This window comes from Megachile rotundata, chromosome 12, assembly GCF_050947335.1.
Source record: "Megachile rotundata isolate GNS110a chromosome 12, iyMegRotu1, whole genome shotgun sequence".
NCBI classification, from domain to species: Eukaryota; Metazoa; Arthropoda; class Insecta; order Hymenoptera; family Megachilidae; genus Megachile; species Megachile rotundata.
The window spans coordinates 8136131-8197078 of record NC_134994.1 but is presented as its reverse complement, the minus strand read 5'-3'; the positions used below and the strand labels follow the sequence as shown (position 1 = coordinate 8197078).

Sequence of the window (60948 nt, the reverse complement as noted above, 5' to 3'; positions counted from 1 at the left end):
GTGATTAAACTTGTTACCATCGATAATCTAATAAAAGTAAATAAAAGTAATGAAAGTATAAATCCAAATAGTTCCAAAAAGATAACCCGATTACAGAAGATAACCCGTTAGAGCTACAAGTCCCGCATAAAACAGTTTCCTACGAATTTCGCCATTTCATTCGCCAGGATTTCATCAAACGTTGAAGCAGAAATTTCATTAGCTGCAGGATATTAAACGCTGTAGGAAGATTCTCTAATATTATTCAGCGTCGATTAAAAACGCCGGGCGGAAGTCGGTGTTTAATAACGTCTAATAAGGAGCAAATTGTACGACTGTGTACCTACGTACAAAAGGTACACCGTACAAAAGGTCGACGCAAAGTTAATATCGCACAAAAGCTTGTCCAGATAGTCCCGGACCGTTTTTACTAAGGTCGCGTTTGTGTCACATTCTCACCATTCCCATGCAAATGAACGAGCACACGAACAACGGCGATATCGCGCGACGTTTCTACCTGCAACGTCTGCGAACGAGAAATCATGACCGCAATTGCGTAACCCTTGACCGAGAAAAGAGTTATCTTTCCTGCGAGTTACCACCGTTTAACCGACGGTGGCATTGTATTTCTGCTCGTCGAATGCGAGGTTAAAAAAAAAGAAAGGAACGGGATATAATGAAAAAAGACAGGAGGAAACGATCGAGACGATCAGCTTTGCATATCGACGAATTTACGAGCAAGTCGAACCCGTCCTGTCACTCAACTTCTCTTTTACCCCCGTTTCGCAAGGGAAGTTCAACCCCCGACAGTGCTTTATGATATCGACGAAGAGTTGTTCTCCCAGGGACGTCATTACTGGTGGATCTGGTTCTCCTCAGATTCTGAGTTGCCTTACTTTTCAGTTATTACTATTTTATTATATATTAAATTTTTAGTTGGTCTCACACTTGTAGGTTCATATTATCAAATTTACAAATTATATTGTATACATATGTTTCTATATTCATTTGCAATTTTTGCAAGTCTAAGTTTCTAAATTTACAAATTCCTACATTTAAAAATTTTTAAACTTTCAAGATTCCTTACTTGGAAGATATATATCTTGACATATTTAAATCTTTAATTTACAAGGCTTCCAAGATTTCTAAATTTACAAGTCTTTAAATTTCCAAGATCTCCAACCTCTAAATTTAAAACTTATAATTCCTCGAATTTCCAAATTTACTTTTAAAATTTGAAAATTTCTGGATCTCCAAATTGACCCTCTCTCTTAAACCAGACCTCATAAAAAATCTCTATGACGTCCCTGGCAACTTCCTTCTCTGTTTCCTGAGCGGCCAATCGGCGCCCTCGATGCAATTTCACCCCTCTGCGCGCCACAACTCTCGCCACCCTTTCGCCCCATCTCGTATCGACGAATTTATTGTCGGCACCGCTCGGTCCATTGTAACGAAGATTGTTTATGATATTGACTCTTCCTTTTATGTTAATCCCGTGTCCGAACGGTTCAGCCCGTCGCCATGCACGCACGACGATTTAACGTCAGTCAGTCAACGAGCACACCTCTACGAGAGTAACAGCATGTAAATTCGTGTGCGAACTTCAACGAGCCAATGGGGATGAACTATCGACGAATTTACGAGGAAACGGTTCCCTGGAACTCGACGGGTATTCTCTTCGTGGCGTTATGTCGCCGCTATGCTAATTGGTGTAATTAGCATAGGAAGTATCGGTAAACGAGTACCAGCCACCGCGACGCAACGGTGACGTACGATATTGGCGAAGGGTGGAAGAATATTTGTCGTGACATCGACCGCAATTAGGTTTTTACAACCGACGTTCCCTTTTTTGCGGGAACTCATTGTGTCCTTCTGATGTTACACGCTCTTTTGAAAGCTGAAAAGAGGTTACAGTATGGGGACTATGACATAATTTGACCGTACGTCAAATTTGTTCGCAAGTTCTCGCATCTTGACATAAAATTAAAAAGTATTTAGTTACATGGTTTAAGAAGCGCTGTAATCAAGGTAGACACTCAACGGAAGCCTATATCATATTATACAAATTGTTGTATATAAATACTAATACTTATATGTAAGTACTAAATATGTGAAAAAATGTGTAAGTGTTGAAAAGAGTGCTGCTACTTAATAAATCAGCAAGTACAAACTATTCCAAAGTCTATCAGACTATAAGACTATCTCAAGTTTCCCATAACTTGAGAATCTCTGCTATTACATTCCTGTATACTGCACCTAAATGATCTTCAGAAAAGAAACTACATATGTCCTGACACGAACCGCAATTAGACCCCGTACCGACCGAGACTTTTTGTCGCCCCTTTGTCTCCTTCCCAAGTATCACCCTTCTCAAAGCAAAAAAAGAAATAAACAACAGCGACACCGTGTGCCACATAATGTGCTGACGTTCCTAAACAACGAAGCCCAAAAAAATGAAACCGCATCTGGCAAAGATCGACCGCCATTGTAATTTGGTGATAAGCGTTCGCAAAGCTGTTCGTTTGGCGGCACTTGCGAACAGCGTCGGTTCTCATCAGGATTTCGGGGTGTTCCACGTTAGACACCCCTCTGATTTACCTAATTGGCAAAGATAATTAGCATGGCAACCGGCACGATAGCACGTCACTTTCAGTCGGCCGCGTCCCTCGATTTCCCTCGGTTACCCCGAAATCAGACATTCGTATGTAAACTTCTGGCGATCTTCCCGCTTCATGAGTGCCGCTCACCCTCTCTCTATCTATCTCTCGATTCCGTCGATGGTCCAGCGAGCATCGAGGATGGGACGTCGTTCACCGATGGCTGAGAAACGTGGCCACCGAGGGACTTTCCGAGTGGTTTACGAGTTATATGGACGCTCGAACCGCAGTACGAGGTCGACATAGATTGCATCATGGAATATAGATGGGAGAATAACTTCTCGTCGGGAGTGAATCGAGATGACGGTCTCGAGCTGGGGTTCGCGATTCGACACGGAACGTTTTCGGTCGACGGGTGCGTTTAGTTAAGTCATTCGCGGGGATTATGAATCCGCCACGGCTAGTCGTCTCGACGAGCTTCGCCTTTCTTCCTAGGAAAAACAAGGGGAGCAAGATGAATGTTGCCCCATGATTCGTGAAATCTTGATAGTCCGTCTATTAAAACCAGTAGCGTAACTAGATAGCGAGAATGACTTTCCCACCTCTTAATCCTAACAATGCGGGACAAAAAAATGTTGACTTTCTGAAGTCTCCAAAGTGATCTAACCTCTTCAGATTTTTAAGAAACCTTATCGTGTTGTACTCTATGTTCACTTCAAAACTTCAGACCTTAAGCTTTGAACGCCAAGCAAAAACTGCTGTTTACATCATTGATTAAAACAACCCTTTATAGTGAAACTGCGGTACGCTGGCCATGAAGAATGAATTTTCTGGGCGTAACGTGAAAGATAAACGCGAAGTACAAAGCAATTAAGCGACTGCCTCGCGTTACAAGGGAAGTGCCCTTAAATTTTACATACCGCTCGCGGCGAGCTTCCGACCGCGCTTTCTGATATTACGTCCGCATTTTTTACATCCAACGTCAGCCTCCGTCTGTTAATTATCTTTGCGTTCGAAGTGCATCCTCCGAAATTAGAAATTAAAATTTCACCGTTTACAACGTTCGCGAAGTTCCTCTCGCGGTAAAAGCAACGTGGAAATTCCATCTCCGACAGGCGAAAACGATAGAAACGGAGGCTCGTTACAAGCAGCGGAGCATTTACAACGGACACGGTCGATGCCGCGAAAAAAATGGGCGGTCGTAATTTTCGTGCGTCGGCGATGTAATGCGTTTCGGAACGCGCGAAACCGTTGCCGGAACAAATTGCGACGAAACACGCGCGGACACCGGGGTCGCCGTTGAATAAACAACGAAGTGTAACTGAAAAATAAAATCTGTGTAAAAGCGGTGGGACACGGGGTTCGCGCGTGCCATATAACCGTGATATCTTGATGGACGGTGGCCAGCATGCGATCGCCGCTGCTCCGATTACAAGTGCCGATGTGGAGGGACACTTAACAGCGAAGTACCGGTCGAAACAGCGGTCGTTTCATTGGGAAACGCAGTACACCGGTATGCGGCTGCATGCGCGTTACATTGACTGATTGAGTGGCATTGAATTGAATCGAGGGTGGACGCGGAGGAACGGGAAACTGGCAAATGCCTGCCGGTTGCAGCATTGCATCGATCTACCTACCATCGAATCGCTCGTCTCTGCTTGCATCTACAGGGTGCGTGAAAAATAACCCTACATAGTTCAACTTCTTATTCAAAGATCTATGAATAAAATTTCCTTTGATAGGCTGACATTCATGGTCAAGTTCAAAGTCAAATTTGTAGTCAAATATAATCATCGGACGGATAAAGTGTATTGAAGGAAGTATAGGTGAATATTGAATCGTTTTCTTGGGAGACGTTAAAACTTCTGCAGTGATATTTTTAATGAGGCACGTGGTAATTGTGCTGCAAACAGAAGGTGACTATATGTGGATAAGTAGTCTGACATAAATTTATTTCCTTGATCTTTCACATATTATCTTCTTACATATGATTAACTTTCTACCCCTGCACTTTTCATTCTTGCATAATAAGTCTGAACTAATAAATAAAATAACACACACGTCACGTTGGGAATATCTGTATCACTATGTCATTACAGTAAGTGGCATGTTGACAGCACTCTGTATCCGTATACATGTGCGATCAAGCGCCACACTCGAGGGTTAATAAACGTGAATCAAGAACCTCAACATCATTTCCGAAGCGTACGAGTTTCCACATATGGTTCCTGTGAGAACTGACTCCACAAGTACTAACAACTTTGACCTTGAATTTTAGGGTGAAGGTTAAAGTCCTTTCCGAACGAAATATTGATTATAGATTTGGATAGATCCTGAGATGGATCGTGGTATTTTTGACCCACCCTGTAGACGAGACTTGTCCATGTGCGTGACATGTACTGTCCGCTTTTCTCTTTTTCCTTTTTTTTCTCGCACGGCCGTGTACCGGGGGTCGGAACGCAATTACACCTGAGTAATTGCGGGAGCGAAAGAGAAAAAGCGACACGAAAGGGAGGAAGCGAGAGACACCGGTAGGTGGAGGAGAAGAGTTCACGGTTACAACGGGTGCTTCGCTGCCTCGAGTTGACGCGTAATCCACGCGTTTCGCGCAGGGACGAAGATACCTCTTTCCGCGTACTTTTGTTACGCCGAGCGACGAAAGAGTGGAGAAAGAACGTTGGTGGAGGGCTTTCATCGGCGTCAGGCATCGGTCTTTGAACGAGGGGTTGGTAAGTGCTTAATTGAAAAGCACTTCGCGGTGATAAAACTTGCGAGTGTATTTATTCTGCCACCTATTTGTATTCTTGTAATTATTCATTTGTAACTTGTACGTTCTGTGCAATTTTCGTTGGGGTCAATTATGCTGGGTGTTCCACTTGCATCTCATTAAATACGTCACTATTGTTGACACTGAATATTTCACCAAAGATAAATTTAAACAATTTGTTACCAGCTCAGCACCGTCTTTATCCGTCATTTCATCAAATTGATAAAATTTGATAAAATTTCAGTGATATCCACATTCTCCGATAACGATTGGTTTTTATACAGTCACATCTCCCTCGTTCATCCAATTTCCCAAGCTGATCGTCGTTAATCGACGTACTGGTCTCCTCCACGCCTCCGTTCTTCCAGGGAGAGGAAAGTAAATGAAAAACTGGAAAAATACACGTACACAAGCGCAAACAATGGTAGGACGAGGGATGAGGCGGGGTCGCGACGAAAGGGTGGTATCCATCGCCGGTCGGTGCCTCGATTACTTCGCAATGGTGCAATCAACGCCGAGTGATCTTTATTTTCAGCGGGCAGAACCGCCCCAATACATCCGAACGGGCCAGGTACTACAATTTCGCGCAAACGAGACAATACCGCCGCGGAGCTTCGTTACAACAGGGTGTGATTGTCGTCCCATCAAAGTGGACAGTTTACAGATGGATTGGAAGCCCCACTCGCCTGTGGATGGCACTTGTGCATATGCAGGGGCGCAACTTCCCTCGATTGTTTCACTGAATTTTAGACGGTATTCACAGGAACGCTCGTGGACTGCCGCGGCACGCTGTGATTAATTACCACAGCTTTGTGTTACGCTTGCACACTCTGGACTCTGGTATGCTGTAATTATTTAAAAGCTGCGCTGCGTTTCGTGGTTGATTCCGGTGAAAAGGACGTCGAATAATTAATTGAAAGAATAAACGGTAAACTACTGCGTGTTCTCGATGTTTTCACATATCACTTTGTACATTACGTATAACATACAGTATAATAAATAGTATAGCGAAAGTTCAGAGTAACAAATGATCAACGTTAAGTGTTATACTTTAAATGACACATACCAATATATCGTTAAGTATCATACGAATAATAATTTTAATACCGGTTGAGTATCGTACGAATATCGTACGAGTATCGTATCATACTTATCAAAATATCGTGAAGTATCAATAAGGTATCGATAGAACGTCGATAATCAATAGCCTCGACGAGAAGCATATCGGTGAAAAATAACAGAAAAGTTGCATCGTCGAATGCGGAAATCAATTTTGACGTCCACTTGTCGGCGTTTCCCGTAATTAGAATAATTTAGGAACGTAATTAAAGTGCGCCAGCACGTGCAACGATATACGCATACAAAACTGAACGTATAAGCGATCCATCGAGTCCCGACGATCCGTATGCCTTCATTATTTCGGTTCGCGTTTGCCCAGCATACGCACACCTCCCGTCCGATCGGCCCCGTAGTCGAATTCATTTAATTAAAGAGAGAATTAATATGAATGCCAGTCCGATTCGACTGAACGAAAATAAACGACATATCGCTCGTTAGCCGTGTACCGAGGCTTCATAATCGTACCACCGGCTTCCTAATGAATGGAAAAACAACGTTTTAGTTCCGCACCGTAGGACTCTGTCTATTTGAACGTAGTTTTGGCAGATCAATTTATAATTTCATCCACTTGTCGCTGAATGCGATATCCATTAATTTGATTTCGATACAAAGAGAACGGGGCGAGCAGGTGTACGAGGATCTGTCACGATAATGCCAACGCTCATCGGCGGATACGTGACGGCGGGAGATCGCTAAATCAGAATGATCGATACGAGCGATCAGACGAGGCTAGGATTACGGCGACGCGATTTGTTCGGCAAATTATACCGGCAATCACTGACTGCCCCGCTTAATCGAGTCGTTATGGCTTCCTATATAACGCTGAAAGCCAATAAAATCGTGGTCATTCGTTTCGGGGATATATCGTTCAGACGAGAGGAAAAAAATGCTCTTACGGTTGAACGACCGACGGATGGATATAAAAATATTTTTAATTGTTACCCGTTACTGCTATGAAATCGCATTAAACGGAATCTGCCGACGCAATAAGCGTCAGATCGATATCGTCTAGCCTAGGGTTTCAACACATTTATGGATCCATTTTTGGACCAACTTTTCTGAAGCGTCAAAGTTCAAACATCCAAACATGTTCCCAGACCAGAATTTTCCAAGTACCCACAAATACTGAAGTCTCAATCTTGAAGTCCAATTTTCAAGTCCTTAAAGTTCAAAATTTTCAACCTCCAAGTACCTGAATCTCTAAGTCTCTAAGTCTCCAAGTTTCCAAATACGTTCCTAAGTTTCCAACTGTTCAAAGTTTTAAACTCGCAAAATCTGAAACCCAGACTATGGAAATATCCGGTCTAGTCGACAGCAATACGCTGTAAAGATATTCAAATGGGCCAACATGATTTAGGGATTAGCCATGATCACGTAATATTGCTATTCGTCTTGAGTCGATGCCAAAGCCGAAGCGTTTTTCTAACGGGAGCAACAAGTGTCGTATTCCTCTTATTTTTCGCGTCGCGTATATAAGAATATATACGTACCTACCTAGAGAAGCTAGTTGAAATTTAGTGGGCAGTAAAACTTTCGGCGTATATCTCGCAAAGTGGCGGCATCGATCTTGGAAATGGCCCGGACGGCAGTACGCTCGCCACGGGAGGAAAATGCAAATTGTCGAATATTTATATGCGACGCTCTTCGGGAATGATTTGCATGCTGGCTCGAATTTCTCCGCCGACGTTTCCGTTCCTTATTCTCGGATGCAGCGTCCCATCTAATCGCCGAACCGAGGAGCATCTTTTCATCTCGCAGATAAATATCGTTAAAATCCATTATAAATTTTCGAATGGCGAAATTTTCGAACATAAAATCGTATTTTCGACTCTGTTTCCCTCGTGCCAGGCTCGACGTATCAAGAGAGTAGTAATAAAAAAAAAACTATCGCTGCCTAACAGACAGATACGAGACAGCAACGGTTATATTAAATGTACGAAGGTATATGCCGGAGGGCAACGGCAGCTTTTCCATTTTCCGCAACACCATTTCCATCGCAATATCGCGCGGGTCGGAGCGGGTTGAAGCGCGTTGGAGCCGCTCGCAACGCCTATACATTATGCAACGAACGATAGAGGCACCAGATCGCGCATTATACGAGCGACAGATGTAACAGTCTGTTGCGCTCGTCGCTGCGACGGTTTTCATCGAAACCGTCTTCTACTTTGCGAATTACAGGAGTGAGTGTCTATGGCGATTATTCAAGTGCCTATTAGACTCAAACACACTACGGCCACAACGATGATGTGGATATCTCCAACTTATTTGGAAATTTAGAGGTCCTAGACTTTTGAAATATAGTAATATCAAACTTCATAAAGTATCAGAATAAGCATAGCTATTACAAGTAAAGTCCACAAATTAACTAACCGCCGATTGTCCCCTAGGGTGCCTCACGTCTGCGCGCCTCGCCTGAGAACGCAGAGGCTACCCCATCGGGCTGCGCGAATGTGCCCGTAATTCCTGAGATCCCAATTCGTGTCCGAATACGATTTTGGGAAGCGAAGAGGGCAAAGTGTGATTCGCGAAAATTTGCATGGTCTCGTACGACGTGGTATCGGCTGGTGCAAACAGGGCTGCATATGCAATCGTACCGTATGTCGCGGTAGATATGTAAATGAGTGTATACATACACGGCTTCTGTGTGTTCCTGTATAATGTACACAAACACGGACACGCGTGTACATAATTATAGACGGTACACACGTGCCGGGCGTCCGTGTGTGTACATAGTCCTCGTACACCAGCACAAATATATGAATAGCAACGCACACGCGCGCACGGAGGCGCGCGTGTATTGTATATGTATAACGATTATATGCCTATTAGAGGAATACAGGCATATATACGTACATACATACAATATAGATACAGGAAGGAAGAGGAGCGGGATCACAGGGGATAGTACCATTACTGGTATTGATGAGCAGCTGACCAGAGAAATTGGTTCAGCATGTGTGATCGATCTAGCTAATCTCCCTTTGCGGCCGGCCAGATGCTAATCTTCGATCGATATCGACCACGATGCGATGATATTGCGTTAGCGCGCGGAAAATCTGCGACTGTTAGAAATTGCTACCGATCGAGACTGTACTGATTGAACTGGATTTACACTTGATGAAATATCGATTAACGGATGGCTTTTGCGACAGCGTCGCTGGGTTACTTTGAAGCCATTCAAACCGGTCGATCGTTTCTCGTTCAGCTATTAACTGCGCTCAGGAAGCAATTGTGTCGCACAGGAGATGATTCCGACGACCACGAAGTTCAGACCTCGTTTCAAAGCGACGATCGCGAAGTGTTACGTCAGAGTCAGCCTTGCTGATAATGGAACGTTTGCACGCTACAACGCTTAAATTAGGTAGAAAATTAGACAGATATAAGTACGGTCATTTGGTCGCTGCGGATGTATTATGGTATACTCGCTTAATGCACAATGCAAATGCTCTTCACACACGAGTGTCCTCTCTGACATCTAGCATGTTAAATTCGATCAATGAACGACGCATGAGAAAGGCGTGCATATGATTGATTCCCGTTTAATGCACCCCCTTACAAACTTAGGCAATCAGAGAACCAAGTCGCGCATTAAGCAAATGCATACTGTACGGATGCCTAGTAATTTCAAATTTCTAGATCTCCAAGGCTTTTGGCAGTATAATTGAGGTCAAAGATCTGTCGGTAAACGTAGAGCTTCGTATGTCTTTAAAGATGAGTTAGCCTATCGTTCCCGGTTAAAAAGGAAATTATAATAATCGATTGAACAACAATGCAGAGGAAGACGACTATTTATTTTGGTGAATCCGTCGTGGGTCATAATGGCGTCAATACACACGGGATAATTTACAGCCAACGACACCTGCGAGCAATAAAGTAAATCTAGCTTTTCATTTCATTGTTCCGTGGCTTCCCCTCGTGCTCAGCCGGCCGATCACACAGCACATTAGCCGACAATAAAAGCGCACGATCGATGATACGCTAACGAATGATCGCATACATGAATTTTTAATAAATCCTCCGGGGCTTTATTAGGGACAAATTGTTGCCGTCGGTCGATCAAGTAGCTCGATGAAATAATAAAACGTGCATACGTGCTACGGTCGCTCGCAGTTGTCTCTAATTAATGATTCCATTTAACCTATCAACCTCTAGCGAGCATCCATTGCCCTCGCGCGCAAACTACTCGCCGTTATCCGACGATCTCGCAGCAGCGTTATCCGCCTGAAACTCCGATTAGAAGGTGAAGAATGCACCGAGTAATTCGTCGCGACGCGAAACGCTAGGCGAGCACGATAGAGCTGCATAGGAAGCTCGGAAAACGGTCCCTGCTCGGCGTGCGTGCGTCCGGCGCGTGCACGCGTGCATACGCGCGAGCTTCAATTGCGTGAGGTTCGCACTTTAATTTAGCAAAGTACCTTGTCCGTTCCGCTCGACGAAAACGCAGGGGGTGCTCCCTACGTGAACGCGATCCTTCCTGCACCCGTTGTGTAACGCGCCGCGCATCCAGGTGAGAATGGTCCCACAAGGACGGCCACCAGGGTTGCCACATTACCGCAATACCTACGAACCGTGAAGTGTCGCATACTCCAAATTGGAGATTCGAAGGTAAACCCGCAGTTAAAGAAAGTGAGAGGGTTTGTCGCAAACAATCCAAAACTTACAGGTATCACCTTTTGTCCCTATTGTTGTTCAAGGAACAAGTCACTCTTGGCAGGTCAAGTACCAAATTCTAAGTTTACTTAATGTTATATACACTTTCAAACATATAACAGAAGCTACTACATACACAGGTTAATAATGTAGACAGAGACCGAGTTTCATTGACATTAGTACTTGACACTGGGATTCTGAATACCTCATACATGTAATAATGACATAAGTCCTACGTTAACTGAGCGCAGTAGTGCTCAGTAACGAAGGTGTTAAGTAACAGTTACTGTACATAAAATATTTATATGGCCGTATAATTTCTTGTTAAAATGCAAAAGTCGACGAGAATATTAGACTTGAGGCCATTAATTTGCTTCAAAGGTCTTGCAGGGAACATTGAATGGCAACCCTGACCGGCACGTGGACAATGAGCGTAGGGATATAATGACTTCCTAGCCACTTCTTCTCGATCGAGTCTCACCGGAAACGAGCGACGATTATTCTTAATAAAGAGCGCGAACATCGTTCAAAGCGTGTACCGCATTCTTTTTACCTTCTGTCGTTGCGAGCGTGCGAGCAAGGCCGTCTCGATTCGACGGTCACGGTGAATTTTCACGCGCTCGTGATCTCTAATTTCTTGTAGAAGTAAAAAGGAACGTACTGTCGTAAAGAAACCGTAAGTCGTTGTAAACGAAACGTCGTAAAAACGTGTTCGGAACACCCCGCAGCGAAAGGTTCGTCGAAGAACGTTGAGGATGATAATTAGAGGTAATTTGAAGCGGTTAGTTACGCGCGAGCATTAACAGTATCATCGACGTGTATTACCATTCAACGCTTTCGCTATGGATGGCACGTCATTGTTTAGGACTTAGGAAGTTTAAAGATTTGGGGCTTTTCGGAACTGTAGAATTTGCAGGCTTTTATGTCTTTGAAACATCTGGACTTTATGACATTAGGACATTGGGGCCATTTGATGGTATGGAAGTTAGAGATAGGACTCTTGAGACTTTAGGATTTGAGGACTACATGATACAGTGTAACATAATACACGGTTAGTGAATAAGTAGTAAAAATGTATAGAAATTGTAAGATTTGAGAAATGGTAATCAAACATCGTTTCGGTGTACTATAGTTCATGTGCAGTGCTCATTGTAGCCCATGATCCGATCACGAAGCGCTTAATCTGGGCATGGCTGTTTTAAATCACATTCGTATAATATATTTTCGGAGGAACGAATAACGCGACCGTTGAACGGTTAATTCCGTATAATTACGTTTGATCGTTTACCATTTAAATTGAAATGCATTTTGTTGTCTTTTGCGGGCATTAATCGAATGCCCCCTGGTACCCTTTGTCCCGCTTATAAATCTATCCAGCCTCGGCCCACCTCGGTCGAATTTTCGACGGGCGGAATGAACTTGGCAATTGTACGGCAATCGATTAAAATATTTTCATTAGGGGCGCTCGCACGTTGTACGTCGTATATAACGAATGATTCGAATCGGGGCTGATTGTAAATTGAGCGCGAAACCGCCGTTGATTGGTTTAAAATCAGATCACTACGATTCCGAGCGTCGGTCAGTTGGCTGCGTCTATCGTTTGTGTGCATCGACGAAGAGCGAAGAGTGGCAGGAGTGCATCGCGCCGGGGCGAGTGCAGTGTGCAGGAGGGTAGCAGAGTTGGCCCAAAATGAATTACACGGGCGTGGATCCGTTGCCAGGCAACGTCTCTCCGTTGTAACCCGTAATGCACTCGTTGCACCGCCACCGTTTTTGTTTGTATTACAAAATCACCCTGTCACGGGCGCAACCCGGTGGCCCGTGGTCGGGCAATGTTTGTAAATTCCGGCTCGATCGGGGCCACGCGATTGACTCGTGTCCGTGGAGTAATCAGCGTGCGAAAAAACGTCACGGTTCAACGTTTTTATAACGGCCGATTTATCTGGCGGACGACGCGACGCCGGAATTTATCAGTTGTCGTTTGCATATCATCTATGCTGACGTTGCTCGATTACATTTTCGAAAATTTATTTTCCACGCAAAGGGGGAGAGAAAAAAAGGAATGAAAACCGACGGCCGCGTTTTTCATTTTTTTCATCGTAGCCGGCCGATTCGCAATTTGCAGCTAACAGACAATCGATAAATCCGATGTACCAAAACACGATAAAAAACAATTGTGAGCCCGGACGGCAGGTATGTTTACCTTTTATTTGTCGGTATGAGGGATTTCAAAGATTATTCCATTGATCACGCGGCGACAGAAAAGAAGGATATTGGAACGTGCGAGGGGTTCGAAATGAATATCCTTTCGGTTCCGGCTGCACTCGACACCGAGTTCCCACAACCGCTTCACCACCCCCCAGTTTCATGCTTGTAACTGCGATTTGCTCTTTCGCGAGCTAGCCTTTAAAGTTTCAACCCTAAAAGTGTTTCACGCTTGGTATCACCCATTGATCGAATTTTAAACTGATGCGTACCCGGCTACCCGTTCGGGTGACATCGCTTTGACACCCGGATGTACTGATTCTACAAGCAGCCACGCGACGGAAACGGATTCTGGGAATGAAATTTAGGGTTGAGGAAAGGAAAAAAGAACAGAATGGAAATCCGAAAGAGTTCCGAGAGGCGCAGGGTAGAGGGTCCTTCGTACTTATCTATTCGTGTAATGTCTGCCACGATATGCGTGACGAATTCCTTTCGAAAGCCTTTTCATTGACGTGCTCCTTCAATTAGTCATGTCAAAGGTACCTTTGTACATCAATGTAAGTTCAATGAACATTTATTTCGTACGCTGTGTAGCGATTTATTGATTAACAATTATATGATACTGACTTTGGTCAAATATTTCAAAGTTCCTTCAAATTTTATTCAAATCGAGAAAATTCAATTCAAAGCAGTAAAATATTATGAACACAATTTTCCTTGAAAAAGGTATGATTGTCTATGAAGGGTCTTGTATGGAATAATTACGTATGCAATCATAAATGAAATTATGTTTCAACTTCCTTTACACCTAGATTCAAGATAGAGTTGCAGCGTATTTAGAATTGGATCAATGATTGAATTACGTCAATAGCTGGCAACGATCCAATTTCGAAGGTCAATACTTGGAAAGGAACACTAGCCTAAAAAGGGTTATCCAGGGACTTCCGTCAACGAAGTGGAACTGGGTTTCCAGGTAGAATTCCGCAATGCCAGACACGTTCCTAGACTCACAGTGATTTCGGTGAAGCGACCTTTTTCAAGAAACAGGAAAACCTAGCAGAAGGGTAATGGTGTCACCTTACAGTATTCTTCCGTAAGAATTCCGCTGAAGCACGCTGACAACGGCCGGTCGGATTCGTTGCGCGATTCGACGAAACGAATTAAAGTATACGTATCATTCCGTAAATCGATAGTACTCCATATGTGTAAAAGCAATGTGTTGTTGCTGTTTTAGACTTGAACAGCAATTGCGTTATTCTTCTTATTTTGAAACATGTTAACATAGGGTACAACACTGTTATGATCGATACTACTAGCCTACAACACTGGTATGATCAATACTACTTCTATAGTTCACCAGTACCAGTATTTCATATATCTGGTATGATCAGTACTACCATTTACTAATTTGCAACAATCATTCATTCACATGTGAAGCGTACACCCATATGTAGAATATCTTCAAATCTTTCATTCACCCAGCTCAGCCCTATTTGATCCACTTCGCAGTAAAAAGTTTAAGACGCATCTTCCCAAAGTGCACACATCGAAACACGATCCAAATGCAAGATTCCCGAAAGCCGAGGCGTAAATCGAAGCAACGACATCGATAAACCGTAAGGATCGTTGTGCAAATAAGCTCTGTCGTTTACGCAATAAGCACAGCTGGGATCCGCGACGATAAAACGAAACTAAAACGGAACGATTTTAGCGGATCGACGATTATTCACGCTGCAACCATTTGTTATCGGCAGATTAACCGTGGGACGTATTGACGAATGGATTAACGTCGGGTTGACTTAACGGTGCCGATAAGGAGCCGATAAGGGACACGTAATTGCGACGAAACGACTGCCGACACTTGTCGCGGCGGGAGGTCTTTTACGTGGCATCGTTCTTGCGCTTCTATCGGCGTCGCATCGAATCGTAAAAACCTCTGCCGACGTCGTCGTCGCTGTTTTGCATACGGCACGTCCAATCGCGAAATCGGATGTCACGTCTCACGGTTGCTGTTATGCCTCTTATCATCGCGCGCAAAGATGCTACGGTTGTTACCGGCTTCGTGATGTCTATTTTTATGAGGCAGTTTTTCATCGGATTACGTAAATAGGATTCTTATGGGAGTTGGGTAGAATTGTATAATTTCAGATATATTTATCAGCAGAATCAGCATATTAGCAAAAGTTAACAGATTATGTAGCAAAGAGGATCTAGAGGTTATAGAATATCGACACATTTTATCAGGAAAATGGTAATACGGTGTAGGCTCATATTTATGTCTGCAGATGTAGTTAAGAGGTATGGTTACGTAGCAAAATGGAGGATCTAGGTATTGTAGAATATGGACACATTTTATAGGAAAAATGGTGACAGTAGGTTCAATATTTTATGTAAACTAGTGATGTTACATATTCAGGTATATTGTACCTTCAAAGGTATAATTTTTAACATTTCAACCCTAAATTTCAATTTCTTTTTGTAAGCGTCCAAAGTATAACAGAAACGTGCTATTCGATCCACCCAGGTGCACCGTCTTCGAGAGTTATAGCAAATACCAGATCCTATATTTCCATTTGTCCCAGGTGAATCCGAGTACTTATTCCAATAATTTCCGACCATCTATCAATCCACATTTCGAGGACGACACTGCTACTTATACGCCAATGTGATTAAGGGTATAAATCTGATCACGTTGAACAAACTCTATCGAGCGTGTGAGCATGTTCGCCAGAGATACAAGTTATCTCGTATCTTCTCAATTCCCTGGCGTTTTATCTGTTCGTGTGTAAAGAAACGACCGGAGGCTCGCTGATACCGAATGAAAACTCGAAGACGGACCGTATTTACAGAGAACTTTTCTCCGACAAACGTACAAAGAAGTCTCTCTGCTCTTCTTTCTCCTCGGCGGACTACTGCAGGTTACTTTCGTGTAAACACCGGAGCCCTGTTATCGCAGGATTATTTCTTTCGTTCGTCCTCGACTTAAGGATGCTAAGAATAAAATATGCACACGGATCTGTTTAGGGGCCGCGATTCTTCAGCGTCGAGTAAGCGGTTCTCCGGTAATTAGGCCTGTTAATTGCTATAGACCGTCTCTTTTCTTCCTGCTCCTCCTTCGTCGTACATCCTGATCATGTCGGCAGATGGTATTAAAAGAATGTTTACGAGGAGGCCGGTTCGGGTGTTAAAATATAATGGGATGTATATACACGGCTCTCTGAGGGATTAATATCGTTAATTGTTAGTCTCAAAGGATGCGAAGTATGTACGTCGGAGGGTCTGCAGGGGGCAATGACTTGGAAAATTAAGGATTAAGACTTCGGGGCTAATATCGTCTCGTGTTCTATGGAAGAGCTCGTTGAAGGTGGTAATTCAAAGGAACAAAGGGGTTTTTCGACTGGAAGGGTGTTAGTCGAAGGATTTACGCGCAGACGATAGTAGCACTCTTACTGTTCGAATCGAGCACCGAATTTGGGTACCTATTCAGGTTTCGGCGTTCGAATACATTCGAGCACTCCGATTGTTCAATTTATATTCTGGATCAATTTTGATTTCAATATTTTCAGATTTGAATAACCGATGTTATCATTATATTTTGATATTTTATAACGTTTATCATGTTTACCATTTTACTACTTTTATCGCGTTTATCCGTTTTATAAGTATAGACTTTTCCGTTTGTATTTTTCCGATAATGGTATGGCGGAAATAGAAAGCTTTATGGATAAAGACAGGTATCAGTTCACGTAGCTTCCGAGAGATTTCCCATGTTTTTTAAGATGCACCCGGACGTATTGTTTCAAAACACCGTGTTACCATTCTCATGTTACTGTTTGCCTTTGGACTTCCAAAGAGGGAGATTCTCGGATTTATATGATAAGAATATTCCTTCTTATTCGTCCACTGCTAAAGTATCGCGTTACCGGCATCGGGTTACGATTTATCAAGTTTTTGGGTATACAGAAATTTTAAAAGGGGGATATCGAATTGCACGTTCTGCGTTGTCGACGAATATTGACATTCGGGGGTGGGAATACTAAAATCGATCATACGGAGACCTGTCTCGATTCTTGATGTTTAAACCAGTGATGGACTGCGGACATGCGCGAGAAATAGAGATTTTTGCACTTTTCAATTTTTTAATTTTTTTACATTTTCATATTTATGGGTTAATGAGGTTTAAAGTTTTTGAGATCTTAGGGTTTTAAGTTTTGGAATTTTTAAATTTCTGATTTTGGAAATTCTGAGATGAAGGACTTAAATTCACAAATTCATGAGTATACGAATTTTTAGGATTCCAAGGCTTCAAGTTCTCAAAATTGTCAAGGTACCACGTTCAAAAATTCCCAAGTTCTTAAAATTTCAAGCTCCCAAAACTCCCAAGTTCCCAAGGACTCAAATTCCTCAAATTCTCAAGTTTCCCAATTTCCAAGTCTCTAAATCTCCAAATCCCCAAATTTCCAAATTCCCTGAATTCTCAAGTTTCCCAATTTCCAAGTCTCTAAATCTCCAAATCCCCAAATTCTCAAGTTTCCGAATTTCCAAGTCTCCAAATCTCCAAATCCCCAAATTCTCAAGTCTCCAAATCTCCAAATCCCCAAATTTCCAAATTCCCCAAATTCTCAAGTTTCCCAATTTCCAAGTCTCTAAATCTTCAAATCCCCAATTTTTCAAGTTTCCGAATTTCCAAGTCTCCAAATTTCCAAATCCCCAAATTTCCAAATTCCCCAAATTCTCAAGTTTCCCAATTTCCAAGTCTCCAAATCTCCAAATCCCCAAATTCTCAAGTTTCCGAATTTCCATGTCTCCAAATTTCCAAATCCCCAAATTTCCAAATTCTCCAAATTCTCAAGTTTCCCAATTTCCAAATCTCCAAATCTCCAAATCCCCAAATTCTCAAGTTTCCGAATTTCCTTGTCTCCGAATCTCCAAATCCCCAAATTTCCAAATTCCCCAAATTCTCAAATTTCCCAATTTCCAAGTCTCCAAATCTCCAAATCGCCAAATTCTCAAGTTTCCGAATTTCCATGTCTCCAAATCTCCAAATCCCCAAATTCTCAAGTTTCCGAATTTCCTTGTCTCCGAATCTCCAAATCCCCAAATTTCCAAATTCCCCAAATTCTCAAATTTCCCAATTTCCAAGTCTCCAAATCTCCAAATCGCCAAATTCTCAAGTCTCCGAATTTCCATGTCTCCAAATCTCCAAATCCCCAAATTCTCAAGTTTCCGAATTTCCATGTCTCCGAATCTCCAAATCCCCAAATTTCCAAATTCTCCAAATTCTCAAGTTTCCCAATTTCCAAGTCCCCAAATCTCCAAATCCCCAAATTCTCAAGTTTCCGAGTTTCCAAGTCTCCAAATCTCCAAATCCCCAAATTTCCAAATTCCCCAAATTCTCAAGTTTCCCAATTTCCAAATCGCCAAATCCCGAAATTCTCAAGTTTCCCAATTTCCAAGTCTCCAAATCCCCATATTCCCCAAATTCCCAAATTCCCCAAAATTTCCAAATCCCCAGATCCCATTCACCAAAATTTCCAAAACCCTAAAATTCCCCAAATCCCTCAACACAAAAGCTCCAACTCCCATCCATCAAACACCAAATCAGCCATCACAGATCTAAACAATCACAAAACAATCGTCAATTAAGTAAAAACACTAGCGCATCATTTCGAATTTAACACGGATCACAATGTTACTTGTTATGTTACACGTGGCCATTAAAGAATATAATGTGATCATTTGAATGCATCTTACTCCGTTCGAACGTGTCTCCATTTACGGACAGACAGGTTACAGGTGTAATTAAGAATATATGAACACGCAATGAACTAGCAAGTAGCTGGTTCTTTCAAATGATAAAACGATTCATTCTCGTTTGTTCGAAAGGCTTCCTTCTTCTTTTCTCGGTGTAGAACCAGCATCGTTTATTATAATGCTCTATTCTGTTCCCCGCATATAAACATCTTGGCCTTTAGAAAGCATAGAGAATGGTCACTTTCACTTTTACCTATTCTATGTATCTAACCGTGTATCGTATTTCTTATGCAATGCACGGATCTGCTCCCAAGGCGTTGGAGGATCTGGTAAGTGTTATTTTCCATGGTCAAAGCAGATTCTAGTACTTAGTTCTTTGAGAATCGTTTATGGTGTGGAGCATATGTCATGTGCTTTACCATACACATATGTTGTTCTAGATTCAAATGTTGAGGACTAACTTCTGATAGATTATTGTTAAATATAATTAAGTTTCAAAGTTACATAACCTCAAATCTTTGAAGTCCCAAAGTTGCAAAGATTTACTGCTCTAAAATTTGATAATATTAGTCAAGGTTCAAATATTTCAAAAGTACAAGGTTTCAAATCCTTAAGTTTCGAATTCAATCAAATTCTTACAAAATTCCACTGCTTTCAATTCTCTGAGTCTCAGATTCCTGAAGACCCACTTTTCGTTCTCCCACAATTTCAATATTTCAAAATTTTCAAGTCCCAATTCAAGGATCGAAGTTTTCAAAATTCCAAAATCTCACAATCGCAATTTCTCAAGGATCCAAATTACATAAATCTTGAAATTCTCAAAGTTCCAATCTCTAAAAATTTAAAACCCACTATGTCCCGCATTCTTTAAGTTCCAAATTCTCAGATCCAAATCTCCAAATTCCCAAATTCTAATAATCACAATCGTCTTACCCCAAATTCTCAAACTTCCAAATTCCCTAAGTCCCGAAATTCTCGAAGTTCCAAATTTCAAGTCCTGAATTCACAAAGTCCCAAATCCTCAACATTGAATTTCCAAAGACCCAAATCCCTATAACCTCAATCGCCTTACCCCAAATTCTCAATCTTCCAAATTCCCTAAGTCCCGAAATTCTAGAAGTCCCAAATTCCAAGTCCGGAATCCACAAAATCCCGAATTCTCTAAGTCCCAAATCCTCAAAATTGAATTTCCAAAGCCCTGAATCCCTATAACCTCAATCGCCTTACCCCAAATTCTCAAACTTCCAAATTCCCTAAGTCCCGAAATTCTGGAAGTCCCAAATTCCAAGTCCTGAAACCACAAAGTCCCCAATTCTCTGCGTCCCAAATTCTCAAAATTGAATTTCCAAAGCCCTGAATCCCTATAACTTCAATCACCTTACCCCAAATTCTCAATCTTCCAAATTTCCTGCGCCCCAAAATTCTCAAACTTCCGAATTCTAAAATTCCTAATTTCACAAAGTCCTGAATTCCTAAGTCCCAAATCCTGAGACCCAAATTCCCTAAGCTCCAAATATCTCAAACCCCAACCGTCTTTCCCAAAATTCCCAAACTCGCAAATCCCAAAATCCGAATATAAGTCCCCAGAAACAAATACATCGATCAAAATCCATCACAATAATTATCAGATTTTTCCACAAACAAAAACCCCACGAAAAACGGCGATACACAGCTAGAAACGTGGGTAACAGTAAGTATTGTACGAGCAAGAAATAAATCACTAGCGAGATATATCAGAGTACTAATGATTCGAAGACACGCCATGTACGTACAACGATAGGTCACAGGTCAGATACTTTTCTAGGCGGATAGGGAGACGGGCAAAAAACGCGGGCAAAGGATAAAAGTGACAGTGCACCGAGCGATAGATCTTCATTAGAGGCCGCCGGTGCATAAGTCACGCGACGGGGGATGACTTTTAGCTACCCTCGTAATTCTTCAGCACGTACTCCATCCCCCCGCGCGAATGCATAGCAATAATGGCCCGCAATTGCGATAGATGACTATCGATTTTACCTCGGGACCTCTCATAATTCGTGTAACAGGTATTTATACGGATTATATGACCGTGCGCAAATTGTACCCTGCACTTTCGAAAATAACGCAGCTGAATGTACTATCATTATTATGGTGAATGCATCAATCAGAACGGACATTTCTGATCATGCAAATTGTATTCTTGTTACAGATATTGTACTTGTTTTAATAATAATACTGATTTCGTAGGTAATGTTTATGGAATCGTTACTTTACTTTTAAATTTATCATTTATAATTTTGCAATTTTGTACAGTTATCTTGTATGAAAGGCATGTTACATGTATGTAGAATATTATGTAACATTTAGGTATTTAATATAGATGTAGATTGAAATAATTGATTTCCTTTGTTCTAGCGTATAATTTTATTCTTTTTTGATGCATAGTATTATAGTGGAAGTATCGATATTGATGTTCATGCGTGGAGTAGCTTTTATGCGGTAGATAAGAATAAGAAATCGTCGCGGGGATGTAGCTCAGTGGTAGAGCGTTCGCTTTGCATGTGAAAGGCCCCGGGTTCGATCCCCGGCATCTCCAATTTTTTTTTTTCTCATCAATTTTATCCTGTACCTTATCATTTCACATTAACATATCACTTGTCATGCTTCTATAAATAAAACAGAATGTAACGCAATTTTAATTGAATATTTTAATAACTATTTTATACAGCGTCAATTTCAATCCATCCAAATATCTCAAAAAATATTAATGATACTAAAAAATGTTTCAGACAAAAATTTCATCATACCAAGGCACATAAACTACTCTCTTATCAATTCGACCTTATTGTCACGTTGATAAGCTCTGTGATAATCAAGTCTAAATTTGTAAATGAAATGTATCTTTTTACATGTATTGATTCCTTAAGGAATCCTATACGAAAAAGTATTAAGATATATTAAGTAAAAGTATTAAGATATAAAAAATCAATAGTTGATGAGATATTTTGAATCGAAAAGTAACACTGATATTTTATACCGAAAGAAATATCTTTCGAACTATTAATCTTTTTGTCATTATATCCCAATACTTTTTGTGCAGAATGTTCCGTATAATGTATCAACGTAAAAAACAATACGCAATGCTATTAAAAGAGAAATAAAAACACACATCTCTTAAAACATAGTACTTATCGTATCCGATTACATAGTTCAACGATTTCGAAATGCACAAACTAGGTCAGCCACAAAACGAATACTCGGAAAATGTGACAAGCATAGATATTAAAAGCAAGAAACGGAAATATACATATTACTGCGAAACATAAGCAAGCTCATAATGTTTCCGCGTAATTCCATATCGGCCAGCCATAAATCATCGAAAGAAAACGGAAAAGACAGTACTTTACGCGGTGAAATCTGATATTCGCGTAAAAAACATAGAAGTAAATTGAAATAACAGGAAGCTGCGTAGTACACGTATAATCATCGATTCCCCTCGAGCGTGCGGTCGTCCGGTGTCAGCAATCAGAACCTTCTGCTGCTTTTTCTTCGTATTCTTTCTCTTCCATTTTTCAGAAACCTCGCAACTGCCGTCCATCGACCGGAAGGATATTTTACGTTTCGCGAAGCCAGAAAATCACAGAATTCGCCAACATTTTATTAAGGTTTCCGTGTTTAATTTTCGACCGACAAGCGCCGTTTCTCCGGTTGAGTCCAGAGCGCGAAACAACAACGGACGTCGCGTTGACAGAAGCATTTTTAGGATTTCAAGGAAACGCGGAAGCTCGACGGAAAATTATATGAAACTCGACGGCCGGGCGGTTCGTTACAGTAGAATTTTAATTAGCCACTGTCGCGCGTTTTCAGCTGAACTAAATGCAGGGAGCAGATCATTTGTAACTTTTCTTTGAGCGAAAGTAGGAAAAATGCTATGGATACAAATATCAGTAGACAAAGGAACAGGAACGTCGTTTGAACACCAAAGAAGTTTTTGCTCCTATGTACATTGGGGAATTAAAAAATCCGCCGACTTGGAAATTCGCGTGTCCCCAGATATCAAAGGTGTTTAACAGAAAGGCTCCTTTCTATCAAAATAAGCGCACGGTGCAGTTTCGCTTGTTCATCTCGGAATGCTAAAAGATTCAGACCCACAGAATGTTGAGCAACTGCAGCGGAATAACACGGTTCCCGGATCACGTTCGCGTTCTCTAATCCGGTTAGCGTAAAAACTGCATCCGACTGCACGGTGATCGCGTACGAACGGCGTGTCGTCTCTGTGCGAAACCGCGTGGCTCGGCTGAAAACTCGACGCACGCAAGCTATGCAGTTCTCAAGCTAAACGCATTTATCGTTGATGCACCGAGGGAGAAAATCAGAGCCCTCCGTTGCCGCTGCCGCACTATTGTCCTCGCGTTCGTCGTTGCTGTGCGGTGGAGGACGCCGTGGCGAGGTGGCGAGCAAGGGGTTGCGTCGGAGGGTTCCAAGTGGAAGGACAGGGAGAAGAGGGTTGCACGCCGTTCCTTCGACATTACGTCATACGTCGATTCCCTGGGGATTCCCACGACGTCAGCCCGCGAGAACCTACGCATCGCTTCTGCTTACAGGTAAAAACTATTTGTGCTTTCATTATGATTTTAATTTACTACGGAACTCTTTCAACTTTACATTTAGTATTGGACTAATATTGTACGTCTACAGTTAGGTTCATAGTATCACATAGATTATAGTCCATTCACTATTAAAAGTTTACCATGAAACAGTATCAAGATCAAATTGAAACGAAGGTCACATCACAAATTGGAATACTATTGTCTATGTAGTGTCAGGTACATGGAATCACATACACCATAGTTCATTCACACTTCAAACTCTACATTTATGAATCCATGAAACTCTATCAAAATCAGATAGGGACAACAATCTCTTCACAATTCGGATTAATAGTCTTCATGCAGAGTCAGGTACATAGAACCTCAGATACCATAGTGCCTCACTCTTCAAACTTTACATTTGTAGTCTCATGAAACACTATCAAAATCAGATAGGGCCAAAAGTCTCTTCACAAGTTAGACTAGTAGTCTTCATGCAGAGTCAAATACATAGAACCTCATACACAATAGTACCTCACTCTTCAAACTTTACATTTGTAGTCTCATGAAACACTATCAAAATCAGATAGGAACAACAGTCTCTTCACAAGTTGGACTAATAGTCTTCATGCAGAGTCAAATACATAGAACCTCATACACCATAGTGCCTCACTCTTCAAACTTTACATTTGTAGTCCCATAAAACACTATCAAAATCAGATAGGAACAACAGTCTCTTCACAAATTGGACTAGTAGTCTTCATGCAGAGTCAGATACATAGAACCTCATACACCATAGTGCCTCACTCTTCAAACTTCACATTTGTAGTTCCATGAAACACTATCAAAATTAGATAGGAACAAAAGTCTCTTCACAATTTGAACTAGTAGTCTCCATGCAGAGTCAGGTACATAGAACTTCATACACCATATCATTCATAGTCCACATTGTCCATCAGAAATCTTCAAATTTTATTGATCACAACAAATGTTTGTTAAAAGTGTTTATGAAGGGTTGATTATAAGTAGACAGTCATTTTCCTTAATTACTGGGTACACGAAAAGGGTAAAAGAAAAGATCGCGTTTGATCGAATTAATTCCGTCCGCTTGACCACGGCGATTCGTCCGTTAAAAGCCATCGATTGGTAATCAGTGTTTCGCGTTCCGACCGAATCGGCCGAGGGCGAATTCGAAAAAAAAAAGAAAGAGGAGAAAGAAAAGGAATAATGGAAACGGTGTCTCGCTCAGGGGTAATCGTCGTCGCGTGCTCGGTGCCTAAAAATGGGGTTGCCAGGTCTGATTAATCATCGGCAATCTCGCGAGAGCACGACGAAAAAGGACAGGCCATTAAAGGCAAACGACGAAAACTTCGTCACCGGTCGCATCCGATGAACGCAACGTGGTCCGGGAAACGAGTTATTTTTTTCCCCTGTCCGTCGTCCCCGTGGATACGCACGAAAAAGAAACAGAGACGAGCGAGTAATTTAATTGAAATTCCCTCGTCCGCCACCCCGGTGTGCCCAGAAATTGTGGAAAAATCGAGTCATACGATCGCTGGGGCTGCGTGAAAATGGAATTACAACGGGAAACGAGGTTTATCCGATGATGCAGGTGAACGCTGGTTTCGCGAGTGATCGAGCGAAACAAGGGGACGGAAGCGGACCGAGGAGGGAGAGAATCGATTCTCCGCCATGTCGGTCCAGAGGGTTTGTCGGGACACAAATTTTTTGGTATTAAATTTCTGCGTAAATTGGCCTTGCAAAATTACTCTCAATTACCGCGAGAGGCTATCTCGTTCGGTGGCCACCGCTCGTTCGCCTGGCCTCGAGCTGCCTACAACTCGACTGAAAAATATCCTATCTCGAGTGAACGTACGGTGTACAAATTGCCGGGCACAAATCGATCGATAATTCAACTCGGTAATCGAGACGCTTTTCCGACGCGCGGAATCGACGACGCATACTGCCGGAAATATTGCCGGGCAAATCGGCCTCGGACTACGAGCCTCGATCCCGGAACGATCGCTTATAACTCGATTCCTTTTAATTAAAAATCATACGTGCCTTCGGCGTATGATTGGGAAATTATACACGCTGAAACCGCGGCGAAACGCTTTCCGGAAAATCTGATTGCTCTAACGGACCTACCACAGCTGGCAGCATCATGTTACAAATATTAAATTAGATTAGATCTGTTCCTGTTCATACTACTAATGAGATATTCTTTTGATTGAATTATGTTACGTCTGAAGTTAGGGAAAGAATAAGTGCCTATTTTTGCTAAGTCAGGTTCATGACTCGAAGATTATCAGATTTGAATAATACAATCGAACGTGTCAGGCTTAACGATTTATTATTGACATTATTGATACATCGTTAAGTATCAATAAAGTACCGATAATTAATGGCAGCAGCACTCTCGAACCACGATATCAAACGTTACATAGTTTCCCGTTAATTATGCATCGATCAAAGAGCAGGATCGAGACTCGCCGATTCGATATGCACATTTTAATTAGCGCGCGCTCGCGAAAGAACGATCGCCGTCGAAGCGACGAGATAAACAGAAACAGTGTAATTCGATTCGGAAGGTGCAAATATTTGAGCAGATTGTAACGTTGTATTTCCAGAGGTTACCCGAGGCGCAGCGAGCTGGACCGGAACCGATGCAATGAAGTGCATATAGACACTTCATCACCGCGCATCCGGAATCGCCGGAGGTCAGTTACGCGAAAATATTCCCGGTTGTAACATCGCGTTTCGGGGAAACGGAAGAGTGCCTTCGGGCCGGAAACACGCGTGGGACTTCCACCGGCGTTGTTTCGCCTATCTGACCCGTCTGTGTCCAAGTTTACGTTGGGTGGCGCGTGAATCGAAACAGAGGTCAGTTACGAGAAAATATTGACTGATCGCGCATAATGGCACATCCTAGCGCCAACAATAGAATCCGCAGCTATACCTGTTCCCACCTATCGCGATGCGAGGCACGCACATCGACAGACATACAGCCATATACAGCGTACATGAATCGCGGATACAGTCGGCTAAGCATAGACCGATGTTAAAGCACGCACATTTCCTGGTCCTCATCAATTGTCATTAAACGACATGATTATTGCGCCTGTTGACGATTATTGCGGCGATAGACCGTTACCGGAATATCCAGCGAAGCCCGCGGCCTCATAATGATCGATGCCCGATACGTACTCGTCGAGTGTTTCGTTAATGGCCGGCACATTGTGTCGAGCGACGTGCGCGGCCTCGTGAAAATACCGAAAGCCCCATTGGCGTGCCGTTAACGAGCCGTTTCGAGGAACGCGTTTTATCCAAAGCCGAGTCCCCTTGCTCCTATTTTGTTATCGGTCGAGTAACGTTGATCGATAATTCGTCGATACCGATTGTTTCGTTCGGAATGATTATTTCAATTTTTCTACGAATAGCCGCTAACGATCTTGATTGTCCTACGGGAACGATCGTTTAACCGCGCGAAATAATCGTATCGTCGAATGATTTTGCGTTAACGTACGGGCGGAAGTCACGAAATGGGCACCTGTACAGCCCGCAGCGTGCATCATCGTCTCCCTAGTGCCACGAGTCATGATTCGCCGAAAATAATAGATTTATCATCCCCCAATTGGCTGCTAGCAGTTTATTTCACGAGAATCGACGCTACGCCCCGCGTACACCCGGTGATATACGCGCTAGGATTTTCTCTATGATATGCAACATGCGGGACGTAATTCAGTCGGTGCAAGTCATCGGGATCATCTACGGGACGCTCGACTCTTAACGATCCATCATTTACCGCGACAGCCACGAGTATTAGGCTAAAGTGGCGGCGTGATTCTGCTAAACGCGATGCTAAACAGGTACACGGAGAACTCTCGATTCTGCACGTGAGAGGAACAATATCCTTCGCCGATCAATCGTGGTAAAAAGCATGGTGGGGTTCCATAGGAAAAATGGCGACACAAGGAGGTTGTATCGTCCGTTATTGACTATCAAAACTTGTCATGTATTATACTTAGGCTCTCTTATGAAATAGCGATTACAGAATGTGTAAATTTGAAAATTTGGGAGTTTGGGAACTTGAGTAACTTGACAACTTGAGAATTTAACAATTTGTGATTACACAGTATGTCCGAAAAATAACGGAACTTTTTAAATAAAAAGAAAACATGTTGTCAAAATTAATATTGGCTGTGTATGAATTTATAAAATTTATGAACTTGAAAATTGGGCGATTAGGTAATTTAAAATCATCCAATGCACCCTGAGTGTGATTCCTGCTAGCATCGACACGAATAAAAATGAGACCACTGACCAAAAAAAAAAAGGTGGATTATAAAACACCCGTGTAAATAATACGAAACAGTGAAATTTATCTTCTATTTTCTACCATCATCGTATCTCTTGCCTCGTAACGAGGGGGGACTTCGCCCGTAAGACCGATTTCGGCTTATCTGACCAGCTTATCAGCCACGCGAATATTCACGCGAATTTATCGATCTGTCTACAGTCGTTTCGGCACGACCCGTGTTTTCTCTCTCTCTAAAGCATCAGTTTTACGCTCACCGTACCCTAGGGACGTGATAAGAAAAAAAAAGAAAAGGAAAATAAGAAGGCACACCGTCACGAGTCGCGTTATGAGCATGAATTTTTATATTGAGATGTTATCGTACTGTACCGCTACCGGGAACGGAAAATAAAAACGAAGAGATTCGCGACCATAATGATGCACGTTCGCGCGTTCCGTGGCATCGGTAGTTTTGTTGCTTTTTTTCTCAGGTAACCCGAGCGTGTAAACCTGGTCTTTTTTTCTTTTTTAGAAAAAAAAGAAACAATTCGAAGGGAAATGACCGACAAAATCGATCGTAAAAGTGTTTCTTCCTGTAGAGGGAAGAGGGGTTCATTCGTCAACATTCGAGGTTATGTTTTTTGGGGATAATGGCTGTTTACATGTTTCAATTTGTTGATGTTTGAAATTCCCAAAACTCAAATTTTTAAATTCTATAATTACAGAATACGTAGATTATAAATTTTAAGTTGTTACATTCTTAAGTTTTATATTCTACAATTTCTCAATTTTTAAATTCTAATTATCAAATTTATATGCTCCCAATTACCGAAGTGCCAGATTTTTAAATTTGTAAATCTACAAATCTTACAATTTTTCAATTTTCGAATTGCTACATATTCAACTTCCAAAACTTCAAAAGTTCTAAGTCTTCAAATTTTCATATCCTAAGTTCCTGAATTTTCGAATTTCTATATTTCCAAACCCAAGCTTCAAATTTGCAAATCTTCAAACTCACAAGTCTCCAAATTCCATAAATTACCAATTTCCAAGTCTCCAAATTCTCCAAATTTTATAAATACCCGAGTTCCCTAAATTTTAAGTCCCCAAATCTTTAAATCCTCAAATTTCCAAATTTCCAAATTTCCAAATTCTCAAATTCTCAAATTCCTAAATTCCTAAATTTCCAAATCTGCAAATCTCCAAATCTCCAAATCCCCAAATCCACAAATCCCCAAATCCCCAAATCCCTAAGTTCCCAAATCCCCAAATCCCCAAATTCCCAAATTCCTAAATTCCCAAATTCCCAAATTCCCAAATTCCCAAATTTCCAAATCTGCAAATCTCCAAATCCCCAAATCCACAAATCCCCAAATCCCCAAATCCCCAAATCCCTAAGTCCCCAAATCTCCAAATCCCCAAATCCTCAAATCCCCAAATCCCAAAATCCCAAAATCCCAAAATCCCCAAATCCCCAAATCCCCAAATCCCTAAGTCCCCAAATCCCTAAGTCCCCAAATCCCCAAATCCCCAAATCCACAAATCCCCAAATCCTCAAATCCCAAAATCCCAAAATCCCAAAATCCCAAAATCCCAAAATCCCAAATCCCTAAATCCCTAAGTCATGCCAAATATGAAGCGTTAACTTCGGCGCTATAACTAGAGGCCCTAATACACAGGAAATCCTTAGTTGCTCTAATGTTGATGACCCCACAACAGTAGACGCGTCGAGCTCGTAATTTTATGCGATAAGCGATTTCTCGAGTAAGTACACATTGCATAACGCTGCGATTAAAATATATGACGATATGCGTTCGCGTCATACGCTACCGGCCAAATGTACGACCATCTCTTCATCACGATGACAACCTGTGACGATTACCCGTCGGCTACGATGAAAGCGTTTAATCATTGTTCTATCCTGGCAACTTCCTGCCTTAATTGCCTGTTTGTTAGCTTAATTAATGGTCGCTGATACGTGGAAGGCAATTTCTGAGGTTGGAGATAATTCATAGATTACGTTGCACTCGCGTTTTATGCAATATCGGGAGCGAGTAGAGAAACTTGGATCTTAATCTTAACATTAACTTATTTAGGACACATTTACAATTTTTTAGAATGTTTAATTTTCTTCTTCGTTCTCTTTCTTATTATTCAATAACGAATTAAGATTTATATATTCTGTAATTTTGTGCCTTTGTTCGATAATGTACGATTTCATATTTTACTGAAGAAATGTGTTTTGAAAAAATACGCAAAATTATTGATTTTCAATAAAAAGTATGCTGGTGCTTATTGTTTGCGTGTGGTATGATAAGTATTGTTTGTGCTATTCTAAAATAAAATAGGTTTAAAGTGTGTACAGTAGGTACGTGGTTATATACCTAAATAGAGAAAGACCACTCCGAAGGCAGCGTGGCCGAGCGGTCTAAGGCGCTGGTTTTAGGCACCAGTCCGTAAGGGCGTGGGTTCGAATCCCACCGCTGTCAGATTTATTTTTTTTTCTAATCCGATTATTTTTCAACTCAATAAATACTAAATAAAACTCTGGTGGCCAAAAATCATTTTTAAAATATGTTTTATTTAATCGAAACCATTTATAATGCAATCATATACAATAAATTTTTTTTTTGAATAAATGTCAATATGCAACAACAAATAATTTACAAAACACATTCATAAATAATAGGCTATAATTATATATCTGTTTAAACTAGAATGATAAGTATTAACAAATGCAATGCGTACAATGCAATATACGTAACTGTAAGTGAGATGTATAAGTACATATGCACTCGACGCTAAATTTATTTATTGTCTATATATTAAGAATTTGAGTGTGAAATATAACTTTACGATGTACTATACTTTGTAAGTTGAATAAAGATAGACAGCAGCATAAAACGTGATGTAGTACAATGACCATATAAAATAGGTAAGTAATCGATACGAATCGATATATTTAAAAATATTGTTTAAAAAAGTTAAAAAAATACAGGTCCCACCGAGATTTGAACTCGGATCGCTGGATTCAGAGTCCAGAGTGCTAACCATTACACCATGGGACCTTTGAAACTATTTGCTAAAAATACAGGTGATGTGGAGTCCTTCAAAAATGAACATCATCGTTCTAAACACTTACAATAATAGAACATGCTTATTGATCCACCACAACACGCTACTCTAAATAAATCCATCATACAATACCTCTGTATCTACATTTCCCTAAATTAAACCAATAAACAATATCAAAGCGATTCATCGATTAAAACAATATCAATGAAACAATCTCAATCAAAAATCAGACTGAAGAATCATGATCGAGTACACTTATCTACACGCACAGCTACACTTCTATGAAAGCTACATACAAACACTCCAGTGTTTAAATTAAACCTGAACACGCAACAAATTGCATTTTTGATCGAATATCGAAACGAGCCGGAAAAAATCAATAATATATAGAACCAACTACTCTTCCATTTATAAGAGCCCATCAAAAAAACGGGGATGTAGCTCAGTGGTAGAGCGTTCGCTTTGCATGTGAAAGGCCCCGGGTTCGATCCCCGGCATCTCCAATTTTTTTTTCCTCTTTAAACGCAATTTTCACTTGTTATCAGTTTTCAAACATTTACGCAATCGCATTGACTGCACATTTCGGTTCGTGTTACCTCATGTTCACTCGATATCGCGACATGAAATTCAAATAACTTTGCGACCCGATCCGAAATCAAGGATTCGAATATATACTTTGGAAAAATGATTCGTTTAAAAAATACTGGGAGATACGTATTATTTATTTAATAAATTACATTCATCATTTTTTAAGTCTCATTCTTTTGTTGTAATATAAAGTTATTTATATTACAGAACCAAAAATTCATTTTAGCTTAAGATTACATATGTCATTACCTTACATACATAATATAATTATTTTTTGTAGGTAAAATTATTTGTATACTACAACGAAAAAATTATTTTACAATAAACTGTCACTGGTACAAATTAATGTGCTGTTTCGACGACATATGAATATTGTTAAATAATATAAAATTGATAAATAACTACAGTTAGATGTTGGTAAAAGATGTCACCTTAAGTATGACACGTTTGTTCCTCCACTGAAGGAGAATTTTAATAATGTTGAAAATAATGTGTCATTTTTTTTATAAATAATTCTTCGTACTGTCAGAGTTCCTCCATAGAAGGAGAATTTTAACAATATTGAAAATAATGTAATTTTTTTTTAAATAATTCTTTGTAGTCTCAAAATTCCTTCGTTGAAGGAGAAATTTAATAATGTTGGAAATAATGTGACATTTTTTTTATAAATAATGCTTCGTACTGTCAGAGTTCCTCCATTGAAGGAGAAATTGAATAATGTTGGAAATAATGTGCCATTTTTTTTTATAAATAATTCTTCGTACTGTCAGATTTCCTCCATTAAAGGAGGATTTTAATAATGTTGAAAATAATGTCTCATTTTTTTTATAAATAATTCTTCGTACTGTCAAAGTTCCTCCGTTGAAGGAGAATTTTAATAATGTTGAAAATAATGTAATTTTTTTTATAAATAATTCTTCGTATTGTCAGAATTCCTCCATTAAAGGAGAAATTTAACAATGATGAAAATAATGTAATTTTTGTTATAAATAATTCTTCGTACTCTCAAAGTTCCTCCATTGAAGGAGAATTTTAATAATGTTGAAAATAATGTAATTTTTTTTTTAAATAATTCTTTGTACTCTCAAAGTTCCTTCATTGAAGGAGAAATTTAATAATGTTGAAAATAATGTGTCAATTTTTTTATAAATAATTCTTCGTACTGTCAGAGTTCCTCCACTGAAGGAGAATTTTAATAATGTTGAAAATAATGCAATTTTTTTTTATAAATAATTCTTCTGTCAGAGTACTTCTGGGAAGCACCGAAGGTAAGTTAACAAAATAGCCGATGAAAGTTATTGAGAATAAATTGTCCATTTAATCCGCAACAAGCTAATGCATATTCGATCAACTTCATGACCATGATTACAGGCACATGCGTGGAACGATTATCAGCACGATTGAGCGTGCAATCGGATCGTACGACAACAATGAGAAGACCGAACGAAAAGGAAGAAGAGAGGAAAAAAGAGAGCCGCAAAGTCGACATGCGCGAGTACTCGCGATGGCCATGGTCGTATGTAAAACGAAACACACAGGGGAGACGATAGGATGCAAACGAAGGCAAGCCAGAGAGATTGAATGGTAATAGTCTCCGATTCGTCATATGCAAAAGTTTCGTATATCCGAGTGAAAAGCGGCCCCCGCGGTCGCCGGAGAAAGATGGTATCATTTGAATTGCCGTGCTCATCGCGCGGCGGCCAGATATCTCGTATCTGTTCGCAACGAAACGCGGAGAGAATAATCGCGCGAAATATACTGTGACAGGCTCTTTTTTTTCTCCTCTCGTTCTTTCTTTCTTTCTCCGTCTCTTTGTCCCTCTTTCAGCCGCGGGGTATACACCGTCGCGGCCGTAGAGAATTAATCATCGCGGAGAAACGACGCAGTAAGGCAGAACATAGCTCGGCTCTAACGTAATAGAACGCCGATGAGTTGTACGATGCAAGAAATACTCCGATGCGGATAAAGGCCTTGATTGATCGGAGGTAAACGTGACCGTTTAATGTTGCAGCCGCTACGGAAAAGAGGGAAAGACACGCTCGATCGCGAAAAAAGATATGCCGACACTTGTTTCGTTCCATTGTTCTCTCTTTCTCTCTTTCTTTTGTTCGATGGAAAACGACCATTATCTTCTATGCAAATCGACAGCTCTGCGTTACGTAAATCTATTTTGCTGGGATACCGCGTCCGAGACGCGATGTCATCTGATGAGGCGGCCTTCTGATGCAGCTTCACTGTGTGGGACCCGAGCCAAAGAAAATTATAGGCTATCTTTGCTATGAAACTTAGACCTTATTTTTGCAATATTACTTTCGATTTTTGGCACTCTGGTAACTTCGATATTTCGGGTCTTAGAAATTTGGTACATGAGAACTTTGGGACATTCAGACTTTGAGAAGGTATGGAATTTAGAGACTTGAAATTGTGAGACACTGGGTCCTCAAAATTTAGGTCATAAAATTTAGAAGTTTGATAATCATCGAATACTGAGAGTGTAAAGTGAAACTTAAGAAATTTAGGTGCTTGGAACTTTAAGAACTTGATCATTGGGTCTTTAGGACTTCAGCATCAAACATTAGATCTTTGGAATAGTATAATTTTTAATCCTCCAAACGATCAAAATTTAGAACATTGACACCTTAAAATCTTAGAACTATTCAAAATAATGCATTCCCGTAAATAAATCGCAAAGAATCACTCCCTAAGTAAACCACGGCCCATACAAGATTCGAAGACCCTAACACGGGACTTTATCAAGTAACACGATAACACACGACACAATTCGAGATATCAGTGTTTCGATACGACTGGTACCTCTATCTGGAATAGTATCGAAGAACCGCGCGTTAGTTGTTCATTTTTCACTCTCTTATTCCGTCTACGATCACATTGATTCGATTTTACCAACCGAAGCGTGAAAGTAAGAAAGAAAGAAGAAAATTGGAAAACAGTAGCGGTGAAAATGTCTGAGCCACGAGGAGATCCCTTAGCGAATCCGAAAGAGAAATCGTATTTATAATGCTTACGCATTTCAAGCCTGACGTCCCGTGAAATCGCGTTACCGGGATTTGGAATATTAAATTCATCTCGTCTTCCCAGGCTATCGGCTCGCGTTATCGTCACCTTAATCGAACCTTAAAAATGTGATTTCAATTTGACTGCATCTCAACGAGGGGATATTCTTACACTTTGTCGCCTCGAATAACTTCTCTGTTCGATAATTTTTCCATCTTTTAAATACACTACCAACCTTGAAAGAATGAAAAATTGTAGACATTGGGCAAACAGCTAAATTTCAATTTTATGTTCAAAAAATTTGTAAGAATGAAATATGTGAAGCTATCCAAATATACATGACATTTTAGTTATAATATTTGTTTAGAAAAAAATGAAATATATTTTTGTATGAAATCGGCTGTGTATCAAAGTCATAATTTTAATCGTGAAGCAACAAAGAGTGAAAGGTTTGAAAATCGTAAATGGAGCGTCAGAGAAAGGAAGCTGCGCTTGACGCTGACAATTTGGAGATATCAGGAAGATGAGGCAAAAATTAATCAAGCGAAAACCATAAATAACGATTCGCGACGAGCGAGGCGAGTAAGTCTGGTACGCGGTCAGACAATGGATGACAAATTGCGCGGGAAAGCAAAACAAACCGAGGAGTAGATTGAGCCGGCTGGTCGATTCGCTTGGCTTCGCCATTGTCATCGATACAGCAGGACCAGGACAGGACGTAATCTCTGTCCACGGTAGCAGCCAAGAAAAATGGACTTTTTCTCTGTCGTTCAGAGTCCCTTTGAGCGGGAATTCATTTCATTCCAGACGTCTCCGGCTCGATATAACCTCTCCTCTCAAGACTCGACTTTTTCGCAATAATCTCGAGCATGGGTCGCATCGTTGCATCGTTCACAGGGCGTATCTTAAAGGAAGCTGTCGAGAACGAGCTTGATCTCCGCGTAAGGTTATCAGAAAGGTACGTAAACATAAACAAGAGGTGGTGGCGGAGGGTTAGAGGGTAGGTCGCTTTGTATAGAAGGGAAGATCGGATCGGGGCCGCGTTAAAAAAGAAGAATAGTCTTAAGAGCAGGACGCCATGGCAATCGTAAATGTTTAATATCGTGATTAAAGGCACTGGCGCCTCTCATTATTATTTCAGTCTGGAGGACATTTCGCCCGGTCCTCTCCCTCCGCGTCATCCGCGTTTCTTTTCAATTCTCACTTTCTTTCGTCGGCTTAAAAATCCTCCGTGAAAATTAGCCGCCTAAATATTTAAAGCTCCCCGAACCATCCTCTCATCCGGCGAACACGATGTCGCGATTCGAACGGAACAACTGGAGGGCAGGTGTAGTCGGTAGGAGGGAAGAAAAAATAGAAGAAAAAAAATATATAACAGAGGAAAAAACAAGAAGAAAGGGAAAGAAGCACGCGAATACAAAAACCGTCTGCGGGCCGCGTCATTGTCCCGGGCATGGAGACAGGCGTGATCTCTTCCATCTGATGGATTTCTGCTGCAGTCACCTCTAACCACCTCGCTCGTCACTTCCCGGTTGCGCTTCGTCCTATTGGACACCCGACTGCTGACTTTTTGTTTTAAATCCTTTTCCTCTCTCATGCTTGTTCGTCCTCGCCATTCAACCCGATTCTCCGCTCGCACCCTCGTTCGTCGCGAGTTGAAAACACCGGGGCGCGAGCATCGAATTAACCCGTAATTTCTTCGAGGAAACTTATCAGGCGAAGTGGAGGACGACGTGACGCGAATTCTCGCTTGCTGCAGATATGAAAGCTGCTTTCTCTACGACTATGAAACACTCTTCGAAGCTAGTTCAGAGACCATCCTGTACAATTGGACATTTAAATTCAGCCGGAAGTTTCTAACTCCAAAAGAAAACGTCCCGGTTGCTTTTATGTCGGAGCGGACAGTCTCGTCGAGACGACGGATATTCGTAAATAAAATTGTCGCGAGGGTGACAAAATGGTCACACGCTCCAGTGCTGACCCCATCGGGGTCAAAACTCGATATCTATGCGACGAGATTCTTTTTTTTATGTTGTTTTCACGTAGTTACGCCGAGTCTCGGGGACGGAATAAAATAGATACCGGGATTGCCGGACAGAATATTATAACGGTCCACTGACAGGGGGATCCGAACTGTCTCCCGTTCGAGGGAATATCGGCTGATTTAGGCGGCTCTATTAGATTTTCTATCCCAAAATCTGTGAGCCAACAAACACGGTTGGTAGCCTAATTCTCTTTTGGATTCTTATTTAAGGTTTCACGGTTCTCGTCAGAATAGGGTTCCTCAAAGTAGTCTCGATATCTGAAGATTCTAAAGCCTCCAAGTTCCAAGGACTCAAACATCTCAAAATTTCAAGCAAAGTCTGCAAGTCCCATCACCACAAAGAATTCCAAAAGAATGTCTAGATCCTCATCCAAAGCAAACGAAGGTCCCACAGTTCTAAAATTCCAAGGTTCTTTGGGAACCGATGATTCAACGACTCCAACCAGAAAAAGAGTCAAACGAGTCAGAAGGGCAACAGGGAAAAAAGTAATACGCAGTACCCTGCGCGGACACCTACCCTGCCGCTCTTCTCCATCCTCCCGTTCGCCCCCTTTTTTTTCATAGCAGACCCTTCATGCGTCGACCACAGTATCGACAGGAACGGCACCCCATAGCTACGAGGGTACCTTCGAGGTTCCATTGTGTAACGTTCGCGCAAGGGTTGCTTGAAATACGTGCGTCTGATTTTTTTTTCAGCGCGACTACCTCTCTCCCTCTGCCCCTGTCCTCGTGCGGCCATAACGAAGAAAGTCGAGATATTCGTGCGGTAACGTGAGAATGACAACAGATGCGACGGAATGAAATTACAAGTGTGCCCGGGTTTATTGTGCCAGCACGAGGAGTTGTGCTTTTTTAGCGAAATTGTTGTGACAAGCATTTCAACAGGCGACTCTTGGTGCTTCTTTTCTCTCGCGTCCTGTACATGGACTCCCCTTTCTGAATGGGGTAGTCTCATGACACTTTTACGGTGTCAAGTCCTGGTCTTCTGGGAAAAGGGACTGGCGGCCTACCGGTTCGGTAATCCGATTTAATCGGCTCTCTTTTCCTTCCCGGTACGACGATTCGAGCGAAACTGTTGGCAAAACTTGGAAACGTCGATAAATGGCGTTACGAGGTCTTGATCGCCGACCAGCTCTTTCGTAAGGTCTCCGGGCCTTTCGGCGAACAGGAATCGTGAATGCGGAACATCGGCAATTATGAAGTTCCGTGAAGATTCGATCGTGCATTTATGTAAATACGAGCAGGAGAACGCGCTCGCACGTTCAATAACGGGATTAGCGGGCTAAAGTTGCTCGCGCACGGTTCGCTGGCTTATCTCGGCCTCCCTAATTGTCTATGACTATTCATCAAGTCATTTATACTCGGCTCAATTATCGCTGCCATCAGTTACGAGACTCGAGTCACCTCGAATCCGGCTTCGACGAAAGCTCAGACCATTTATCTCTCTGCGGAAGATACTTCGTAATTGCAGATCGCTTCTCAGACCGTTAATTAATGATTCGTTAATGAAAGTAATTTTATTCGAATTTAAACACTGGTATTTATGATTGAAGCTTTCGCGAAATTTGTACGAATTTTAGTAGGATTTTGTGCAAGCCGCTTATGAAATATGTTATTTTATGCATTAATTAATTTTAATTCCAGTTAAAATTACATTCTGTTTTCATTTAAGGATATTAAGACTGTGTCGATGTATCGAGATTATATGGAATAATAAAATAACCAGAAGAATGATTATGCAATATATGAAATGTTACCTTATGTTAAATATGTTCTGAATAAAAATATTTAATTGTCATTTTTATTTAAAAATATTATAATATTATTGATGTATCGAGTTCATGTGAAATAAAAAAGAAAAAAAGATTTGCTAAGTGTGGGGTTCGAACCCACGCTCCCAGACGGGAACCAGAGCTTAAATCTGGCGCCTTAGACCGCTCGGCCAACCTAGCATTGTTGGAAACCCATTTCTTATATACAGTACATATACTACACGGCCAATATAATATACATATAAAAACTAATAAATATATTCTATACCGCAAATTCAAATAATTAATCAAATTTTTAATATAATTCAGCAATAACAATTAATACTTAGCTAATACTCAAATTTTTTTAATTCAGAATTAAATAATGATTCTAAACAGAATGATTCTAGAAAATTATTCAATTAACAACTAAATTTTAATTTGCAATTAAACAATATTCAATCATTGAACACACAATTATTATTTAATTATTAATATTTATTTATATTTATAAACAGGTTAAATAATTCAAAACCTTATTCTAAATATGCTGCAATAAAATATAATTAAGTATATTTAAATTAAACCAGGCTGAAAGATGTAAATAAAACAAATGCATAATGCAAGCAAACACATATATCAATAATAATTACAGAAGTTATCTATATTTAAAAAGAACCATTCAAAAACATTATTTAAATACGATTAACGTCTAGTAAAAACAAGTTTCTAATTTGCATTCGAACTGCACAACGCATAAACAAATAGGCGTCTTATCGAATTATGTAAGATCAGACCAATTTATCGCAAGAAGTTAACAAACCCTTTCTCCGTATAAAATCGTAGAAAAATGACTAAGGTTATAAAAGACTAAGAGGGCAATTTAAATAATAGTATCATTACTCACCCTTCACGTTTCCAGCGTTGACTAATGTTTGACTTAAGGAAATCGTGCTCGCTTGTAAAACTTGATTGTACTCGGGTAAATTGCACTCTGTCGTACAAGTGTGCTGCAGCGTTTATACACGGATCCCTTTTAGAGGGTTGGTTTGGAAACGATTATGATCCGAGGCATTTACCGAAACGAAGAATACGTCTGGCGTTTCAACATTGACCGATAACCGTCTTCCTTCCCGCACGAGCAAGTCCAACGACCTGGTTCCATTAGTCGTTTTAACACTTAACACTGTGTTCCGCGGATTTACAGGCGTATCATCAACGGTCCTTCACCGATATAACAAGCACGCATTGTGTACACATAACCGACCGTGCTCTGTCGATAAGTCAGCATACGAATGTTGACTTTGCAATAAAATCGCTACACTTCGTACTGGCGTAATTAAAGTTTATATTTAGGATGACCTTATTTCCTCAAGTAGATCCATATGATGCTCAAAAATTTCAAATTTTCTCTGTAAAAAAAAAATGAAAAGTTAAATGAAAAGACTGTATATCGTTGTCAGTGTATTTATACGGGGTACAATTGATGTGGTTGATGTTGAAATCGCGTGCCAATGTTGTACCAGTCTGCACCTATCCCATCGTTAAGGTGTACTTCGCTATGTCATTAACGTAATCGTTCGCCGTCACTTTGAGAACTTCTCGAGAACACTCAATATTTTAAGTAGTCCGAAGTTTTAACGTTACTTCCGGTGCCCGCGAATTTTCACTCATGTTTCTTGAAAGCGATTTTTCAAATTTTCGAATTATTTAATTATAACATTTTTTAATTTTAAATTGTCTAATCATAAAATTTTCTGATTTTCAAATTGTCTAATTATAAGATTTCCGAATTTTCAAATTTGCAAATATAGGAATTTCAAGATCTTCAACATTCGAACATTCTAGTATGTGAAATTTACAATATTTTTATAAACAGCTCACATCAAATAACATTTTTAATTTTGTTGATAAAAACACGCGTGCGTCATCATTAAAATTTTATTTTGAAACCTCGAGAGCGATACAATCGATATATTTCTTTTAAGAATCCAAACTAAACGGCTCGGTAATAACGAAACGAGAGAACGATTAGGTTAAACACGAATTCCTTCGTAAACACATGTGTTTCGGAACATAAACTCGACACCCTTAGAACAGATGCTGAATGCATAGCTGTCATCCGAATTTAGGTTAACACGTGTCAAACTTGACTTTTCTTTAAAAGACTCGAAACCGCACAGCTGGCTAAGCGAAAGCTATTTTGTTTTCCGAAATCACTTGAATAGGAATAACTGACAATCGAATTCGAACGATTTTCCAAGCGTTTAACTGTAACTCGTATCTGTCACGTCGCGTGACATTTTTCCGTGGAAGCGTAATTGATAGGTTAAGTCATCGAGAAATAATAGGAGAATAAAAAAGGTACGAACCTTGAAAAGTGAAGGAAGGGTTCTGTACGCCGAGATTAATCAACCTCTGAGTTTATAAACACTGATTATAAGTGTCAACGATACGTAACCCTCTTTGAACTAATAGGTTATCGCGAGCGAACAATGTCCCCTTATATAACTCTTATTCATTTGATTTTTTACACCGTCGCTTTCCGTAAACATTTTTTATCCTACTTTAAATATACTATAACTACATTTGAAGAACTCGTTACGAACTTTTCGTTCTATGGCGCGATCTAATTTTTCACGATCGATAACGCAAATTGAGCGCGACAGTATGACCAACGCAATAATCGATTAATAATTCAATATTGTTACAATGTTGCTAGAAATCGAGCGCATCGATTGGGTAATCAGGATGCGCCCTGTGATTGGTCATTGACCTGTCGTTCGTAAAAGAAAGCATAATTATCCTTCATATAGAAATTCAAAAAATAAAATATATTTCGGCAATTAAATTCATAAAATACGTAAATGAGAAGTTTTCAAACACCAATTTGTGAATTGGTCAGTAATTAAAAAATAGTCAAAGTGATTTACGAATATTCAAATAACAATGTTAATCGGTCGATTCATCGCGATTGGCTGAGTCTGATCGAGAGGAATCAGCGGACCAATCGCGATTCGCGAATTTTCGGGAAAGAAGGAAGTTGAACATTGTTGCATAATTGGCGCCATTAACCGGCAAGGTGCTCGCGGGTGAGGGTGGCTGCGGATGTTCGTCGAAGAAACCGAAGGTAATTACTAATATTACTAATTATTTTTCTCTCTTCGTTCTCATTTCTTTGAGATCTAGAATTAGTATTGTTCGGATGCACGTTTTGTGTTCACAGGCTCGGGAGTGATATACGTAAAGCGTACGGTTGAAAGTCCAACGGGATTTCCGCGTTCTAGAAAGTGTAGACGCCATAATGATGTGGTCCTTTGACTTTGCGTACGGGCGCAGAGAAAAAAATTAGCTTTTTGAAATAATCCACGTGTGTTATTGGCTAGTAAGGGTCGTTTCATGTTCACCGCTTATTGTTTTCGTCGTTCTGCACAGGCTTGCTTTTATGCCAATACTTCAAAGAGACATATACCTACGCTGGAGGAGGGATCATGCAGTGCAAAAAGGCGCGCGCTCTGGAAAAGGATCTTCGCCATCTTGAGGTGTTGCAGACAAGGCCAGATATTAAAAATATTTAAAAATAATGTTTATATATATTTTAATGTTGCATCGTTTTATTTACATTGTACTATGCATGCTTCTTTTTTTAATTTACTCCGTGTACCTACGTTCCTCGTTAAAATGCACAATGACAGGAAGCGGAACTTTGTGATATACGCGTACCGAACTGAGCATCGACGGTGGTATAGGTATATACGCGCAGAGGCGCACTGTCGATTGCATCCGCCGACAGGAACACTAATCACGGGACCCGCTGTCTTTTAAGATTATTAAAATCGTCAAAGCTTCAAAGTCCTCAAAGGGTTAATTACCCTACGGGATATTTATGGCTGGGTTACTCTCTTCCCTCGCTCGCCAGGGAGTACAGGCAAATAAAGAAGGAGCACGCGCGGGCAGGGAAGAGGTAGAGTCGCTACCATGGAAAGAGCCTTTCTTTTGGTGTGTCATTGTCAGGGCTTGCAGGATAGATTGCTCAAACGGTAAGTGATTTCCTGTATCCTGCTATATAATGAAATGTTCTATATATCAAATGTCATATTTTTTATAAAATTGTCTTTCATTTAATATTGACTGGGAAGTACTGTTATTGTATGCAATATTTATTTGCAATAATGTTCTATATTTAAAATGTCTTTTTTATAAAATTGTCTTTTATTTAATATTGACTGGAAAGTACTGTTGTTATATGCAATATTTATTTGCAACAATGTTCTATATTTAAAATGTCTTTTTTATAAAATTGTCTTTTATTTAATATTGACTGGAAAGTACTGTTGTTATATGCAATATTTATTTGCAACAATGTTCTATATTTAAAATGTCTTTTTTATAAAATTGTCTTTTATTTAATATTGACTGGAAAGTACTGTTATTATGTGCAATATTTATTTGCAATAATGTTCTACATTTCAAATGTCGTATTTTCTATAAAATTGTCTTTTATTTTCTATAAAATTGTCTTTTATTTAATATTGACTTGGAAATACTGTTATTATATACAATATTTATTTGCAATAATGAAATTTACTTTTTCCTTTCTAGAGTATTTAACAATTGTAACACAAATTTTTGTATATTTTCATTCTTATTATACAAAATACAAATAATTAATAATATTTGTTCGTTTTTAAAATATATTACAGGTAAATCGTTTTTAGGTGACTGTAGATATACCATTTCATATTTTGTTAAATCTTTTGAACAAAACATTAAATATTAATGAAAATATTGAATGTAAGCTTTATTATTGTTACTTTATTACTATTAACTTCAGCTAAAATGCCTATAATGAGAAACTATTCTTGTTTTAAAACACTTTTACATAAGATAACAGAAATTATTTATCCATGTTTTATTATTAATCTAAATATGTATGAAATTTTTTTTGATAATTAACAATATTTTTTTCATAATTAACAAGTTAATTATGCACTTCAAAATGTGAACTAATACATTGTATTTGTATTTTATATTATATTTACAGATGCTTATTCCATAATGGAAAGGAAAGGGTAAATTTCAGTCCCATTTCGATAAAAATCGTCCCCCTTCTTAAAGTAGCTACGCTACATAAGGATTTAAAAATTGATATCAGTACACCAAACAGATCCACGATTAACTCCAACTTCTCATTTGCATTTCGTAAAATTGAGCTTGCAAAAAGTTAATAATGCTCTCGCAATGAAACCGGTAAATGGTTGAGGGTGCAAAAAGCAGCATACGTATGTACGTGGGCAGGGAACTCAGTTCGTAACGTTTGCAACCGTGATATCTGCACGCGTTTATATCCTGTTGTGAGCGTACTTAGACAAAGTACTTACTCACAATCGCTTTAAGAGCAGAAGCATGCCAACTATGAAAGGTGTTAAGAGGAACCGTGAGCGGCCTAGCCACGATAATGTGTTCGTATAAACGTCCGCACGCAGCGCGGATTAACGGTGAAAGAGAAAAAAAAGGTCTCTCGTCCGTTGATGGGTACCATCGTCACTTTTAAAAGAACGTTGCCATGCTGTTACACACTGGCGATATGATCCGTTTGCATTGGCGTAACTAGGATTTTTGTTTAGAGTACCGACTCTCATAGTTCTAACAGATAAATCTGAGAATTGCAAACTTCATTTAGGTAATACAGAAAATTAAACATTTGGATATTATAGAATTTTGGACATCTTTGAGAATTTGAAACTTTAGGAAATTTAAAGATTTGAAAATATGGAGTTAGGAATTTAAAATTCTGGAGATTTAGAAATTTGGGAAATTGAGACTTCGCAAATTAGAAAATTTTTAAATTATTAATTGAAATATATGGGGTATCCTACATCCCTTAAGGATTATCTTAGAAATTCTTGTTCTTATCCAAATACGCCAATGTATGATCTCTTCGGTCTTCTGCCCGCATTAAGTATTCATATACAGCGAACGTATGTAATGCGCGTATATCCGTAAATCGCGAAAAAATAACGGAATACTAAATGCAAACGATTTGAGCTACCAGCGAACGATTTTAGTTGTCCGTTGAGAATGTCGCGTATCGTTCTTGGAATGCCGTGACAGGTTCGTATCGCGTCTCGAGAATGGTCCTTTAGGAAATGGACCGGTGCAACGTGATTGCTTTTAGTCGATTACCAGCGATTTACACTCGGCTGCATGTAATGGTTGCAATTTTTACCGGTGTTATTGAATCGGACATGAAAATCGTGTTTGAGAAATGGAAAACGAATGTTAAAGTCTCGTTAATGCGCATGCATCGCTTTTTCCATTTAGACGTAATCGGAAATTCTGATATCGCCTTCGTGTCAAACGAATCTTGGATTTTTTGTATAGCTATGTTATCGTTCGGTCCGTAATAAAATATGAGCACATAGTATTTTACAATTGCTTCAATATCTACATATAAATCAACCTCACGTTGCTCGTTGAAATAAATCATTTTTAATGTGTTAATTTAAGTCGTACCATTAATCGATCCGCGCTTTAATTTCACGGTAGAGCAAGTTATACGGTCTGGAGCGATGACATTAACGAGACGGCGAATTGTCTTCTGTTCTGCAGACGCGTTTCAGTACGTTTAACACGCCAGTAACTTCGAAATGACGTGAATTATATCGGCTATGTACTTTTGTACAGGATCATTCACAATAAAACTTAATGTTCCGATAAAAAATAATGAAAGAGTAGAATCAATAATGCTAGGGTACACAATTTTATACATTAACTTCTTATGGATGATTTTCTAAGGTCATTATTCCATTAGTCATTGTACCATTCAAGTACTTTAAAGTTTTGCAATTTTCAGATTTTTAAGCTTTGGAAGATACGTTTTAAGCACGTGTTTATTTTACTTAATGGTTAATCCCTGAGCACGAGGAGCGTTAAATTTATGGAAAAATCGTCACGTTGCTTAATGTGCAGCAGCGTTACCTTTCATCGGTAATAATTCGGATAATGAAAATGGAAACACTCTCTCGGAAATGTTGCACAGACCATTAAGTACGTATGGCTGCATTAACGAGAATACGGTTTCTCTTACACCTTTCCATACACGAGGGAAACATTTCGTACGCGTATGTTTCGCAGTTTGCACCAACCTGTAAGCATATTCAAACTCGCCATTACGTAGGAAAGGTCCCTTATCGTAGCTAGCAAGAGATGCCGGTCGACATAACGTTCGGAACCCTCGTTCGTCGTACTAAACGTTCCTAAATGAATCGTTAATCGTTAACGGCGTGGCGTTACGACTCTCAGGCTCGCTTATAAACCGGAAATTCGTTGGTCGAATGTCCAACTGTCCAAATCGTTCGGCAGCCGAGTCTTCCGGTCAATAAAGCCAGCCCTGCTTTATTGCCAAAAGAGACCTACCAGCCTCTGGATGTTTCTGACCCATCATTAAAGCGTACGTTAAGCGCACGTTTCTTTTTTTGTCTTTCATTTCGTTAAATCGCGTTCTCTGTCCCGGTTACCCCCGTCTTTTCGCTCGCTGTCGAACGAGACTCGTTGGATCGTGGAAAGGTTGTAAACGGTCGCTCATCCAATACGGAATGTCGACTACGAACGGGAATAGTCCGGATTCCTGGCTTTATTAAGCCTTCGGTTTATGCGGGATACTTTGAACGTTGACCCACGTGCAGCATCGGAAACAAAGCCCAACCCGGCGAAATTACGAGTTCGACTTGGATTTTGATGAGGCATAAAAGCATACGACCGCGGCACAAGATGATAAAAATGATTACATTAAACTGGGTACTCGAACTTTAGTCTGGGTTTCATTTTTCAAAATTATATTTTTTCTCGATACATTTGCATTGTAATACATTATTTCATGCACAAAGGATTTATAGTTTCAATATTTCAATGTAACAAGAAAAAAAGCTATTACTTTCTAGAAAAAAGTTAGGATCAAAGAAATGAAAGACCACTAACGTCTAACATCTCGTCGGTTAATATCTTTCATTGTCGTGCAAAGAAAAACGAAAAGGTCATAAAATGTAGTAATTACTTTGAACGATTCGATTCATTTGCAACGTTTGTACACAGAGAAAAGCTGTTTAATGCCATTTATGGGATACGGAAATACGTCGCTGATATTTATAGCGTCTTGCATCGTGAACGTAACAGCGAACAATACGAGCACAGTGTCTGACAGGTTTATGGTTTTATTAGCGCTTTTATGCGCCCAAAGAAAATTCTAATTCGCTTTTTGCGTCTCGACCCTCGAGTTTTTTGCTCCCTTTTGACCGTCCTATGGATACGAGTAAACCGGGCACCGGTCGCGCCCCAAATAATCGTAAAGTTTGATAATTAAATTTAATCGCGTCTCTTTAATGGCCCTACGTTGCCGCCATTGTGCTCGTCCACCGAGCGTTTACTGTGATGCTCGATTACGCGAAGCTTTAAAACATATGCTTTATACACACCTCGTCTTCCAACCATGATACACCATTACGATCTTGACACGTCATTAATTTCGTTAATGTTTATCCGGTTTTATATCTTGAGTCTGGTAAATTGTAACATACAAGGTTGCATTGTCATAATACAAGTTCGCGATTATAATCTGTTAAGAATGGATATTTTACAGTGTAGGTATATGTATACACTAACAAATGATCACGTAAAATTTTAAAATAAGTCAGAACAATAGTGAGTAAATACTCACAATTTTAATTCTATACAATTAAGCTACGTATATTCCAATATTATTTTACACTTTGTTACTTTGTATTATGTAATTGTCACAGTTGTGTTACTAGTCATACAACTTGCTCTATTGATATAAAATATTATCTTCCGTAGTTGTAAGTTTCAAGTTGTGTAATTTAATGTCGTATTCTGTAGAATGTTACAATTTTGTAAACCCATTTCTATACATTGTGAAACTAACCTCTTCTTACTTCAGTAGATGTGTGCTTTCAGCTGTACTTGCATGTGAATCACGTATTGTTCAGAGGTGTCGAAAGAATACACAAGAGTCCGATTGGTTGTAGTCACTACAACGACGACTGTAGCACGGAAACATATAAGCCAATCACAAAATTGGTTGAAGTGATGAAGATTTGCAAAGTTTACCACCTCATCGGAAAAGGATGAGTGTGAAAAAGTAGTGGTAGTGCCAGATGCATTCTTTGCACCTTTGAACACTTCATAGTGCAGTGCTTGTATAGGAAATTCACAGGGAAGGTAGTCCATCTTGTTCGAGGCAGATATCTGCTTAGAGTAGTGCTTGCATGCCAATCTGTGTGTACTGTTCAGAGGTACCTAAGGAATGCACAAGAGTCCGATTGGTTGTAGTCACTACAACGACGACTGTAGCACGGAAACATATAAGCCAATCACAAAATTGGTTGTAGTGATGAAGATTTGCAAAGTTTACCACCTCATCGGAAAAGGATGAGTGTGAAAAAGTAGTGGTAGTGCCAGATGCATTCTTTGCACCTCTGAACACTACATTTTGCAGTGCTTTTGTAGAAAAAAATTACAGTGAAGGTAGTCCATCTTGATTGAGGTGATGTATTTTATAATGCTTTGTAAAATGTTGAAACTTTTCTAACCCATTTTGTTTTTTGTAAAACTAATCTTCTCTTGTTTTAGCAGATATGTGTTTACAGTAGTGCTTGCATGTAAATCTGCGTGTCCTGTTCAGAGGTCCCTAAAGAATGTACAAGAGTCCGATTGGTTGTAGTCACTACAACGACGACTGTAGCACGGAAACATATAAGCCAATCACAAAATTGGCTGAAGAGATGACAATTTGCAAAGTTTAGCACCTCATTGGAAAAGGATGAGGGTGAAAAAGTAGTGGTGGTGCCAGATACATTCTTTGCACCTTTGAACACTTCATAACGCAGTGCTTGTGTAGGAAATTCACAGGGAAGGTAGTCCGTCTTGTTTGAGACAGATATCTGCTTAGAGTAGTGCTTGCATGCCAATCTGTGTGTACTGTTCAGAGGTACCTAAGGAATGCACAAGAGTCCGATTGGTTGTAGTCACTACAACGACGACTGTAGCACGCAAACATATGAGCCGATCCCAAAATTGGCTGAAGAGATGATAATTTGCAAAGTTTACCACCTCATCGGAAAAGGATGAGTGTGAAAAAGTAGCGGTAGTGCCAGATGCATTCTTTGCACCTCTGAACACTACATTTTGCAGTGCTTTTGTAGAAAAAAATTACAGTGAAGGTAGTCCATCTTGATTGAGGTGATGTATTTTATAATGCTTTGTAAAATGTTGAAACTTTTCTAACCCATTTTGTTTTTTGTAAAACTAATCTTCTCTTGTTTTAGCAGATATGTGTTTACAGTAGTGCTTGCATGTAAATCTGCGTGTTCTGTTCAGAGGTCCCTAAAGAATGTACAAGAGTCCGATTGGTTGTAGTCACTACAACGACGACTGTAGCACGCAAACATATAAGCCAATCACAAAATTGGCTGAAGAGATGACAATTTGCAAAGTTTAGCACCTCATTGGAAAAGGATGAGGGTGAAAAAGTAGTGGTGGTGCCAGATACATTCTTTGCACCTTTGAACACTTCATAGTGCAGTGCTTGTGTAGGAAATTCACAGGGAAGGTAGTCCATCTTGTTTGAGGCAGATATCTGCTTAGAGTAGTGCTTGCATGCCAATCTGTGTGTACTGTTCAGAGGTACCTAAGGAATGCACAAGAGTCCGATTGGTTGTAGTCACTACAACGACGACTGTAGCACGCAAACATATGAGCCGATCCCAAAATTGGCTGAAGAGATGATAATTTGCAAAGTTTACCACCTCATTGGAAAAGGATGAGAGTGAAAAAGTAGTGGTGGTGCCAGATGCATTCTTTGCACCTTTGAACACTACATAGTGCAGTGCTTGTGTAGAATAATCACAGGGAAGGTAGTCCATCTTTGAGGTGACGTATTTAACTAGTTTTGTAAAATGTTGAAACTTTGTACACTTATTTTGATTTGTAGTATAATTAACTCCTTTCTGTTTGAGTAGACAGTTAAAATAATTATGTGTGCTTTTTTAGTAGTGCTTGCGTACAATTCTGCGTGTACTGTTCAGAAGTACTAAAAGAATGTACAAGAGGCCGATTGGTTGTAGTCACTACAACGACGACTGTAGCACAGGAACATATAAGCCAATCATGTTATTGGTCGAAGTGATGAAAATTTGCAAAGTGTGTTACCTCATCGTAAAGAGATGGGGGTGAAAAAGTAGTGTAGTGCCAGATACATTCTTTCTATTTCTCAACACTACTTTTTGCAGCGCTTGCCTAGATAAACGCGGAAAAAGTATTTGCAAACTTTGTAAATCTTTGGTGTTTTCTCAAACTAACCTCTTCTTATTTTATTAGATAGTGAGTATATTGGTAGAGCAAGTTCGATTTGATATTCTTCAATAGCTAAAGAAACTTATTATACGAAAGAATGATACTGGTTTGGTTGCCATGTAGTAAGGATGATATAAGTTATTTGCGTTCACCACTCTGCAACCTAGTTTTTACTTTTATAACTTGGAAAGAAACTGATCTAAGGTATGTTTTACAGTACAATTCGTTATTAATGTATCATATTCTACCTCGGTATTCCATTAGACGAGTATCGTTCGTTGATACTACGCGGAACGTATATTTCCTATCGCGTTGGTCATCCGTCTTGAAGTACGTGGTCATCGTGCAAGTTGTCGCGGCTCGAAGCAGGTTTCGATTAACCAACGTCTGGACGATTCGCGTAGAAAAATGCGATTGAAATTGCGTGTACGCCACTCGGTCGCCGCCGGTTTCCCTGACACTCGACTCTTTTTCAAGTGGAAAACGAAAGTAACTTGAGCCGTGTTTCGCGTCATCCGTAACAGAAGAGACACCTTCGGAACGCTATTTGTAGTCTGTTATCCGGGTGTGTTGAACCTCGTCGGTGTATTAGCAAGTTGTATTTAGCAACGCGACAGAAAACTTATCGGTTAATATACGTCGCTTTAAAAGCATCGGTCGGGTATACGAAACGTCTCGCGATACCGCTCGAGCAATCTTGTATGGTTAAATGCTAGAGTGCACATAATTCCACGGTAGATATTGGATAACCCTCGAGTGTATGGTGGAGCATAAACGGCAGCAGGGGGGTAGGTTAACTACGTGGAATATATCTTTATCGTCGGTGAAAACGTGCGTATCACGGTGATAGTTCATTTTCGACGTGGATGAGTGCTTCATCGGGAATCGCCAATTAAAACGTCGTGCTCTCAACAATGCCGTAGAATAGAGTCCGCAATTCCGCGCTTCATCGACGTGGGTTTTTGATGCGAGAACGGCTCCGCCAACAACGAGCCAGAAGAATCGCGCGCGTACACGTGCACACCGATATAGTAACACACCGTGCCACCAGCAACCCCGGTATTGCTTGTAAGAGTCGGTACAATGGAGCAGAAAACAAGAGACGGTCGGGACATCAAAGTGCCGGATGTTATGGAGTGAGAATGCTGCTGGATCCGGCGCAGTCTGATAATCATCTCTACCAAATACTTTGTAATCGTTAATTACGGCACAGCATCGACAACGCTTTGGGTAAAAGATCAGTCACTCGCAGAGGGAGAGTAGAAGGGGAAGGGCAGGCAGAAAAAGAATAAAGGGTTTATAGTCTTTATATTGTAAAGAACGGCACAGATATGTATATATTCCCAGTCCTCTGTAGGCTTCAAGTTCCGATCCTTTTGAGTCGAGCAACCCCTTATTCAGCACTTCGCGTTCTTTAACCGACGGGTATTACCGATTATTTCTCGTGAGTCTACTTTTCCTCTGAATGCACGTTTTCCATTGCCCGCGCTCGTAATAAGGTTCGCTTTGTAGGCTCGACGCCCACGAGAGGAATGACTTTTGAAACGACGATACGAAAGTTAAATACGTTCGGTTTAATGGTGGAAAATGAGCTTTCTTTCGGGTCTTTGGTTCGCCGGTTTCATTTAGCAAGAGCACTTAAAATGTTTAGCAAATCTTAAGTCTTTAAGAAACAGTATGAAATTTACAGAACGTTTGTTGAATGATTTTAAAGTATTTGTTCTTGTGTACGTAGGAAATCTGTATTCGAATAAAATATACAGGCGATTCTGTAGGCAACAGCCGAATTTATCGTCGATGTTTGAATCGTTTGAGCCGTCAAGTCGCGGCAGTGTACGGTACGTCAAACCGTAAGGCAGGATCAAATGAGGCGTCGGAAGATTTCGCGAAAATTTCTCTCGAACCCTTAGCCATGAAAACTCCTCTTTTTTCCCTACTGAAGGGGCGTAACGCCCGAGTAAATGAAGCGCGCTGGAAAAGGAATCGCCGGAGGAGAGAAAGGCTCTGCTAAATATTCGAATGCTCGAGTGCATTCAAAGTGGTGCTCAGACTCGGTACGCGGATATCATTCTCTGCTATATTTTAAACTTTTATGTGCATACATTGTCTTTTATCACGTGTATATTTCAAGCCAACTTGGTCTATGTCTTCATGTATATATTATATTTATGTGTTTGTGTTATATTTATGTACATGTACTATATCTTTACATTTCTCTTCACAGACGATATCAAGCACAAGCAAGGTAAGTGCTTATACGTATCACTCTTATTTTTTGCATTGCACTAATTGATTTATACATGTATACGTCTGTTCTACCGATACGTTTCTTTTCATACATGATTCGAAACTCGAGCAAGATAAACGGTTATTCTCATTTTTTGCACTGAACTAATTGATTTATATATAAATGTACATGCGTTACAACTGCGTAAATCTCCATTTACACGATACGCAGCGCGAGCAAAGTAACTACTCCATACTTTATTATCTTTTTTTTTTACATTGATCTAATTAATTAAATCCGTTCTCTCTGTTAACATTTATTGAGTTTGCAATATTTGCGGCTTCGCGAGACGGACGTAATTATCTGACCGTTTCTGTTGGAATATTAATTACACCGTAAGCATGGATCACGAAAAAACGAGAAGTAGATCACGCTGGATGATGCGGTAGAGAAAAAGGAGATCCAAGTTTGAATTCTCCTGGTTGGTTATTACTTACCAGCTACGATAATTATGGGTGGGTTTCGAGGAGCATCGTGAAAACGGTGCTCGAAGCTTCCGAGTTTCGCGCGCGCGTTAATCGTAATCGCTTCTCGGAAGATTTCGCCCCGTGGTCAAGGCAGGCGTCCTCTTCGTTCCTCGTTTCTTTGTTTCGTATCGTCCATTAACCGCGAGGCTCGTGCCGTGCTAACCGCACCAGGAAATCAAGACGAGTTTATCATTACCATCTAGAGATTACCGTGGCTCTGTGCGTACAACCCTGTCGCTAATAAGAACAACATAAAACGCCGGGCAACGGGAGGGAGGGTGGAATAGGCCGAAGAAACGTTATAAAATCTGAGCAACCACAAAAACCGCAACGCCGCGTCGTTGTAGGTTCAAGTAGCAAGTTCAGTGGCCTTGATACGTGTTGCACCACGCACTGGCCTGCAGTGTACTCTTTCGAACACGGTATAAATTGCAGGGGTGTAGAATCTATAGGAGGTCCATCTTTTTGAAAAACTAATAGATTTTTACATAAACTGAACTATATTTCAAATACTGCTTTCTTTATCATTGACACTACGTTCTTGATTTCATCCAGTATTTACTACTATCTCGTTTTTTCTCCATTTTTTATTGTATGACTTGTTTGAAGAGTTCATTTTTAGGCTCTTGTAACTATAAGATAATTATGAATGTATAATATGCTAGCATTGAATGCTTCACAATGAATAATGAAACGTAACAGTGATAAATATCTGCTATCGTTACTGACTGATGTTTGGTATTGTTGAGAATAACTAATGAAAGCGTATGCATCAGTAGCAACGAAAGTGTTACACATACTCGCACGCCAATACCGTTTCATAATTGCAAAGATTACATCGGCACGATCGAGTGCACGATTACGTGTTCATTAAAAAAATGAGTGAAACTAAAGACAAAGTGTTCCTCTAGGAGTTAATGAATGGATATGTATCGAGGTGAACCGTTTCTCCCATAGCCGTAGATATTCTTACGGCCCTGACGCGTTAAGTCACGACTCGCGGTACGCGTGCCCGGAAGGTGGTTGATAGTCGCGTACAGGTGTGCGTGTATGTATATCCACTCGTTAGGGAAATAGAAAGTATGTATATACCTGTACCATGAACTGGTAAACGATAATATTGATTGGCCGTAGTCGGGCGTTTTTCCAAGCTCCCGTAGATACGATCGGATCGGATCGATTGATTCTATCGCGATTGTGTGAGCCCACGGTCCCGCACGAGTGACGCTGATTGCGTTCTAAAACGTGTATCTAGCGCGAGAAAAAAAGATGCCGGTGCCCCATGATTACCGTCTATCGTAACACGGCGAACGGCCCTTCAGGCTATAGGTCGCTAGATGATTTATTGCGCTTCGGTCCTCCAATTCTCTTTGTTCACATTAGTTTTTACTAGTGATCGTCCGCTAAGGATTTGGCAATTTGGGGAATCGAACATTCCGAATTTTGGGTATTTGGTGCTTCGAAGACTCATAAATTTGGGGGTTTGGCAACTTGAAAGTTATAAAAATTTACATTTTTATAAAGATAAGGGTTTCTAAATGTTGGGAATTTGCGAATTCAGGGGGCATAAAATTCTAAAATAAAAATTTCTGGAATATAGAAGCTAGAAGATAAAGAAAACAGAGCAACGGTCTCTCAGGCTCCACTTAGACAGTAAAGCGTTAGACAAGCATCAGCAGCACGGACAGTCAGGATCGAATATCTAGACGCGTCTAGCGAACGTTAACGGGCGTCAGGTGTGCCGAGACGCATCATGAACGTGTGCATCCTGTCTGTGCAGCGCAGGATACACGTATATTCGCATGCATCGACCTGCCGTACCGGTACGACGTACTACGGCCACTCACGAGCCACTATGTCCCCGCGAGCCGTGCTACGGGTTTGCCTGTGAATTAGGGGTAGCTTGCTTTGGATTATTACGTCATAACGGTACGGCCACCTGGATGCAATTGCCCGTGCCGATGCGACGGAACCTGTCGTCCTATTTATTGGCTGTCTGCTGTCTGCACAGACGAAATTCCATGGGAATCGCGCATCTCCGTCGTGTTCGCTTTGCGAAGAATACGTTTGCTTTCTTGATATTTTTCGACGACTCTGATTGCCGGTAACAGTCCGTAGCTCTTCGAGATCTGTGCTCGTTACGGTAATTATCCTTGTCGTACATCGTGACGAGCGTTGATATCTGACCGCGACGGTATAATCATCGTATAGGAGAATCTCGACGTTAATTTTCACGGTCAATCGTCGGAAACTTCTGTAACTCGAAGTACGTTTTCATCCAGGTACTCGAATTTTTCCTTCCGTGATTCATACTTGTCGACAGCGAGGGTAGCATCTACGTTCTTGTTAGATTAATGCAAAAGCACAAGATGCAGCAGAGTACTCGTAAAGCCCGAGCTACTTCGAAGACGGAACCATAAAATATGAAATGTATTAGATTGATAAGGCTCCGGGAGTTCCGTTGGAACGTGCGCTAGCGTAGAAAGACACAGGGAGACGGATAAAGAGAGGTTCGGAGCATAAACGTATTTACTCTGGCTCAGCTTAATATCGCGAGCTTTTATAACCAATAAAAGTTACAGCTGACACTTCTCTCTGCAGCGACTGTACGATACGCGGTTGAGAATGCACGGACACGCTCATTTTTCGTGTGGTACACGCGTGTGTTGCGCATGTGTCTCGTCTCTGCGCATGGGGCCAAAAGGAACGGGGCGATTTATGAGCAACGAGAGACACGGTAACGAGTACCAACGATCGAAACAATCGCGGCATTGTGCTTCGAGATCTCTTTGTGCCTTTCGGCTGTTACAGCGAGCGTATCTCGTGACCTACCACTTCTAACGCCTCGTGGTCTTAATTTAATTAAGCCCGGTACGGTGAAAGAGTGCGTATGTTCAACAAAACTCACTAACGACAAGTTTTTTTCATGCTTAGTTTTTTTAACGCGCAGATGTTTAAAGTAGGAGTTTGAATTTGCTGGTCGCGTGCTGATTTTAGGAGAGTTGTGTTAAATATTGTAAACTGTTCGAAAGCAGTAAAGCGACGTTACGAGTCACGCAAAATTACTGTTTTCAATATGACCCATATAAGCTATGAAAAGTTTTGCTTTTTCACTTTCCCACATAGGTTCCTTTGTGCTTCGTTAGAGTAACTTTATTCCGTTTTTTGAATTAGACCAAAATTTAGTTATTAGTTGTCTTATGACTCAAGGCGTTAATTGAGAAAGGCATTTAATGACGAGTCAACATTAAGCAGATTAGTACTTTCTTTCATAAGTACAGATTTTATGTCGCTATAAGAACCAACGTGTTCCGGCGCAATTAATAACACCGGTCATGTCCCTCGAAAGGAAACGAAGATACGAGACGATTATTTCCCTGTTCTATTCCACTCACGTTATCCTGAAATCCGTGTTACGATCGTCTCTACGATCCTCCATTGGTAGTCGAACTCTAAATATCAGGACAATAAAGATTTTATGAATCCTCCCCCGGTAGACAGGCTAGCAATTAGAAATATTTGTTCCGGGAACATTTAATATCTTCATTCGAGTCGGACAGTGTCTTGACATCGATGGAAAGAACAAATGATATCATTGTGAAAATCCATAGATATTAGCGTAGAAATTTTATATTTTTATACAGAAAACGTAGACTAGGCAATGATACTAGTGTGTTAGATATTGTTGTCTGGAGAAGTTGCATGTTATTATCACTAAAATAAATAATAATTAAATTAACAATACAGGGTGTTTAAATAAAATGTATACACATTCGATTATCACATACTTAAATACGTAAACTATATACAGGTCCAGTTAGCAGACTATCTGAGAACACTAGGCCATCAAAATGCGAGTCATGGTACCCGTTAAAATTACGACTTTATCCTTTTTCCTTGCTCTCCTCCGAACGGAAGTTCGAAATCGTCACAATTCCGTTCGCCTTACAATGTACGCCGAAACGACGCACGACGGCACCGGAAAACGGTTGCTCCTCCGTAGTCTGCGTGGTTGGGGATCACCGTGAAACTGTCGCCACGAAATGCAACCGAGTCTGATAGTCCTGCGATTTCCAGTTTCGTTCGGTCGTCGCGCTTTTACGGTACTTTTACTGCCCGGAATTAATCAAACGGAATAAAGTAACGAGAATGACTCACGTAGCCGAGTTCGCGAATGGGATTTATCGCCGCGCAAAGTGCCTTCTGTTTATAATTACACCGGTCGAGCTTTACTGCTAATACTCGCGTGAAATTGCGATCGCCTAGCTTGCAACTCGCGTACACGCTAGACTATGCTAGATCGATATCTTCAGGGCTGGATTAACCATTAAGCGGAATGAGCGTGTTTAGGGCGGGAAAAGGACATATCAGGTATTTTGCATCGCTGGGTACCATAGATTCCTCATAGTCTTTCCATAACACATTTCTTTCCACTGCTTATAAATACTAATTTACGAAATTTGATAACTATTATAGTTCAAAAGTCCCAGAGGTCTAAATTTAAAAAAAACTCAAAGTCAGTATCATCAAAGTTGTAAAATTACAGAATGTAAAAGTCCCAATGACCCAGAGTCCCATTTTAAAAAGTAAAGTTACAGTTGACAGGTTATACCGAGAGTTAGATACATATGGTTGATAACAAAATCTTGGAATGGGGCTACCAGAGGTCTAAATCCGTTCCTGTGTATCTCGTACGTGTTTCTACTCCTTCGCCAGGGTTTTATTGGTGCTAGCGTTAACTGATAGCGCGTGTAATAATAATACAGCTAGCTCGCTAGCTAAGATGCCAGCGATATGGTCAATAAAACGTCCGCAAGCAAGAAACGTGATTTCGTGATAAATATTAATGCTGTCGGGGTACATCGATGTTTGCAGTTTCAGGTGCGAGATAAGCCTTTTAGCAAGCGCTATTAAATACGACGGGACTGCGGAGTTGTTCGCGAACGATTAATGGCGAAAACAGTGAAAACTGTTTCGATCGATCGGTTATCATTCCATATAGAGACGGGGGACAACGTGTAAGTTATTGAAGAGTAACGTTCAAGAGGCTGCTAGAGTAATTGGGAAATGTTTTATGTAAATGCGCATTCTGTTCTTCGTGTTTGTAATTACATTGACTGAATCGCAGGTACTTCCAGTACGCTATTAACTGCGTTCTTTCGTTTCGAAAGCAATTAAACCGTGAAACAGCTTTGGCACAGAGTAATGCCGGTGGAGCAACGATAGGAAACGGGCGTTGAAGGGTTGATAAAGGCCGCGTCGCTGGTTAACGGGAAATGCTTTATGTATCCTATACCCTGGAGAATATCCGAAGAAGATAGCGCTTGATATACGATTGCGCGCCACTATAAATTAACTCCTGGTGACATTTAGATTAATTGTTCGAGTTCGCGTTGCCCGGGGGCAAACTCGTTTTTTAGGGTAAGACAGAGCAGTCGTAATCATTATCGCAGCTGCTTTCTCTTAGCTATTAATATTGAATGTTAAAACAGCCTACGATCATCTCTGTCCTTACTATCAATGAAATTAGTCAATATTCGATACGCTATACATTCTGAAATCTTCCTGATCTTGTCATTAATTCTCGTTCAAACGTTCACTTCGATGCAGAGACTTCCACTGATCCATAGGAGTTAGATTTCACATAATTGCTTTCCATTTCGATTGATTAAAGTGAATTACAAGTTCTTAAGCTGATTTGACATGACTTGAACACTAAATTTATACGGCTGGGGGCGAAAAATCATTTGTCGCATCATTTGCGAACCTATCCGAAACGACCGAAAGCACGTTTCTGTCATAACTCACCGGAGAAATTGAAGAACATATTTTTGAATCGGAACGAAACAATGTCACGCAGTGGGTGGTACCTTCTGACGGGCCATATCACTATTTCTCGAATTAATTTCGACGAGGGAATAAGAGCCCCGCAGTTTTTCGTCGACTCGCAAGTGTGCAAGACGGTCATTAGGACAAAACGTTCCCTTTGATCTCGTCACGATCAGCTTGTCCCGCAGGAACGTTTCCCAAACGATGTCCAAAGGCCTTGGTCGTGTTTGACTCTTCTTCGTCGCGTTTCGTTCCTCTTTCTATCTTTATTGATATTCGACGGTCTTAGGCACGAATAGGGCTGCGGTAAGGCGCCCGCATTGTGTCAACAACCCTCGACAGAAGACCAGAAACTGCGAATTATGATAGGGGCTGAAGCACCCTGGCGTTGTCATTAGTGGTGGGTGAAGAGCACGGGGAGGGAAGCGACGTAACGAATCTCATCGAGCACGTTTTCAAACTTGCGGTACGATTCGTGCAATTGTATCCTTCAAGTTTCCTGTACCCGCCACTTCTTTTCTCCTTTATCCAATTTACGCGTTTGCAAGGTCCAATGAAACGTTGTCTTCGACCGATACGAAAAGCACAAGTTCACGAGTGCAGGCTCTGTCAAATAATTCGACTCGAGCTCTCGAATAAGTATATGAAAAAGGGAGATGCCGAAGTTTCAATTGCATTTTTTATCGTTATAATTATCTTTCGTTTCATTTAAAAAGTACGAAGTGTCTCGTCGGGTGAATGCTGCTCATTCCCCCGTGGTTCTCGTGGTCGTTTTGTTTTCTTTCTCGTCAGGATTCGGAGCCAACCGACGCCGGCGAAGAGCAATTTCCTCCGGCATATCCGGATTTACGGTGCTCCTCGAGGATATCGAACAAATTTAGCGCGAAACACGTAACGAACGAGCTTCGGAGTGCCGCTGGCTGCTACAGCGGTAGAATGCTGCCAGTAGAACGCGTATATATATCGTGGCGGCAGTTGAAAACTTTAACTACCTCACAGCTCATAACCCCGTTATGACCTCCGTGCTCATCGCAACGGATTCGCGTACACGCACGTATCTTTCTCTCGTCGCTTATTATTTTCTTCTTGCCCGGGTCAAGACAAATATTGTCTAGACATTAGCGACCCCCGGAGCTACGAGCGTCATCTCCCGCTCCGCGTGTTATTTCAAGCGAAATACTTTTCTGGATGCGGCACAGATACGGGGACGAGAGTTAAGCCGAATCTCGAGGGCAAGGGCAATTTCGTGGTCCTATCGCTTACCAGACGATGGTCACTTTTGTGTCGATTTCACGTGTTCTGCTTTCTGGGAATCTCTGATCCTTTCCCTAAGCTTCAAAGGAGGAGATGTTATGTCAGGATGAGAGGGTGGCCTCTTCCTTAAACCCCTCCCTCTCAGTGGATTCTTCTCTCTGCGGCGCCGCGCAGATTCAGCGTGCAGAAATAACAAGCTTCCATCCGGGAATATCTTTCAGAAATTTATCGACCAGCAGGGTAGAACGACGTGCTTATTGTGTACCTAAGATGATCTCCGAGGTGTATCCTCTGTGTACGTATCTCTATACGATTTATACGTGGACTTGAGCTGCTTCTGATACTCTGTTGATAATGATATTTGTACAAGATATAGAGCAAATATGAGAGGCTTTCCTGGAAAATGGAGATATTGTAATAGCTTTACTACTCGCTATAATTGTTAAATTCTCAAATACACATAAATCTAGGGATTTAGAGATTTGAAAATTCAGTTTGAAAAATATGAAAACAGTAGAATTTGGAGATTTACAAGTTGCTAATTACATTGTTTTCATTAGAATGAAATCTGATTGAATTGTAATTGAAAACGATAACGTGCTTGAAAATGTGTGTGTCTGTTTGCACGGAGCTAACGCGATATCCATTAATCTTCTAAAAGGATCGGTTCGTTGAATTCGTGTTCAGTGCATTTTACGCGACAGCTTCTATCTAGTCGCCGAGTGTAGTCGGGCGAAACAAAACGTTTTAAACGATGATTCAGCTTGAGACTCCGAGAGAAAGAGACACCCTCCGTCAGTCAAGGAAGCGTCAAAAGCTGCGATCACCCCTTGACAGCCACTTTAAAATTATACCGATAATGAAATCCAGCCTCGACCCCTAATTCCTAAGCTAAACCCCGCGGACAGACCGAGGAACAGATGCGGGGACAATGGCGAGTCGATCGTCGGTACGAAATGAATTTAAAGTCGGGATTTAAAGGCTTCGGAAACACAAAACATTCCCCTCCTCTCTCTTGTATTGTACCACCGTACAGTCGCAATTATTACAAGCCGATCAACCGTAAGAGATATTGTTAGTCTTCGATGAGAAGGGGCTTTTGCTTGGGGAAAGAAAGTGTTAAATGGCGACTCTTTACAGGTTTGATGCTCGATAGATCACTGGAGAGTTTGGAGGCACGTTTTCTTGGGATGAGACATTTTTTACGTTCATAACATCTGTTCTTACGTTGTATTCACAATTTTAAGTAACAGTAATCTTTATATTTGTTAACTATATCTGAGTGCAAGTTAGAGGATTTTAGACAAATTATAGAACACATAACTTTGATGA

At 40.6% G+C, this 60948-nt stretch overlaps 5 non-coding genes across 5 annotated transcripts; 3 read left to right on the top strand and 2 right to left on the bottom strand.

The window, feature by feature from the left end:
• The first annotated feature begins 21574 nt into the window (after positions 1 to 21574).
• On the top strand, positions 21575 to 21646 carry TRNAA-UGC (transfer RNA alanine (anticodon UGC)). Its single transcript has one exon. It is a non-coding gene; the product is annotated as a tRNA-Ala (tRNA).
• Positions 21647 to 30345: 8699 nt separating this feature from the next.
• Positions 30346 to 30425, top strand: TRNAL-UAG (transfer RNA leucine (anticodon UAG)). Its single transcript has one exon. It is a non-coding gene; the product is annotated as a tRNA-Leu (tRNA).
• A 507-nt stretch (positions 30426 to 30932) lies between these two features.
• On the bottom strand, positions 30933 to 31004 carry TRNAQ-CUG (transfer RNA glutamine (anticodon CUG)). The gene has a single exon. It is a non-coding gene; the product is annotated as a tRNA-Gln (tRNA).
• A 438-nt stretch (positions 31005 to 31442) lies between these two features.
• On the top strand, positions 31443 to 31514 carry TRNAA-UGC (transfer RNA alanine (anticodon UGC)). The gene has a single exon. It is a non-coding gene; the product is annotated as a tRNA-Ala (tRNA).
• Positions 31515 to 38526: 7012 nt separating this feature from the next.
• On the bottom strand, positions 38527 to 38610 carry TRNAL-UAA (transfer RNA leucine (anticodon UAA)). Its single transcript has one exon. It is a non-coding gene; the product is annotated as a tRNA-Leu (tRNA).
• Positions 38611 to 60948: the final 22338 nt, after the last annotated feature.